Consider the following 72,089-nt stretch of genomic DNA (forward strand, 5'->3'; position numbering starts at 1 on the left):
TGAGGAATGAAAGATTACTGACCTGGGTCCCTCCAAAAAAAGAGTATACAAGAGAAACTCACTAGTAGAAGAAGGGGACCACCTTGGTAGAGGAATATTCTAAGGTGAGAAGGTACTCCATTCAACAATGTTTGTTTATTTTTGTTTTTGTTTTTGTTTTTTTGTGGGGCAATGAGGGTTAAGTGACTTGCCCAGGGTCACACAGCTAGTAAGTGTCAAGTGTCTGAGGCTGGATTTGAACTCAGGTCCTCCTGAATCCAGGGCCAGTGCTTTATCCACTGTGCCCCCTAACTGCTCCCTCCATCCTCCAATGTTGACCACACCCTTCTAAAATTCACTATTCAAGAGTTCCTGTTGCTAAAAAAATAATCTCTGTAGCCAACCTGCTGATCAGTCTCTCTAAACTCAGATAGGAGGGTCATCAGATGACAAGTATGCAGTCTGTTGCGGAATCACAGAATTTCAGAGTTGGAAGAAAACTATACCTCAACAAGAATTGTTATTTAGAGGCACCTAGGTGGCTCAGCAGGGTCTCACAGATAGTAAGTATTTGAATTCGGTTCTTCTGACTCTAGGCTAGGCACTCTATGCACTGCACCATCTAGTTACCCCAGTTAATGTCTTAGGAAGAGGATAAGGACCCCGTGAAGTTGAAAAGGAAGAACACTTAAAGAGATAGAACCAGGAGAGTATGGTTTCTCTGAAACTATAAAAGAAAATACCTAATAGGAACAGGTGGTAAAATATTGTCACAATATATAGAGAAATCAGGGAAAATGAGGACCGAAGAAAAGATCACTTGACTATATTTAGACTCTTCTCAGAGCCATAAAGACAAAGAGTAAGTTTAGTTTCACATCCCTGACCTAAGTTTCATTCCTTGAAAGTTATGTAAGTTGGGGCAGCTGGGTGTTGTAGTGGATAAAGCACAGGCCCCAGATTCAGGAGGACCTGAGTTCAAATCTGGCCTCAGACACTTGACACTTACTAGCTATGTGACCCTGGGCAAGTCACTTAACTCTTGTTGTCTCACAAAAGAAAGAAAGAAAGAAAGAAAGAAAGAAAGAAAGAAAGAAAGAAAGAAAGAAAGAAAGAAAGAAAGAAAGAAAGAAAAATCATCATGACCTCTCCAAGGTCACTGATACCAAGAAAGTTATATAAGGTACAGAGCACTGGAATACTGAAACCTGACTGGTCAATAATGGATGTAATCTGATTGGTCAATTTTGGTGTAATCTGATTGGTAGATATTGCATGCAAATAGGGAATACTGAAATTCGATTGGTTAAAATTAGGTAGTGACATATCAGGAAGACTTTAAACTCTGTGTATTCGACCAATGAGGAAAAGAGGGAGGGTTAGAAGTAGGTATAAATAGCTGTGTGAAACCACTCTAGTGTACTCTCAGCCACATTCAGGAGACTGCCCACCTTCACAAAGATGTATTAAAGAAGATTTCAACCACATTCTGCTGAACACTTTTATTATTTGAGCTGTAACCCTTATTTGTTAGCTGCATTTCTAACATAATGTAATAATGTATTATATGGAATAATATAATATAATATAATATAATACAATATAATATAATATAATATAAAAGTTTATTTATTTATTTGTTTGTTTGTTTACTTGTTTATTTATTTTTTAGTGAGGCAATTGGGGTTAAGTGACTTGCCCAGGGTCACACAGCTAGTAAGTGTCAAGTGTCTGAGGCCGGATTTGAACTCACATTTGCTTTTTAAACTTATATATTGGGGCAGCTAGGTGGCGCAGTGGATAAAGCACCGGCCCTGGAGTCAGGAGTTCCTGACTCTGGGCAAGTCACTTAACCCCCACTGCCCTGCAAAAAAAAAAAAAAAAAAGCAAATGTGATCATGGGCTGCAATGAGAGACATAGATAGTTTCCAGGAATGAGGAAGTGATAGTCTGATTGTACTTGATTGAGTGATTATGATCTTGAGCTTTAAAGAATGGAGGAAGGGAACCTAAGGAAGACTATGTCAGACGACCTTATTATTTTCAGGGCAGGTAATCTACTGTTAGCAAAAGATCACAGGGTCAAAGATAGAAAGTTGAAGTCGAAAGTCATCTGGTCCCACTCATCTTACAGAAGAGGACAAGAAAACTGAAGTTAGAAAACGTGCCCAAATTCAGTTAAGTAAGGAACAGAGATGGATTCTAACCCAGATTCTCTGATGGCAAATCCAGCGCTCCTTCACCATGATATGTAAGAGGAGGAAGTTCATATGTGAGCAAAAGAAGAAAAGAAAAGTTTGGGAACAGTCATTTTGGGGACTGGGACAGGAAGTCAATAAGGCATAAACAATTGTTACACGGTCATCTTGGAGAAAGATAGATGAGGTAGCACAATGTATAGTGTGCTGGACCTGGCGTCAGGAAGGCCTGAGTTCAATGTAACCTAAGAGAATTATTATGTGGCCCAGAGCAAATAATTTAAATTTGCCTCAATTTCCCCATCTATAAAATGGAGATAATAATAGCACCTACCTTGCTGGTTGTGAGTATCAAATGAGATAATATTAATAAAGCACTTATGACAGTACATGGCACATAGTAGGTGCCATATAAATAACTATTATGATAGCTCAAATGAGGTAAGGTACTACAAATTTATAGTAGATGAATTCAATTTGATTTGTAACTTTCCCCAGCACTATTCAATACCTTTGTGTTAAGAACAGAGAGTATAATGTAGTAAGGTGGAGAGTTGGAGTTTCTCAGGGATGAGAATTCTCCAAGTTCTAGGGTAGTCACTACTAAAACATTAAAGTGGATGATCATGAGGTCAAGTATGAGCATGGAGCAAAATGAAATCAGAATGGGGCAGCTAGGTGGCGCAGTGGATAGAGCACCAGCCCTGGAGTCAGGAGGACGTGAGTTCAGACCTGGCCTCAGATACTTAACACTTACCAGCTGTGTGACCCTGGGCAAGTCACTTAACCCCAACTGCCTCACCGAAAAAAAAAAAAATGAAATCAGAATAGGAGAGAGACTGGGAGAACAGGGATATATACACCAGAAGTTTAAATACTGACAGAGTAAGTTTAATGTAAGTGAGATAGTGAAAGAGGTAGAAAGATAAGTTTCTAGTTAGGTAATAGAATCTCAAAGTTGTTGTTCATCCTTTGTTTTCCAAGTGGAACAGGGGTTTAATAAGTAACCCAATTCCAAGAGAGGGTGAAGCATGAAGTGTGACCATGCTAGTGTGTGGATAAAATGGGTAAAAGAAGGATATAATTCAACTTGAAATGTAGGAATTTCAAGAGAGTTATCATCAATATGAATACTAGAGTCCAGAGGATTACTGCAGGGAATAGCTGGAGATGTAAATAGTGAGCTAGATATACAAATTCCATATCTACATTGTAATTAAAATGAATAGGATAAAATTCAGCATTTATTCATAAAAATCTTTCATACAACTAATCATTTCAGTTTTTTATCTAAAAATGTCTTGCTTCTTTAAAAAAGGGGGGAGTAACTAAGAGTCAATCAAATCAATACCACATGTCAATAAAAGATAGCTGTGTTTGACAGGGTTCACTACACTCCAAGAGAACTGTTAAACATTAAAGAATGACGTCAACTGATGAAGTCAAAAGACTCAATATTGCATAGTAGAAAGCTAATTCCTAACTACCTAGAAGGCCATAGTACTAACTATTTCAACCAAGATTTATGGAGCTCTCTGGAGTTTGTCTACTCCTGCGGGTAAAAGAGAAAGATCCAGAAGCAATCTGGCCATCAAAGTAACGACAAGTTTATTGTTACACTTACTACATTAATCTGAAATGTTTCAAATAGGTAGTTATCCCAGACATGGACAGTAATAGGGGGATATCTGTGGTCTCTAAAGTTCCCAACTTTACATACATCCATTTTAAATCACCACATTCCAAAGTAATACACCTCCTGACTACATTTTTTTTTTTTTAGTGAGGCAATTGGGGTTAAGTGACCTGCCCGGGGTCACACAGCTAGTAAGTGTTAAGTGTCTGAGGCCAGATTTGAACTCAGGTACTCCTGACTCCAGGGCCGGTGCTCTATCCACTGCGCCACCTAGCTGCCCCTCCTGACTACATTTTAACTCTTCAAGTCACTTGGCCAGTCCAATGACCAGGATCATTTGTTTGGCTCCAAAGCATCAGCCATAGTGTCTTATCTCCAGGGCTAAGATTTTGGTGTTCTTCCTTTCTGTCTGAGCTAGGCTAAATGATTTGGTAGTACTTTCTTTGAACATGGAAAAATATAATCATGGAAGCAATCTTCGTCCCTCACCCCACAACAAGCACTACAATAAGAAACTACAAACTACTTCTTGATTATCATTTCTATTCAACACTTGCTGATTCTCTATCCCATTTCTGATAATGATCACCATAAACTTTTTCTTCTCTTCTCATGCTCCCAATCATGCCCTTGCCCTAATCTTTTTATATTACTCTTCATCCTCCTTCTTCCTCAAGGATCTTGCTCCATTAAGTATTCTCTCTGTGTCATGCATTTCCAATCCCTCCAGTTTATTGATTCTTTCCCCTCAGACTATGAACATATTTAGATGTAACCAGTCAGTCTTTAAGTTAACAGTGACTTCTTAATTGCCCAATCTCAAGGCCTTTTCTCACTTCTAATCCTCTCCATGGCATCTGACAATTCACTACCTTCTCCTCCTGGATTATTAATCTCTACTCTCTGGGTTGATGAAAACAATGTTAAGTTTGTCACATATAATAACTCATATTTTCACACTTATAGAACTTATAAACATATATTTAAATCTATTTAATAATTTTCCAAATAAAGAGTTTTGGTGGAGTTTTAATTTATGTGTTTAAAATATAAAAATGCAACACCTGTTTAGTTTATAAGAATGATTGACATCAGGAAAGAAGGAAATTTACAACAAAACCTTTACACAATGGGATGGAAAAATGAACATCATGACTTAGTAAGTGCACTTATTCCAAAGATCTATGTATCTTTTCAAGGTATATTTTTCAGTTATTATTAACCAATAAGATAAAAAATCAAGATAAACAACTTCGAATCAGACCTTTGGATTGTTATACTGCAAAGTATTAAACTAAGATTTTTAAATGTAATGAATGAATAAAAAAAAAATATATTAAGTGCTTACTATGTGCCAAGCACTATGCTAAGCATTAGGAATACAAACATAAAAAGTCAGTTCACGCTTTCAAGAAACTCATACTCTAATTAGGGAAGACAACCCACGTAGAACAAGTTCAGCTGCAGGGTGATTGGAAAGGATACAAGTCTATACATGCAGCCACTGGACCATTGACAAGGCACAGGAGCTTAGGTATCAAGATGTCTGCTCCCGAAGAGTGGTCCAGCACCACTGGAAGTGGGGGTGGGGAGTAGATCTAAGAGTCAGAATACAAAAGAAAAGCATTTTCTGTCACACTGCATTCACTAAAAATATCGTCATAAACAAGATTTTACTGAGATCAAAAAGGGTTTTGCATCATTAATAAATATTCTTTCAAAATATTATTTTTTATGCTTTAAAATTTCTATTTTGTATGCTTCATAATGTACATAATTATTAGTAAAGTAGTATATATTGGGGTCATATACTCAAATAATAATGATAAGAAAAGTTTGGAAATCACAACTCTAAGGTTCCTTCTAACTTTAAAATTTTACAATCCTTTGATCTAAAGGTTTGAAGTACAGAAGTCAAAAATGGGGGGAAAAGCTGCTAATGGACTATTAACAGCTGGCCCAGAGCCAAGGTTAGTTTTGGAACCTGATCTTGGTAGATGTGGCTTTTCTTTAGAACTGTCCAGCCTTTTTATTTTTTCAAGCATTTTATGTCAAGAAATAGTTGCTGCTGAGAAAAATTATTAGAGCTGAGACATAAACAAGACTCAACGCACATCAGCAAAAGAGGAATTATACCCTAGAAGCTCACAGGAAAGGCAAACTATTTGGACTGATCAAGATAATCTGGAGACAGCCAAAAGGCAAGACCAGAAAGACAAAAGAGAACTCCAAATTTGATCTGAGTACACTCTACCCTTGTGATTTTATATATATGTGTGTGTGTGTGTATATATATGTATATGTGTGTATGAATATATATGAGTATGTGTGTATATGTGTGTTATGTATGTGTATATGTATATACATACACATATGTCCCTCTACCAGATCTGCAACTTCTCTGCTGAGTTGCCTACAGCAGGACTTTTTAAACTTTTTCCACTCCAGAACCCTTTTCTCCTGAGAAATTTTTACATGACCCTGGGTATATGGATATTTAAAATAGGTATACATAATCTTTTAGTGTTGCCAGATTTTTTGCAACCCCCACATTCAGTTATGTGACCCCATATGGAGTTGGGACCCACAGTTTAAGAAGCTCTGGCCTAGAGCATTGAGAAGTTAACAACATTATGAGAATAAACAAAGGGTATCCTGAACCCAGGTTGGATGGGCATTGGGAAGAGATGAATTTAAGGTTTATGGGGTTGAATGGAAGGTTCTTTCTTTAATATAAAGCCCTGTTCTGGAAGAAGCTGTAATTTTAGCTGTGCTATTTACTGGGAGCTTATTCTTCACACTTGCCTCCTGCAAATTAGCATTAAGAGAAATACAGAGGGGCAGCTAGGTGGTGCAGTGCATAGAGGGCCTGCCCTGGATTCAGGAGAACCTGAGTTTAAATCTGACCTCAGACACTTGACGCTTACTAGCTGTGTGACCCTGGGCAAGTCACTTAATCCCAATTGCCTCACCAAAAATAAAAAATAAATAAAATTTAAAAGGAGAGAAATACAGGTTTCCTCTATTTCCTAACAGATGATGAGGAACCAGGACAAAATGACCTTCTTCAAAAGGGCGATTTTAAGTAGGTTTCTATTTTCCAGCATCCCCAACCACGATCACAGTTTAAAAGTTTCAATACAAGGAATGCATTCTCATTAACTTCCAGTCAATCAATAAACATTTAAGCCTCTAGGAAGAGAAAAAGACCATAGCTAAAATGCAGTAATAAAAGTAGTCAAGTGAACAAACTTCCTGAATGACAGACACCACTTCTAGAGCTCCGCCTCTAGTTACAACATTCCCCTCCCCTCCCCTCCTTTCCCCTTCCGTCCTCCCCCTTCTCCCCTTCCAACCCCCACAATTCCTAGGGTTACTCCAGACGCAAATTAGAGGAGAGGAAAAACCCACTAAGCCCGCCCTCTATCTTGTAATTGATCAATGAGAATTAGACCCGCCTCACGGGTCTGGGACGGGGTTCCTGATTGGGTGAGAAGACGGGCGGCGTGGGCGGGGTAAGATGGTTGGCGGGGAGGCGTGGTCCTGGCTCCCAGAAATCGCCCACTGGCACGCTAGACACCATGTACCGCACTCTCCGAGTCCTCCTCCTGCCTGGCAGGCTGTTGCAGCCTTCTCCTCTGGGCCCCGTTTGCGCTGCCTGCGCCCTGCAGCGGACCCCGGTCGCCGCACGAATGGTGAGGGTCGTCTTTGACTTTAGTGCCCCGCTGTCTTCCCCGGGCTCAGCCCGCTGTGACCTTCACTCTATACCCCGACGACCCATGGACTGAGCCGAGCTGAGCCGGGCCGGGCCGGGGCATGCCAGAGTCCGGGGATGGGGTCTGCGAGCTAGGGAAGAAGGTTAGGTTCCTGTCAGCATGCCCTTCTCACGACCAGGGTTGGGGGTTGTGGGGTCGTTTTTTATCGGACATCTTCCGGTCCGTGGTCCAAGAGGCCTTAGGAAAGTGAGGAGTGTGCGCATGCGCTGAGGTGTAAGGCCCGCTTCAGTCTCAGCCTGTCGGTGTAGAGGGACCCTCACTCTCTTCTGTCCTTCCTAATTTCTTCATCCGTAAAATGGGGGTAGTAATAATAATTACAATAATACCTTCTTCCCAGAGGTGTTGTGAGAATCAAGTGAGATTTGTAAAATGCTTTGCAGTTCTGTGTAAATGCTAGCCACTTATTACTAGGCTCTTGGGGTTTTCCCTCTTTCCTGCCCGGGCTTGTGCACATCCCAATCCTTTTCCTTGCAAAACCTGAACTTCCCTCTCGATGATGATGGTGGTACTTAGGGTTCTGGTTTCTACAGCCCAGGGTTGCTAGGTGACCCACCAGGAAGTGTCTTTCCAAGACCTGGACCTGTAAGCATGAGGACGTTATCAGACTGACAAAGAAGGTCAGCTCCTGGGTTGTATGGTTTTTTAGGGAACAGGTGTGTGAAAAACTTATTACTATTTGGTACGCTCTTTTTTCTGATCTTAGGGAGGGGGTAAAAAAAAAAAACAACAACTGCAACCCTAAGGGCTTTATCACTAACCATGCTGTGACCTGGATTTAAATCCCAGGGTATATAGAATAAAAGTATTTTGTGTTCCAGACCACTGGACTTGGAGTCAGGAAGACTTGAATTCAAATCCAACCTCATATACTCATTAGCTATGTGATGATGGGCAAGTTACTTAGCCTCTGTGCCTCAGTTTCCTCATCCTTTTTTTTTTGGAGGCAATTGGAGTTAAATGACTTGCCTATGGTCACATAGCTAGTAAGTGTCAAGTGTCTGAGGCTGGATTTGAACTCAGGTCTTCCTTAAACTAGGGCAGGTGCTCTATCCACTCATCATCTTTAAAATATGAATAATAATAATAGCCCTTACCTCCCAAGGTTGTAGAGAAGCTTGAGGTAATATTTGTAAAGTGCTTTGTAGACCTTACAATGCTAGAAAAATGCTCCTATTGTTATTATGCCAAATATTACTTATCTTGAGTTTTTTTTTTAAATCAGTTTTCTCAAGTGGACTTTCACAGTATTACTAAATGTAAAGGAACTTGACTATAACAGTTTTGAATATCTGCTTGAAAGAATTAGTTGTAAATTCATAGTGGTCATGTGATGATAGTTTTGTTTTGACAGATGAAATTAATGAAATTATGTAAAGTGTTTTGTAGTTGTAAAGTTTCATAGAAATGTAAAAGAGTTTAAAGTTTCAGATCCAAGCTGTAGCTACTACTGATTTGTTTGAATGAGTCCTTTTCATGCTTAGTTTCTTCATTTATAATTTAATATAGCCTTAAAAATATTTAGGGGGGGCAGCTAGGTGGTGAGGTGGATAAAGCGCTGGCCCTGAATTCAGGAGGGCCTGAATTCAAATTTGCCCTCAGACACTTGACACTTACTAGCTGTGTGACCCTGGGCAAGTCACTTAACCCTCATTGCCCGGCAAAAAGGGGGAAAAAATTATCAAAAGAATGTTGAAATTGTATCAAATCTCAGTTGTATATAAAAAAATTATGTTATTTGCTCCCTGAGAGCAAGGACTGTCTTTTGCTTTTCTTTGTATCCCCAATGCTTAGCACAGTGCCTGGAACTTAGGGGGCTTGATGAGTGGTTGTTGACTGACTGACTCTAAAAACATCTGTCTTCCAGGGCCTAGCTTCTTCAACTGTGGGTCATGACCCTATATGGGTTTGCATAATTGAATTGTGTGTGGGGGGGTCTTGAAAGATTTGGCAACAGTAAAAGGTTAATATATGCCTATTTTGCATATCTATATACCCAGAGTGGTGTAAAAATTTCTCCCGCAAAAAGGGGTCTTGAGTGGGAAAAGTTTAAGAAGCCCCATTCTTGGGTGTTTTCATAAAGAAGTAGGTGTGAGAAACTTTGTTGAAATTACTTTTATCTCTGTAACTTTGTGAAACTGTTTCTAGTTCACTATTCTTAATTTCACTTCTTATTAATTTTCAAGCCCACTGCATTTATGGATCAGACTTAAATAAGCTAGAAGAGACCTTGGAGGTCATTTGGTTTAAAACAATCTCCCTTTTTTTTTAATAGCTAAAGGAAAGCCGAAACCCAGAGAGGTTGTAACTTGCCCAGCCACAGGTAGAACGTTGGTAAAACCCATTCAAACTCAACTTCTCTGACTTAATTTTTTTTTTTTTTTGGTGAGGCACTTGGGGTTAAGTTCTCTGACTTAATATTAAAGTCCATCTTGACCCATTTCCTGCTAGTTTTGAATAGAAACAGGATAGTGATTGCCTGGAAAAGTCCCTGAATTTGCCTTGCTAGTCACAGGCAAGGATTAAGAACTCCACTATTGTATGAGTGTGTTGTTATTAATTGACTTTATTTGTTTTTTTTGTTTTTGTTTTTTTTGTTTGTTTTTGCAGGGCAATGAGGGTTAAGTGACTTGCCCAGGGTCACACAGCTAGTTAAGTGTCAGGTGTCTGAGGCTGGATTTGAACTCAGGTCCTCCTGAATCCAAGGCCAGTGTTTTATCCACTGCGCCACCTCCCTGCCCCATTAATTGACTTTAAATGAAGAAAACTTGTTGCCTTTTCTCCTACTCAGTTATAAAGAGTCTTACCTAGTTGGGAAACAAGTTACTAGTTTAAAATCAATTAATACCCACAAAAGTGTTACTTGTGTTTATTCTTGACTACTACTATCCCCATAAAACCTTTTGACTTCTCAGAACTTTTGTTTCTTCATTTGTAAAATGGGAATAATACCTAAACTTTGTAAACTATAAAGCATTATAAAAATGGTAAAGGTGAATTATTATTACTAGGGTATCCAGATTTTTTTGTATGTGATTTTGTTTTACAGAAAGTTCTTGTCTAATAATTTTGCTTGACAGTGTCATTTGCTAAAATTTAAGAAGCATTGAACTTTTTAGAGCTGGAAAGAACCTTAGAAATTGTCTAGTCGATGTCTTTCTTCATTATACTTTATATACCTATGATTTTTAGGGGTGTTCAAATATTAAGAGAATTCTAAAAAAATTTATTCTTTAAAATAATAAACTCTTTATATGTTAACATAAAATATTTTCATGAAAAATAACTATTCTAAAGCAAAAATTTAATGAGAAGATTGATATTTTACATATTTTTTCAAGTTGTGTAGCTTAATATATAAAACAGCTGGATTCTCTTATCTACTTCTGTGTTCACTCTGTTGTAGCAATATGTTATTTTGTTTGAAGTCTGTGAGAAAAATCAAGCCCTACACAGATAAATAGTTGGGAAAAGGTTGTTGTTCAGTTGTTTTTCAGGCATGTGTGACTCTTAATGACCCCACTTGGGGTTTTCTTGGCAAAGATAGTGGAATGGTTTGCCCTTTCCTTCTCTAACTCATTTTACAGATATGGAAATTGAGGCAAACTGGATTAAGTGATTTGCCTTGGGGCACACAGCTAATAAGTATCTGAGGCTGGATTTGAATTGTCTTCCTGACTACTCCAGGCCCAGGACTTTACTTGCTGCTTCAGTGTATCTCATAAATTTTAAGGTGCTAGGAGTGAAATTATTTTTCTTATTAAAAGTTACTTTTAATATGTCATTGAATCATGTCATCAGATTTATAAACATTAATTATAGACATGTATGATCAAGTCAAACATTTATTGAGTGCTTAGTACATGAAGGCTTTAAAAGCCAAACAGGATTTTATATTTGCTTGTAGGGACAATAGAAAGATTCACATGGTCAGAGCTGAGCTTTAGAAATTTTGGTAGCTGAGTTTCCCATAACTTTTTGAAATCTCCTGCCTAAAAGGGAAACTAGTGTCATCTAGATTCCAGATTTTTATTCGGTAATTGTAGTCTGGGAGATGACATAGTGCTTAGAATGCTGGACTTGGAGTCAGGAAGACCTGAGTTCAAATCCTGCCCCAGTTGCTTAATAGATATGCAACCCTGGGCGAGTTACTTAATTGATCTCAACTTTTTCCGCTTCATTTGTAAAATGGGAATAATAATATTCTTTCTTCCTTTCCTTTTTTTTTTTTTTTGCGTTTTTGCGTTTTTGCGGGGCAATGGGAGTAAGTGACTTGCCCAGGGTCACACAGCTAGTAAGTGTCAAGTGTCTGAGGCCGGATTTGAACTCAGGTCCTCCTGAATCCAGGGCTGGTGCTCTATTGACTTTGTCACCTAACTGCCCCCTTCCTTTCCTTTTATTCCCTTACCTGTTCTACCCTCCCTTTTTATTCCTTCCCTCCTTTCCCTGCTGATTTCCTTGTTGAGTTTATTGTATTTCTATACCTCTGTGTGTGTGTGTTCTACCTCCTTTTTTCCAGTTGAAATGTAAGTTGGGTTCGTGGGATGCCCCCTTATCCAACCCATTCCTCTTCCACATTTAAAAATTCTTTATCTCTGTTCCAACTCTGTTAGATGGTGATTTATCTTCTCTTCTTCCTTTCCTCCAAATGAGGATCATAATAGCATTTCCCTCTCAGGGATAGACTACAACTACACTTTGGATTCTTGGGAATTTTTCTTGTTTGGGTTCCTTTGAAAAACAGTGTAGAATGAAAGGCTCAGTAATTGGTCAAAGCACATTTGATAGGCAGGCTGCTTAAAGAAAGAAGTTGACTTTTTTCTTTCCAATGTGCTTATGCATCTTGTTCTTATTTTACTTTGACAAAAATATTCTGACTGTGAACTTTAAAAATAAAAGAAATATTTCTGAAATTACTCACAAAATGGTGGGCTAGGTGTAAGAATGAAGAAGACAGAATTTAAATACAATTTCAAGCCTTTTCTGACTTTTAAAAGGGATCTTTTTACTCCTAACAGTTGATTTTATTATATGCAATATTAATTGTGTCCTAACCCTTATATCTGATAATCTTGTTCCTCAGGCAAGCCAAGACTCATTCCGGATTGAATATGATACCTTTGGTGAACTCAGAGTCCCAAGTGATAAGTATTATGGTGCCCAGACGGTGAGATCGACATTAAATTTTAAGATTGGAGGTGTATCAGAAAGGATGCCAGTGAGTAACTTTTGTTAGAAGATTATTATCATAATTTGAACTGAAAAGGTATTAGGATTGTTAAACTTGAGATTATTAAGATTTGTTTCTCTTCATTCAAATAAAAGAAGTTAGAACTTTCTAAAGTTTAATATGGTGCTCTGTGTGTGTGTGTTTGTGTATATATATATATATATATATATGTCTCTCTCTCTCTCTATATATATATATATATATGTATCTATGAAATGATGTTAAGAATTATAGCATCTCAGAATTGAAAAGGACCTCAGAGCCTTATAGATGGGAATGCATCACAGCAATGAGCCATTTGGTTAGGAGATGGAATGTTGTATACAGGTTGATACACAAATAAAGTGGAAAGTGAGTGATTGAAGGAGATTAAGGTAAAATAAGATAAATGGGGTCCCAATTAAGTAAGTGAAGTTTGTATGTTATACTAGAAACAAAGAATTACCATAAAGACTCGTATAAAGGAGTGATGGGAGTCAAATCTGTGCTTTGGACATTTCAGTGTATTAGCTCTGTGGAAAGTGGATTGGAGGAAAGAAACTAGAAGCCTAGAGACCCATTAGGAAACTACAATAATATTATAAGAGATAATGAATGCTATGAGAGGTTTTTTGAAGTCCTGAATGGGTTTGTGGCTGTGTGAGGGAACGGATGTAAGAGTTGCTTTGGAATGAAGTTGACAAGGCTTTGCAGATGATTTGAGAAGAGAGGCGAAAGAATCAAAATGACTAAAGTTTCAGACCTCACCAGAAGGATGGTGGCATCCTTAATTGAGAGGAGGGATAGATTTAGGGAAAGGTATCAGTTCTTTCTTTGACATATTGAGTTTAAGATGCACATGGGACATCAAAGTGCTATGAAAGGAGCACTGGGTCTGGAGTTAGAGGAGTTGGATTTAAATCCCAAGTTTGCCACTTGGCATATAGGTGACCTTGGAAAGATAACTTCTGTGGTTTCCTCATCTGCCAAATAAGGAGTTTGACTAGATGATCTCCACAGTTTCTTCCAACTCTAAATCTATAGCCCTAGGAAAAATACACCCAAGTGAAGATGTTAAGCAGGTACTTGATAATGGGAGAACACTGGAGAATATAAAATGTAAATGCTGAAATACATCATAAATGAAACAGGAAGACAAAGAAGTTGCAGCTAAATGGAAGAATGACTTAGAAGACACTCCTTGCAGAGGCATAGAAGAGATTTGGAAGATTTGGTTTCATCATGTGCCCTCGGACAACAAGAAGTATTTCCTGAGATACTTGGAATCTTCATGAAAAGCATAAGTGACAAGATCTCCACAAAGCTTACATGAATGTTACTGGCAGAGGATGAGAGTTTGAGAAATTCCATATAGAACTTGTCAGTATCTTGCAAAGGCATGTCAATACATACAGCAGTATTCAGTGTGTGCTTTGGCGGTTTTAGGAGAGGTTAGTGAAAAATATGTTGGAAGATAATGTTCATTAAGTAAAAAAGAGAAACTAAATGCTAGTAGATTATGTTACAGTAATCTTGAGTCTACATATGATGAATACCCTCTTAGAATCGAAATGGAAAGTATTGGACAAGAGTGAGCACCAAACAACCACAGAAAGTGAAATTGACTCATGAAATGGCTGGTTCCTAATATCTTGTAAAATGAATCCAAACTATTGACTAAAGTAAATGTCAAAATCACTTCTGCACAAGGAAAAAGGCTAAAACATGAGGAGATACCACTGTGCAATTACAGTTGCACCAGTCCTTTGTAGCCATCCAACCAGGCCATCTTGCTATCTGCCCTGCTCCTCTTCTCCCCGTCTTTATACCTCTTACTTTGAGCATAGTAATCAAATCAATTGTAGCACTGCTTCATATAAGAGTCTGCTAATTGACCACCTGTTGATTACCTCATTACTACTCTAACCCTAAAGACCAAAACTCTTTCCCCTGGCCACTGATCCCCTGGATATTCTGTCTCTTTCATTAGAATCTAAGTTCCTTGAAGGCAGAGACTATCTTTGTCTTTCTATATTTTATCCCCAGCAGTTAGTATGGTGCTGGGCAAATAATGAGCTCTCTCTCCCTCTCTTTTTTAGTGAGGCATTGAGGGTTAAGTGATTTGCCCAGGGTCACACAGCTAATAAGTGTCAAGTAATAAGTGACACAGCTAATAAGTGTCAAGTGTCTAATACCAGATTTGAACTCAGGTCCTCCTGAATCCAGGGCCGGTGCTTTGTCCACTGTACCACCTAGCTGCCTCCATAATGAGGTCTTAATAAATGCTTTTAAATGTATTCATCCAACATATTTTAAAAACCTATTGACACAGAAAAATGAGAAAGAAATAAAGGAAAAGACATTGCTGCTGCTTATTACTTTCCTACAGAACTTTAATTGAAAGTAATCACTACAACAGGGAGCACAAAATAGCTAACAAACCAGCTCAGTTAGACTGAATTTGTAAAACATGAAAGATTACAATTAATGCTGTTTCAATAAACAATACTCAAAGAACAACGAAGGAAAAAAATGAGTCTGCAAAGAACTTAGTTTGAGGATGAATTAAATACAACAAAAAATAGAAAATAATAATAAATAAAAAATTTGAAAACAAATCTATTATTGTCTTTACAGTGGTCTGTTTTCATCATGACAACAGAACTGCCCAAAACTTTTGAATAGTCCATAAATATTCGGCCTAATATCAGTGTCCTAAGTAATGCTATATTATATAATGAGGATAACACTTATATAGTGCTTTAAAGTTTGCAAACTGCTTTACAAATACTTCATTTGATTCTTACAAAAATTCTGGGAAGTAGGAGCTATTATTAGCTACATGTCACAGTTGAGGAAACTAAGGCAGATATGAGGAAATAGAAAAAACATTTAGGAAAAAAAAATAGAGAGATCACCTGGACTGGACAAGGTAGATCCACAGTTAGCTAGAAGAGATACTTTGTGGCAACAACAGATTTTTGAAAACATTTTGAGGTCTTGATTTTCAACATTCTTGAAAAGTGAACAAGTGGAAAAAATCAGTTTTATTACCAGCCCACCCCACTTAAAAAAACAAAAACCAGAGATCAAGAAGATAACTTCTGTCACATAGATCTACTTTCTTATTTTGATAAAATCTCATGAGAAATGACATTGGCCATGCCAAGGGTATCCTTGATGAACATATGAAAGAACAATAGTCAGGCTTTCACAAACAAGTTTATGTAGCAGGCTACATCTTGTGTCACACAATTTATTGAATGTTACAGGAGTTAAAAGATCCTACTGTGTGATATTTTTAATAACAAATAACAACAGCAGAAAATAATTTTATTTGGTAGAATAAAATGTATATCTCAACAAAGTATTGTCTTGGTCACGTTATGGTAATTGAAGAGTCCTTAATAGGTATGACAATAGAGGAAATGGTTCAAAGACCTTTTGACTATCATTATCAAATGAGGTATAAAATACAAATGTATTTTTTGAGATGTTTGCTTTATTTGCCTATTTTTTGAGATGTTGGCTTAAATGGAAGCCAAATGGAAAAAGAATCTTCCTATAAATGGTGAAGTCATTCATTCAGATGTTCTTATGGCTGATACATTAATTGTACCAAGAACCAGAATAACAAAAGACCTCAAAAAAAAACCCCAAAACAAAAAACCTACTATTCAAACTTGGTGAAGGAATAAAAAAACCTTATTGTCTATACTATGACATGGAATTAAAAATACAGTCTGTTGCATTTGCTGTTGTCAATACCTTTGTCTCAGAGAAGCCTTGCAAATGGACACTGATTTGGACTCTGAACTGAATAAGAGAAAGAGAAGTGGGCTATTGCATTTTGGACATTGTACAATTCTTTCCATTGTAGGATGCTTCCCAAAACAAACTTCATCTTTTAAATACCAAAATTTTCCTGGTAGTGTTATGTGGGAACTAAGAGAGGAGAGAGTATGCAGAATGGTGTTGTGTCTGAAACTATATGTGTGGTCACCTTATTTCTGTCCCGTTTGGGGAAAATTGGCTGGGGTTTCTAATATATTCATTACTTATAAATTAGAAGCTTTAGCACCAGTTTTGGGCATTAAACATTTATTAAAGCATACCAAGTATTAGTAAAATGAGAACACCTGGCTCAGAAAGGTAAGAAAAGGCCTATCTAGCTTGGAGCTGCAGCCTAGCCTGCTTCTTCTTCAAGTCCTCCTCCATGAGCACATCTGAGAGCCAAACTGAGAGTGGAAGCTTCCTCTGCTTCTGGAGGAGAGGCAGTCCTTACACTCTGGGTGTTCCAAAACCCATTATTTTCTCACAATGGGTTAAGGCTAGTAGTATCAGATGTTACCAAGAAGTCAAGAAAGATAAGGATGGAGAAAAGACCATAGAATTTAGAAATTAAGAAATTATTATCTTGCAAAGAGCCATTGCAGTCTAGAGGCGAAATCAAAGGCTAGATTTTAGGCTGTTGAGAAGTGAATAAGAGGTGACAGAGTAGAGACAAGTAAGTGTAGATAGTTTTTTCAAGGACTCTGTGTATGAAAAAGTAGATGAGATATAGGATCATAGCTCAAATGGTAAGTGACCAAATGATGGTAAGAGACACCACTTTCAAAATTAAAACTGTGCATCAATAGAGAGATACTTAGTGGGTATGAAAAGCTATTATAGCATATTTTTAACAGGGACCTGTTCATAAGAAGTAGCATAGTAAATGTCATCTGGGAAATGTGTGATCAGGAAATGAAGTGGGTCATGTCATGGGAGAGGGATAACAGATGGATAGCCAAAGTGTTCACAAAATATTAAAAGATGTCATAGAAGGCCGATAGTATATCGAATATGCATTTTCTGGAGAATTTATAGGAGGACGTAGACAAGGATGAAAAGGGGTGGATGAGTTGAGTTCTGCACCACTGTGGGGAGTAACTGCATTGATAAAACAGCTATTAAAATGTATGAGCAACTTTTTTCTGGGGTGGGGGCAATCAATTTGCATACTGTACAAATAAGCTCATTATGATGATCTATCATTGGTATAGCCAAGTATACCAACTATAATCTTTATCTTCTAAATATCTTTAATACTATCTTGATACAAATTTTATTACTGTTCTCAGTTTTTAACCCTGCATAACCAGTAAACATAATGCATATTTTGAGCAACACTCTAACTGTAATTACAGATCCCAGTTATAAAAGCCTTTGGCATCTTCAAGAGGGCCGCTGCTGAAGTAAACCAGGATTATGGCCTTGATCCAAAGATCGCTGGTGCAATTATGAAGGCGGCAGATGAGGTAGGAGGTGCTAAATAGGTTTCTTTATATCATCAGATCTATACCACATTCTGAATGATTATTTTAAAAATCTGCATAGATTGGGTGGAGATTAGAGGAAGGCCACTATGAAGCATTATTTTATAAAGATAAAATTTTTTTTAAACAGCATAACTTGTGTTCTTGGGTCAGGACCTGGTTTTGCTGTTTCTTTTTTGCTTTTTTTCCTTTCCCAGTGGCAGTTTTCCTTGATGTTGTGGTTAAACTTATATTTTTTAGCTAACAGATGGTCTTTCTTTGACTTTAAGATCATAGTAACTATGAAAAAACTTACCTGGATATTATGCTTTTAATAACAAATCACATTACATGATATTTTGCAAAAATGCTTTCCTCTCCCCTTTTACAGAGGAGGAAACTGAGGTTCAGAGAGTTTTCTCATAATGAGGCAGAGTGGTTAAGTGATTGTCCCAGTTACATGGCTAGTAAGTGTTTGGGTGGGGATTTGAACCCAGGGTTTTTTGTGACCTAAAATTTTTCTCCAAATAATTTTTTTCCTTGTATTTTCTTATTTAAAGAACTGATTACTTTAAGTAATAAGCTTCTCCTATTTTTGTTTTTAAACTAGGAGTAGTATGTAGTTCATGTTAAAAATGTATGCAAACTCAAATTAATCTAAAGCATTAAATTAAGCTTCTTTGACTAATGGGCTTATAGTCATTTAAAACACACACGCGGGGCGGAGCCAAGATGGCGGAGAGGAAGCAGCAAGCTGCCTGAGCTCTCCTTCTGTTCCCTCAAAACGAACATTAAATCAAGCCTCTGGACGGATTCTGAAACTACAGAACCTGCAAAGAGACAGAGAGACACAGTCCTCCAACCAGAGATAATTTAGAAGACTTCAGGAAAAGGTCGGTCTGACTCAGGCAAAAGGGAGGCCCAGCGCAGGGCAGCAACCCAGCGCCGAGGGGGTCGGGGCAAATCAGCAGGAGCTGCGGGTCACAGCCGAACAACTGAGGCTCCCGGAACCTGGTTCAAAAATCTGGTGGCCAAGAAGGACAGTGGAAAAACTTACCTGTACCGGCCGAGAGGGCCACGAACGGCGGGATCAGACGCCGGGGTCTGGCGCCTGGCTGGCCGAGCACAATCAGACAGGAAGTGCAGGACAGGGGATCTCCACACACCATAAAGGCCTCAGAGTAAAAGCCCGGTCACACAGCACCTATACACCTGCACAAGAAGCCCAAAACAGGGACCCTGGTGCCCCCAGAGCAGACTTCAACTTAAAGAATAAATAAATAAGCTGCAATAATGAGTAAGAAGCAAAAAAGAGCCCTCTCCATTGAGAGCTTCTGTATCAATAGGGAAGAAGCCAACACAAACTCAGATGAGGACAATACCCTCAAATTGTCTACATCTGAAGCCTCACAAGGGAAGGTGAATTGGTCGCAAGAACAAAAAGCCTTCCTGGAAGAGCTCAAAAAGGATTTTAAAAATCAATTGCAAGAGGTAGAAGAAAAAATGGGGAGAGAAATGAAAGCAACACAAAAAAACTATGAAAAAAGAATCAGCAGCTTAGAAAAGGAAGCTGAAGAAAACAAAGCCTTAAAAAATTCATGTGGCCAAATGGAAAAAAAGCTGCATAATCTCACTGAAGAAAACAATACCTTAAAAAATTCACTTAGCCAAACGGAAAAAAAGGTACATAATCTCACTGAAGAAAACAATACCTTAAAAAATTCACTTAGCCAAATGGAAAAAAAGGTGCATAATCTCACTGAAGAAAACAATGCCTTAAAAATTAAAGTGGGACAGTTGGAAGAAAAGGAATCCATGAGACACCAAGAATCGGTCAAGCAGAATAAAAAAAATGAAAAAATAGAAGAAAATGTGAAATACCTCATTGGAAAGACAACTGATCTGGAAAACAGATCGAGGAGAGACAATTTGAGAATCATTGGACTGCCTGAAAGCCATGACCAGAAAAAGAATCTAGATACCATATTCCAGGAAATTATTAAGGAGAACTGCCCTGATATCATAGAATCAGAGGATAAAATCATCATTGAAAGAATCCATCGATCACCTAAGCTCAGGAAATGCAGTAGTAAATGACACTAGTAATGTAGTGTTTGATAAACCCAAAGACTCCAGCTTCTGGATAGAACTCAGTATTTTGACAAAAACTGCTGGGAAAACTGGAAGATAGTATGCAGAAATTAGGCTTAGACCAACATCTTACACCTTATACTAAAATAAGGTCAAAATGGATACATGATTTAGACATAAGAGGTGATACCATAGGTAAATTAGAGAAGAAAGGAATAGTGTACCTATCAGATCTTTGAAAGGAGAACAGTTTTTTGACCAAACATGAGATAGAGTATATTATAAAATGCAAAGTGGATGATTTTGATTATATTAAATTAAAAAATTTTTGTACAAACAGAAGCAATGCATCCAAAATTAGAAGGGAGGCAGAAAGCTGGGAAACAATTTTTGAGGCCAGTGCTTCTGATAAAGGCCTCATCTCTAAAATATATAGGGAATTAAATCAAATTTATAAGAATCCAAGTCATTCCCCAATTGAGAAATGGTCAAGGATATGAACAGGCAGTTTTCTGATGAAGAAACCAAAGCTATCTATTCCCATATGAAAAAATGCTCTAAATCTCTAATGATTAGAGAGATGCAAATTAAAACAACTCTGAGGTACCACCTGACACCTATCAGATTGGCTAAAATGACAAAAAAGGAAGATAATAAATGTTGGAGAGGCTGTGGGAAAATTGGAACACTAATGCATTGTTGGTGGAGCTGTGAGCTGATCCAACCATTCTGGAGAGCAATTTGGAATTATGCCAAAGGGCAATAAAGCTGTGCATACCCTTTGACCCAGCAATTCCACTTTTAGGTCTTTTGCCCAAAGAGATCATGGAAGGGGAAAGGAACCCACATGTACAAAAATATTTATAGCTGCTCTTTACGTGGTAGCAAGGAATTGGAAGTTGAGGGGGTGCCCATCAATTGGGGAATGGCTGGACAAGTTGTGGTATATGAAATACAATGGAATACTATTGTGCTGTAAGAAATGATGAGCAGGAAGAGTTCAGAGAAACCTGGAGGGTCTTACGTGAGCTGATGATGAGTGAGATGAGCAGAACCAGAAGAACATTGTACACAGTATCATCAACATTGAGTGTTGACCTACTGTGATGGACTATATTCTTCTCACCAATGCAATGGTACAGAAGAGTTCCAGGGAACTCATGATAGAAGAGGATCTCCAAATCCAGAAAAAAAAAGAAAGAAAGAACTGTGGAGTATAGATGCTGATTGAACCATATTATTTCTTTTGTTTTGGGTGCTGTTGTTTTTTTTTTCTATTTGAGGTTTTGCATCACTGCTCTGATTCTTTCTCTTGTAACAGGATTAATGCAGAAATAGATTAATGTTATTATGTGTATATATAGTGTGTGTATATATATATCTATATGTATATGTATAGATATATATAGATATAACCTATATCAGATTACCTGCTGTCTAGGGGAGGGGGAGGGAGGGAGGGAGGGAGGGAGAAAAATCTGAAAGTGTAAAGCATGTATAAACAAAAGTTGAGAACTATCTTTACATGTAACGGAAAAAATAAAATATCTCAAAAAAAAAAAAAAACACACGCAAATAGAGCATGAATACTACCAGGTTCTAACATAGGTAGCTGGCAAATGCAGGGCTTCTTTTAGGTGACTAATGAGATGAAGGTAATAAAGTTATTACCATTCAAGTTACTAGTCCACTATTATGCTGACCCTAATTGATCTATTTGTTGGGTTTCAACCTAGCCCTTAAAAGCAAATATACCTGTGCTGAAAAGATGAATCTTAGCCTTAACAGGTAGGGTATCTTTTTCTTAATTGATTAGATCTTATAGATGCAGAAATGGTAGTTTTTTGCATGAATTTACTTGTTTCAAAATTATCAACATTGAAATAGTTATACTATTCAGGAAGATTAGTTTTTATGTTTTAAATATTTGTAGAGTACAATGTTAATGTTTCCTTTGTGGCTCTGATTCACCTGTAAATTCTTGACTTTTTTTTTCAAAATTAATTTATTTTTAGCATTTTTTTTAGTTTTAAGTTCTAAATTCTCTCCCTGCCATCAGCCTCTCCTCCACCCATTGAGAAGGCAAGCAATATGAAATCTATTGTACATGCGAAGTCATGTAAAACATTTCTATATTAGCCATGTTGCCAAAAAAAAAAAGGCAAGAAAAATAAAGTGGAAAAAAAATGTTTCATTCTGTACTCATAGTCCATCAGTTCTCCTCTCTCTGGAGGCAAATAGCATTTTTCATCATGAGTTGTATTGATAAGAGTAACTAAGTCTTTCACTGTTGATCATTGTTATGTTTTTGTTACTTTCACTTACAAATTCTCAAAATTAAATAAGGAAGACCATTTAGTTTGAACTATAGATGAACAAGAATCTCTTCATTGGGTGGTTCTCACCCTTGACGAGAATGAAGATGACTTAAGAAATTTTTGAAAAACTGTGGACCCCTACATGATAGAAGTTAGAATGTATTGGTATCCATTCATTGAGAATATGTATAATGGTAAAAAATCACTATATCTAGTAATACTTTAAAAATGCACCTATATTTTTAAAATCACAATACAGATCACTTTCAAAAAGAGTAATAGGTGTAATAAGTGCCTAGCATTCACTTTATAAAAGGAATGTCTGCTTATTTTTATTTACTTATGGACTACAAGGACCTTTTGTAATAACCTCTCAGGGTCTGCTACCGATAAACTCAGAATCATTGCTCTCTGTGATTCTTGACAGGGGAAAGAAAGCCATTCCCTGCTGAGGAAGCCCATTCTGCTCCTGTTCAGCTCTGATTTTTTTTTTTTTTGTGGGGCAATGAGGGTTAAGTAATTTGCCCAGGGTCACACAGCTAGTAAGTGTCAAGTGTCTGAGGCCAAATTTGAACTCAGGTCCTCCTGAATCTAGGGCTGGTGCTTTATCCACTGCGCCACCTAGCTGCCCCCCTCAGCTCTGATTTTTAATAATCTTTTTTCTTACATTGAGTCAAAATATTCCCATTTGAAACTCCTATCTGTTGCTCTTATACCCTGTGTTCAAGCAGAGCAAGTCTGATACCCCATCCACTACAGCATTTGAGCACTCGAAGACAGTTATGACCCCTCTCAATCTCCTAATCACATCTCTAGGTCATGTAATCATAGGACTTAGATCTGGAAGGGATCTCAAAGGTCTCTCATTTTACAGAGGAGAAAACTGAGACTCAGAGATGTTGAGTGACTTGCTCAAGGGTCCACATAAAAGTAGCAGAACTGGAATTCGAATCCAGTTCCTCTGAATCTAAATCCATTCTCCTTTCTCCTGTGCTATCTCACCTCCATTCTTCACCTCTCTTCCTATTGCATGGTCTCCAGGAACCTCAGCATCCTGATCATCCTTCTTTGGAAACATGTTAATGGGTACCCACTGCTGAAAACAATGTTCCAGATATTGTCTGGCTCAGAAAGAATATAGCAGACTTACGAACTCCCTCCTTTTGGACACTGTGCTTCTCTTCATGCCGCCTAAGAACATGTTAGCTTTTTGGATTGGCATGTTTCACAGTTCACTTATTATAAACTTTCATAAAAGGAAAGTCTCAGGTTATTTTAGTTTATCAGCATTTATCATATATGTTGTATGGCATAGTCCACAAGGCAGTTGCTACACTGTGGAGGGGAAGAGGCAGAGAACATAGATGGCAGTTGAGAAAAAAGATAAGCTTACTTATAGTTAATAAGAAAAAGTATTCCAAATAGTAATTAACTGCTACAGAATGAATAATAGATAAAATATTTGACATTTAATTTTGTTTTTAAAATCAATCATTTTTAAAAAAAACTTTTTACAGGTAATAGATGGCAAATTGAATGACCATTTTCCTCTCGTGGTGTGGCAGACTGGGTCTGGAACACAAACAAATATGAATGTCAATGAAGTTATTAGCAATAGAGCAATTGAATTGTTAGGAGGAAAACTGGGGAGCAAGGATCCTGTGCATCCTAATGATCATGTCAATAAAAGCCAGGTTAGTATATGGTTTCAACTCTTTTCCTTTATTGTAAGACAAAAGGAACAGTACAAATTCCTTGGAAAAGCAAAAGCTAAGCCTTTTTAAAAACAAGGTAGATTCTATTGCTTATTTCTTTTAATGAGACTTGTCATTAGGTATCTTTTTAAAAAAAAAATGATATTGATTGTATTTTTCTGATTTTCTAGAAATCATCTTTAGGAAGGAATGATGCATTTTGTATACAAATTCAACATCTTGAAGATGTTCTCAGCACAATAAAAGTTTAGATTAGTTTTTTTAGTGGAAGGCAGCCAAAGTCAAAAAGTTGGCCTCAGGAAACTGTGAAGATCTGAATTCAGGTGATGCCTTTGACCCTTACTAACTGTGTTAATCTGAATCACTGAGTATCCTTTGCTGTTGCAAGAAAAGGGGCCAATCGCCATTGGAAGAGGGAATTCCCTTTGTTGGTGAAATCACAGAACCAGTCTCGGACCCTTTTCAGTTGTCCTTTAAGTAGTTAGTATTTTCAAACTCCTTATTTTATGGGACTTTACAAAGGAAACTGCTGTGTTTCTTTTGGACCAGGTATAAAATTTAGAAAAGAATGTGGGAGAGAAGGGGGAGGATCCTGTCCCTCTTCTCCCCTTTCCATTTCAGTATTTCTCTCTTCCTCTAGACTCATTTGGTTTGATAGCCTAGGAAACTGCTATTTTAGGTAAATTGAGTTCATTTTAGGGGAAGAACATATTTTCCAAAGCACTGGTATTTTTTAACATTTGTTTAGTATTGTCACTGACTATAAAATCGGTAAAATATTTAATGGGATTTAAAAATGGAATACCATTTAGAATAGAAAATGCTATAAAGTGGCCAAAAGGCAATCCTACACACACACACACACACACACACACACACACACACACGTACGTACTCCTACTTACCCCATACGTGCAAATTAAGCAGAGCAAGTTTGTTTGGATCAAAAGAGGCAGACCTGTTAAAGTTTAAATATATGTACACACATTTCCTTTTCTTGGCTTCTATTGGTAAAGTACCAGTATAAGAGGCTACAGTGTAGGTTGGGAAGATTCTCTAATATCACTTAGAAGAAACCACCACTTGAGTGAGGAACGTATTGAAGTTAGCAGATCCCTTGATGCATGGAGCTGGGCATATCAAGGGTATTAAATAGCAGATCCAGCTTTTCCTTTATCTCAGCTTTGCTTTGGGTGAGTGCAGATGTCTTTTTTTCCTTTAAAAATGACTTCCCCAATGTTGTGATTTTTAATATTCATTGGATACTTATAGGGTATTTAAAAGAAGCCTTTAAATTTAATATCATAGCTCTAATATTTTAAATTTAAGATTTGTATCTAGTACTTTTGAAATAGAATTAATACACAGAGGTATAAACTGTTCTTTGTTTCTTTGGTGTTGTCTATTAAATACTTCAGTGTGAACTTATCTCAGATATTTCCTTTTTAGACCTAATTCTAGAGCAGATAAATCTTAAAAAGTTGAATTAGATAGAGACCTACAAGAAACGAAAAGAATCATGTGAACCAAGAAGTCGATAGCTAGGGAATGGTACAATGGAAAGGGCGACGCAGCAAATTATTCCTTATATGTTGATTTCCCACCATTGGTAGACAGTCAGTTAAATGTGAATAAATTTTGAGATGGGCCTACATTTGTATAGTGATACGTTGCATTTCCTCAAGTAACTCAATACCTGGGATTTTTGTTGTTGTTTTTTTCTCTACCTCTGATTTTGACTTTTTTTTTTTTTTAAACAGAGCTCAAATGACAGTTTTCCCACAGCAATGCATATCGCTGCTGCAACAGAAGTGCATGAAGTATTATTACCTGGACTACAGAAGCTTCATGATGCTTTAGATGCCAAGTCCAAAGAGTTTGCCCAAATAATTAAAATTGGCCGTACTCATACACAGGATGCTGTGCCACTTACTCTTGGGCAGGTAAGAAATCATCAACAACAACAACAAAAATTATTTGAATTAAGAGTGCAATTCCATTGCACTAAGTTATTTTTGTACCAGTTAGTTATCACTGTATTTAAGTTAACACTATTTCAGCAGCTGAGTTTACAGCAATTTAGACAATTCATTAGCAGCATTTGTAGTCAGTAAGAAGTTCTTAGATATTAATCGATTTGTTACCTGAAGCATTTCCATGATTTCTTCCTTCACTGAATAGGTGAAACACACATTTTATTTTGTTTAATCCAGCTAAATCTTAATTTGTGTACTATTCTGGCCACATGTGAAAGGAAAAGCACTTTCCAATTTGCTAGGTTGTTTTCATATATCTACAAATATTTACTGAATTACCTGCTGGTTGGGAGGGATATGGAAGTGGAAAGCATGAATTCTAGAGCTTAAAGATAATTTAGATGTTGGAATCATGGTTTGGATGGGCAAGCTACTTGATCTCTCTGCCCTCCATGTTTCCTCATCTGTAAAATGAAAAGACTTGACAAGATGATCTCTCTAACATGTCTTCCTGCTGTGTTCCATGATTCTATGATTCTGAATCACTGCTCTCAAAAAGCTTATAGTCTAATTTGGATACACACATATTTCACCATATAGTAGCATATGTCAGCTAAGCTACCTATTAAATGTTCAGAGGACAAAAAGAAAAGGGAGGGAAGGAGTAGATGTTAATTGTGAGTTTCTTAAAGTACTTCTTTCTCACCAGCCAGATGGTGCTAAGCAGTAGAGTTTGAGAGTCAGATCTCTCAGTTTTATTCCAGTACCTAATCATGGCATAGTGGTGGCAAACAGTAGTGACTTAATAGATGCATGTTGATTGACTGAAAATACCCTAAATTCTCAGAGGTTGAACCAGCAGAATGGAAGTTCTGGTAGGTCCTACTACGAGAAGGATTTTGAATATACGTGGGTTTGCTGTCTCAGGACTAACTTTGCTAACTGCATAGAGGCTCATTACCTGAAGGTTGGCCCCCAGGCGGTGAATTTTTAACTGCAAGAGTTTATAAAAATTATCTCCTAAGATATATAATGGTTGGAATCTACATTATTAAAGGATGTACCAAGCCAATGAAGTTTTAGATCCCTGAAGTTTTAAAATTGTCTTTAATTTAATTAAGTTGAGATCCAGGCTTTTGAGGAAGGTGCTTTTTTTTTTACCCTCATTGCCATGTGAATTTTGAACTTTATCCTGCAACCTTGTCATATTTTATATGTCAACTATAATACTAATTGAGCATTCATGTTTGTCTATGTTAGTTTGAAGATAGAGACATTTGAAAAGAATATGATGGGGGGCAGCTAGGTGGCGCAGTGGATAGAGCACCGGCCCTGGAATCAGGAGTACCTGAGTTCAAATCCGGCTTCAGACACTTAGCACTTACTAGCTGTATGACCTTGGGCAAGTCACTTAACCCCAAGTACCTCACTAAAAAAAAAAAAAAGAATATGATGGGGTAACTTTTAGTAGGTTGAGGAAAAGATTGCAAATTCAGACTAAGTATTTTTCCTTTAATATCAATTTGTGGGTTGGCCTAGTTATTAAGTCTCTCTTTCACTATAAAAGTGTGCCAAGACTCACCAGTTACTTTTTGTTAGTATTTATAGTAAATTGGCACAGGCTTTGTTGCCTTATCTCCCTTCTCACCTCTACTTCATAGAATTCTGAGTTTCTTTAAAGCTCAATTCAAAGCTATCTCTATTATAAAGCCTTTCCTGATTTCCCTACACTTCCTTTCACCCCAACTGCTAGTGCCACCCTCTGCCCCCAAATTACTTAATATGTATTATGTCTGTTTGTATGTGTTTATGTTTCCCCCCTGAGAAATTATAATCTCCTTGAGGTCAAAGATTTTAATTTATGTCCTGTGCCTAACAGGGTGCCTGATACATTGTGAGTGCTTACATGCTGCTTACTTATTGATTGATATGTTTAACCTAATAGATTTTAATTCAAAATTAAAATGTAATTTTGTAGCTATAAAGAAAAAAGATTATGATTTAGTGGCAAGAACATTGCATTTGCAATTAGTTGACCTCTGTTTTAAGTGCCTCAGTTTCCTAATAAGTAAAATGAAAGGGTCGAAATAGATGATTTCTAAAGTCTCTTTCTGCTCAAAATCATGTAAACGATGAGGTTATTTGTTTTGTTTTTAGTTTCCTAAGTCAAGTTTATTTTTGTTCTCCATACTTTGGACTGTGAGGGTTTTTTTATAGTTTTAGCAGGGAATTTGTTCCACACTATAAAAATTTTTGTACTTCCCTCTTTTCCTCATAAAAAAGGAAAAAAATTCTTTACTCACTGAAGTAACCAGAATAGCCTAAATAAGATTCGGCTAGGTAAATTCTGTACGGTTTGTTTAAAAGCCAAATCTCTCTATATATAATGCTATTAGGGTAGGCAACAAAATGGATTTGGGATTTATCTTACCTTGTTTTCATCTTGTTTTCTCTATCCTCAAAGGAATTTAGTGCTTATGTTCAACAAATGAAATATGGAATGGCAAGAGTCAAAGCAGCCATGCCAAGAGTCTATGAATTAGCTGCTGGAGGCACTGCAGTTGGTACAGGACTGAACACTAGAGTCGGCTTTGCAGAAAAGGTGGCTGCAAAAGTGGCCACCCTGACAGGTGAGGGAATGAATATTGGCTTCTGTTGTGCCGGTCTGGGTGGTCGTTGCATTTGTTTAGTATATCATTAGTACATCAGTGTTTACCATTTTTTTGGACTGCTTCCTAATTTCAAGTTCTAATAAATGTATTAAGGACAAATCTTAGCCACCTTGGAAGATTTTAATGAACATCTTCATTTTTAATCTTCTTTTTATGAGTACTTAGGAAATTTAACACTACTCGTGAAAACTACACTAACTCTATTATAATAGTTATTCAGTTATATTTTCTATAACAATGTTTTTGTCCAAGTTTCAAAGGAGGGCTGGATGATAGGGGAACTTGGAGTTCCATTTGTATTGTAAATGAGGTGTTCTAGATACTAGTTAGTAATTGCTTAGTTTCTTTGCTATTTTCCCATCTCATATCTTAAATATCCTTTAGTGTTATAACCTCCATTGTTAAAGAAAAGAAGGCATTGTGAATTAATTTATGATTTTAAACTATATGTGTTCTCAACATGATTAATGCAGAAATGTTTAATATGATTTTACATATATAACCTATATCAGATTGCTTTGTTTTGGGGAGGGAAGGGATGGAGGGAGGAACTAAAAACCTTATGAAGACAAATGTTGAAAACTATCTTTACGTGGAACTGGAAAATAATAAAATACTTTTATGATTTAAGAGAAATAAACTATATTTGTTCTGTTGTTGTTTGTTACTATACTGTTCTGTGACAGGCAACATTGAAATCAAAACCAGTCTCATAAATAAAAGGAATAAATAGTAGCCGTGTGGTATATTTTTAGGAGCGTAGAAAAATATGCTTTTCAGAAAATATTTTCCCTTGCTGTCCTTCCTATTTTGTCTTTTGATCAATAGCAGTCTCCAGAGAAACTTTTTAAAAATTCACGTAATATTTGGCGGGTTGGGGAAACGTAGGGCATGATAACTCATGAACCCATTATTACTCATAAGAGATTCATTTATTGGATGAGTAAAATAGATAGTAGAGTTCTGATGAAAGGATATTTAGTTCAGTTCAGTTTTGAGGGAGGAAAAGGTTAACTAACAAGATTGATTCCAAGGTGAACCCTGCCTATAATCAATATTGGTTGAAACATATCTATATACCACTTCTTTAGCTGTTTGAAATGAGATAATTCTCTAATATTTTTAAATGTTAGTTCTGGTCAGATTTTGACTTTTTGAAGAGAAATTACATCCTGATTTAGCTTGCCTATACTGATTAAAAAGATATTCCATCTTAAATCATTCTCTTTTTTTTTTTCCCTTAGGTTTGCCTTTTGTTACGGCTCCAAATAAATTTGAAGCATTGGCTGCTCACGATGCTCTAGTTGAACTCAGTGGAGCTATGAACACTGTTGCCTGTAGTCTAATGAAGATAGCAAATGATATTCGCTTTCTGGGTTCTGGTCCTCGCTCAGGCCTAGGAGAACTGCTCTTACCTGAGAATGAACCGGGGAGCAGTATCATGCCAGGTAACAAATTAGTGGCAAAATTTCAGTTCAGCTTTTTAATTTGTCTTTTTAGTGACCCAGATTATTATTAGAAGCAGAAACCATGTAATTCAAAAGGTGGTGAGACAAAAGATGCTTAAAGGTTCTATTATGATGTTGTCTGGGTATGACACTTTGAAGATAGGCTGTTCAAGGAATTTATTCATTTCCTTTGTCATGGAAAGACCTTCCAAAAGTGCTGTAAGTCTCCAATACATCATGATGAAATTTATAAGTTACTGTTGGAGATGTCTATACCACCTATAACTTTAATAATCTTCACAGGGTTGTGGCAGCCAGGAAACACTGGCTTGTATATGTCTAGGCTACTGTGTACCTTAGCCGTAAAGGAACACCGTAGCCTAATTTCTTGTGCCCCTTGTCCCGCTAGGAGGTACCGTTTGAAGCCAGTGGCCACTTTCATTGTGTTACTGGTTCTACGCTAAAATGAGGGTCTCGCCTTTGTTAAATATTTTAGAAGTTTTTAGAATTACATCTACATTTTTCATTTTAAATTATTTGACTTGAAAAAACAATCTGACAACATATCAAATATTTGTCTGATGAAAGGCATTATTATGCTATACATAGTCCCCTGCCCTCAAGGAAGGGGGTACAATCTAATGGGAAAGAAGGGAATATGATAAACAGTATGTTGTAATGGTAACTAGGTGATGCAGTGGATAGAGAGCCAGACATGGAATCTGGAAGACCTGAATTTAAATCTGGCTTCATACACTTACCAGCTGTGTGAGCCCGGGCAAGTCATTTAACTCTGTTTGCCTCCATTTCCTCATCTGTAAAAGAGCAAACCACTCCAAGATCTTTACCAAGAAAACCCCAAATGGGGTCAGGAAGAGTCAGACATCACTGAAATGACAACAACAACAACATGCTATAATGGGGGCAAAGTAGAACTAGTCAAGTTACTATAATAAACTTTAAGGAGGAAAGTTCAGGGTAACATCTGAGTTGGGCCATGAAGGAGGAAGGGGATTTCAACAGACTTTTGGGTCAAGGAACTTCTTTGAAACATAAAGGAGGAATATAACATGAGCAAAGGAATAATGAGCTAGGACACTGCAAGATTAAAATGGGAATAGCAAAGGAGATAACAAATAATATAATTATTGTTGTGTTAGAAATTACTTTCACTGGCAGCATTTTTCTTTTTCTTTTCAAAGGAAAGGTGAACCCTACCCAGTGTGAGGCTGTTACCATGGTTGCAGCACAAGTAATGGGAAATCATGTTGCTGTTACAGTTGGAGGCAGCAATGGACATTTTGAGTTGAATGTTTTCAAACCAATGATGGTAAGCTTTACATTTAATCTTTGATTTATCTTGACTTTGAAGGGCATTGATTTTGGTGTATACTTTTCATAGATTATTCCTGAAATGCCATATATATATATACACATACACTCAAGAAACAAATATGGCTTAGAAACTAAAGCAGTATTAATGTTAAACAATTAGTCTTATGTATTGATGTTGGTGTCTTGTACATAATTTGAGTGATCTGATAATATTTCGTTGTGTTGGAGCAATGCTTCAGAGCACCTAGTTAGCATAATAATATTTAGTATAACTTAAAAATATTTTAAATGAGTCATTCACATTTAAGGTCTTTAAATATTTAGTGCTATATATGTATTAGGTATTCTATAAATAAAACTAATTTTTAAAAGTAGTTGATATAAAGATAATTGGCCATTTACATGGCATTTAAGGGTTGCAAATCAAAAAAGATAACATGATCTTCACAACGATCTGGTATGGTCGGTACTATGAATATTTTCCCCATTTTACAGGGAGGAAACTGAGGCTTAAAGGTACTAACAACTGTTTCCCTCTTCTGCTGTTAACTTGCTTTGTGATCCTGAACAAGACATTTCATTTCCTTACACTACCAGTTTTTCAATTTACAAAGTATAAGGATATTAATGTCAGCTATTACAAGATAATTATGGAGTGTATCAAATAATATCTTATGAACTTCACAGACATAAAATAACCTTTTAAGTTCACATTCTCATTTGCCAGATTACCTGGATTTTCTGGCATAAAGACTTGTATTTGTTTGACAGAAAGAAATTTAAATTGAACTACATTGGGAAGCATATGTTCATGGTCTCATTAGAGAAGGTAAAAATAAATTACTAAGGGTTTTCCATCAACTCTTGGTTATTCTTCTAGTCTCTGAAAGTGCCCATATTCAATTAAAACCACACCTTCTTATAAAGGTTGCTCAGGAAATATACACACGCATGCATATACCTGATCTGGACAAAAAAGAAAATCATTAAGCCTAAGATTACAAGCGCAAATAGGGATCTGATAACAAAATATCAAGTCTTCCTTGACTCCTCAGGACTATAATTGATGTGCTTTGCCCATTCACTTTTTTTTGTTTTTTGTTTTTTTTGGTGAGGCAATGGGGGTTAAGTGACTTGCCCAGGGTCACACAGCTAGTAAGTGTCAAGTGTCTGAGGCCGGATTTCAACTCAGGTACTCCTGAATCCAGGGCCGGTGCTTTATCCACTGCGCCACCTAGCTGCCCATGCCCATTCACTTTTAATCTGTAAAACATTCTAAGATATTTTGTGAAATTCAGTATTTTAAGGATCTATGATTTCATCCATGTGGGTTTTTCTTCTACCATTACAGATTTCAACCCTTCCATGTGTAGTAGACAGTTTTCTTGGATTTCTGTGGTCAAAACTATTTGTCACCTTGGGGCTTAGACAACAGATGTAAATCTGTAACAGGACCTGTAGTAAGACCAAAGTTTAGGAGCACTTGCCAGAGTTTATGTTTCACTGACATAACATTTGAAAACCCAGGTGTGCTTTGACACCAGGAAGTGGAATTTTAATAGGATTGGAGATTCTTAAAGATACCTTTGTGTAAACAGAGTAGCAGTTCTGTTTTCTGTATCTGTCTTGGGCCAATTATAGTATGTGTTTGGCCTGATTTTTTCCAAAAGATTCTATCAGGGTTTATATTATAACACTCCTAACCCCTGAAAAATAATCCAAATTAAGTCTTTTACTTTGATTCCTTTTTCCTGTGTTGTTTTCTTTTTATTTTGTTTGCCTGCAGTTATGAGGAAACAGTAGCCTTTCTGAGTTAGGATTCATTTGTTTCTGGTCCTTTACAACTTAAAACTGTTTAGGTATCTTTTCAGTATGTATGTTCCACTTTAAAGAAAAAGAATAGTTCTTTAGTTGTCTGAAGGCTTTATACTGGGTCTCTCTCACCAAGGCTACTTCTTCTCAGAGTATATTTTATTAGTCATTTCTGAATCAGAAAGCAAAAATTATGAGGATTTAAAAGCAGGATTTAAAAATTCCTATCAGGATTTTATGAAGTTGGGGCTGGGGGGCAGATACAGAAACAGAATCCGTTTTGCTATAATGAATTTGTGATCCCAATTCAGATTGCAACCCATCCCTATCTGCCCATCCAGTGTGACCAGTATTCACATCCTCCTATAAGTTTGTCATGGGTCCACTCAGTATGGAGTTATCTAGGGTGTTTATGTATGTGTATATATACATATATGTATGGATAAAGTACTATATGAGCATATAACTTGGGCACTTAATTTTTCCTTTCTTTCGTAGATTAAAAATGTCTTAAATTCAGCAAGGCTTCTGGGGGATGTATCAGTTTCCTTTGCTGATAACTGTGTGGTTGGAATTCAGGCTAACATGGAAAGGATCAACAAACTAATGAGTGAATCTTTGATGTTGGTGACAGCTCTTAATCCTCATATAGGTAAGTATTGGGGAAAGAAATGTGTGATTATAACACTTAGACCATGGTTTTAAAAACAAAGAAAACAAAACAGCAGATGACTTTTGAGCATTATATACTTCAGTAAACACTCAAAACTTGTGTTTAAATAGTGAATGCTAAGAAACTGTATATAGCGTTTTAAAAATTCCTTATTTATTGTTTGAAATTCTGTTGTCTTAAGATTTATTTATTTATGAAACAGCTTACTGAACTTGGTTAAAAACTCTTTATGATTATATTATCATAGTGGAATTCATATGGCAAACATTTATGGAAGGATGATTCAGAATAATGCCCAGTTGGAAATGTCACTAGGTGGCACTTGTTCTCCATTGATTAACAACTAGATGGTTGGCAATGTATATTGTTTGATAGTCCTGCCCTGCTGTATTATTTTGCTTTTTTCAAAATGTTCTGGGTTTTGTCTAAACTCATTTCCTTAAGAAATTGAATTGTAAAATACTTTCTCCTTTCCTTATCTGGAATAAAATATATAAAATATAGTACATGGACAAGCCATATAATTTGCACCAGATACTTATGTTTTTACTTTTGTTGATCAAGAAAGAATGTTTTACCTGGGCTGCCTCCTGATTGGATTCCCAGTCTCAAGTCTTTTCCTTCATCACTCTATCTTCCATAGGTCTTATCAGAGCAATCTTCTAATGTCTAACCATGGCATCCCCTTGCTGAACATGTTTCAGTGGCTCTCCATTGCCTGTAAGGGTAGGGGCAGGACCTGTGATTTCATTGCTTTAGAAGAACTCCCAGATAAGGAAATTACCTCTGCCAGTTCAAGTCAGCACTTTTTCTGCAGCTTAGTTTTTGTTGAGGGGCTTTAAAGTAATAGTCATTGTGTGTTGACTTGATATATGTTGACAGGACTTGAATCCAGGTCTTTCAGGCTTCAGAGCCGGCTCTCTATGCATTCTACTATGTTGCCTGTAGGATAAAATACAAATTCCTTAGCCTGGGCCTTAATACCCTTCCCTGTATGACTCCCACTTGTCTTTCCAAGCTTTTTTCATACCACTATGCCCATTCATGACCTCAAATTGTAATGAATGGCAAAAGTATTAAGTACCCACTGTGTGCTAAACACTATACAAAGAGCTAGGGGCACAAATACAAAAGTGAGACAGTCCTGGCGCTCAAGTAGCTTATCTTCTAGTTGGCAGAGACAATAAATATATATAGGCATAATGACCATGGGGATTTTTGTCTGGGAAGTCACAAGGATAATGAGTGGAGCCAGAGGACAATGAAACTGGCCTGCTTATTGCTCCCCAGTGTTGATATTTCATCTCCTACCTCTTCTCAGTTTTATAGGCATTGTCTATAACTAGAATCCTTTTCTACTTTAAAGGCTGATATCATGGGCTACTTCTTCCATGAAGCTTTTCCCTTCTTTTGATCCTTCTGCTATGCTTTCTTGTTTACCTTGTGTATTATATATGTCACAAACTGTGAAGCTGGTGCCTGTTTTTGCTGTTCTGCATACTCCCGTGTCCCTTACTCCTTTGTAATAACAATGGCTGGTATATAAATGACCCCTTGAACATTTGTAAATCTCTTTATATCTATTGTATTATCTTATCTGAGCTTTACAACAATCTTGTGAGGCGAATATAATAATATTAATTTTACAGATGAAGAACCTGGGGGGGGGGCGGGTTAAGAAACACTTTCATGGTTACTCAGTCAGCTAATAAATAGTTGAAATCAACTGGGAATCAAGGTCTTTCCTGCTCCAAATTGCACACTGTATGTTGCCTTAAGAAATTGTACAAAAAGATACATGCTGTATTAAGAGATGTATAATGGTAGCATAGAGTATTCAATATACAATATTACCCTTCTATTTCCACTGTATAGCCTATGCTTATATTTGGAAAGACATGAGTAAATGAAATAATCATGTCAAAAAAACATTTATTAAGTGTTTATTACTGTATGCTGGGCACTGCACTAAGAACTAGAAATACACATTCAAGCAGAAAGAAAAGCATCTTCTGCCTTGTAGGAGTTAACATTCTAATAAGGGAAAATAATACTTTTCATGGAAACTTAAAAGAGGGGAGTAAGGTGGGGGGCATAGTAGAGAAAGTTCAGAGTCAGAAGTGATGTCCAGAGAAGAATGAAAACATGGGTGGCCTGGGCATTTTACTTAAAATGGTAATTCTAGAAGGAATCAACTGTAGCCATGAAAATGAAAGTGTTCTGCTTTCCTTTTTTTTATGGTATAAGCTTTAATATATGTATCCATGTGTCCATGTCATTTATCCATTTTGAATTTATTGTAGAGTATCTGGTATGATAATATTAACCTATTTTTTGCCATAACTTTTTCGATTTTCAGAGCAATTCTTGTCAAGTTTTCTTTCCTAGTTAAGTTTTGAAGCTTATCAAACATTCAATTATTGAATTTAATTATTTGTAATTCTCCATTGTCTAATCTGTTCTACTAGTATCAAGTGTTTTTAATAATTACTGCTTTAAATATAGTTAGTATCAGAAGTGTTGTTCCCATCTCTTTCATTGCTACTTCCCCCCCATTGTTTTCTTTGAATATTCCAGAAATTTTGCCCTTCCAAATAATTTTGTTTTGTGCAAAATATCCCTTTGGTATTTTTATTGCTTTAGAACTAACTGTAAACAGTCTAGCCAATTAAATATCCCTCTAGTTCAGCAGTTCTTTATTTCCAGAAAACTAAATTTCTCTTTAGTCATTTTAGTTATCCTTTATTTTTTTAAGGAACATTTTGTAATTTTGTAGAGATGTGTATTGAAGGTTCTTTGGTAGACTGACTTCCTATATTTTATTGATTTTGTAATTACTTTGAATGTGATTTTCCTTATTATTACTTTCTGGGTTTTGTTATTGTTTTATAAGTAGTACCTTTAATTTTTGTGGGTTTATTTTATAGTCACCAACTTTACTAAAGCTATTAATTGCCTTAGCTTCTTTTCTGATTTCCTAGGATATTCTGAATAAACTATTAAGTCTTAAACAGATAGGGATGGTTTTGTCTCCTCTTTGCCTATTTGTGAGTGTAAATTTCTTTGTTTTGTCATATTTCTATTATTAGTATTTCTAGGACTGTCAGGAGTTGGTGGTGGAGTTATCCTTGCTTTACTTCTGTATTTCCTGGGAAGGCTTCTAGTGTTTCCTTATTGCGTATAGTGCTAGATTTTGGGTTTAGATATTTTTTTTATCTTATTAAAAATACTATGCCTAAATTTTAGGGGTTTTAACAATTAAATAAATGTTATAATTTATTAAAGGCTTTTCTACATCTATTCATATAATCATGTGATTTGGTATTATTTTATTTTAAATTAATGATTAACTATACTAATTGTATTTTCTAATGAATTATCCTTTCATCCCTAGTATAAATCTAAGTTGGTCGTAGTGAAGTTGTTGTTGTTTTGGGTTTTGTTTTTATTATAAGGTGCTCTGATACTTTTTTTAAAAAAATTAGCATTTATCTCCCTTGCACTGCTTCCCCCAATTAAACATTTTTTTAAATGAAGAATAAAACCCTCATAACAAATGTACAGCAAAACAATTTCCACATTGCCCATGCCCAAAAATGTGTGTGTGTATGTGTGTGTGTGTGTGTGTGTGTGTGTGTGTGTGTGTGTGTGTCTGTATATATATATATAAATTCTTCGTCTTAAATCCATCAATTCTCTGACAGGAGATGGGTGGCATGCTTCATGTTCAGTGAAGTGCTCTGCACTTATGATTTATCATTACATCAGTCCTATCCTTTCAAAGTTGTTTTTCTCTGGGGGCAGCTAGGTGGCACAGTGGATAAAGCACCAGCCTTGGATTCAGGAAGACCTGAGTTCAAATCTGGCCTCAGACACTTGACACTTACTAGGTGTGTGACCCTGGGCAAGTCACTTAACCCTCATTGCCCTGGGGGAAAACAGAAAAACAAAGTTATTTTTCTCTACAATGTTGTCATTGTATAAATTTTACTTCTATTTTTGCCCACTTTACTCTGCATCAGTTCATAATTTTCTTCCTGCTTTCTTCTGAAATTGTACATTTTGTCATTCTTGGGGCATACAGATATTCTAATATACTCACATTCCAAATTCTGCCTTTCCCTAATACATAGGCACTCCCTTAGTTTCCAGGTTGAGGCTATGAAAAGAACTCCTACAAACATTTTTACATATTTAAGCCCTTTTCCTCTTTCTTTGATTTCTTTGTAGGTATAGTCTTAGTAGTGGTATAGCTGGGTTAAATGGTGTCCACAGTTTAACAGCTTTTGGGATATAGTTCCAAATTGTTTTCTAGAATGGCCAGACCAATTCACCACTCCACCCAGTAGCACACTAGAATAGAATGCCAGTTTTCCTGCATCCCCTCTAACATTTTTTGTTTTATTTTTTCCACTGATGAGTGCTGCTATATATTTTTTGCCAGGATTATCTTTGAAAATTTCTAATTGATATTAATTAGATTAGTCTACTGTTGTTTCTTTTCTTTATCCTTCCTCTGATAAAGGTATGAGGAAAAAAACCAACCAACCAAACAAAAAAAGTTATTGTGTTTATTTTTTAGATTTACTTTGCTGCATTCTTAAATATAAATTTTTATGATGCCTTGTAGCTGCATTTTTTGGGTATATAAACAGCTATTTATTTCCTCTTTTATTTTTTCCTTCAGGATATGACAAGGCTGCAAAGATTGCCAAGACAGCACACAAAAATGGATCAACATTGAAAGAAACAGCCATTGAACTTGGATATCTCACAGCAGAACAGTTTGATGAGTGGGTGAGACCCAAGGACATGTTGGGTCCTAAGTAATATATTTAAATAAGCATTTGTAAAAATAATAATAATAAAATAATAATAATAATAATTAAACTGTGTTGAATTTTAAAAGAAATCTAGCAGCCTCTTTTCCTTGTGACCATTATTTGTCTATATCTAGTTAGAATTGCATGTATCTGTGACTTTAAAAAATACATGCAGCCCTTTAAAAAGTTGTAAATCACCTCCCCCCCAAACAAACAAACAAACTGGATCCCTGGTCACTTCTTCCAGTACTACATGCACCCCTTTCATTCTCTTCCTACACACTGGGCTATAAGATTGAGTAAACATATTACTTGTTTCTCTTTACCACTTTCAGATTCTCCCTCCAATACCATCACTCAACATTTCTCTCTCCCTCTCTCTCTCTCTCTCTCTCTCTCTCTCTCTCTCTCTCTCTCTCTCTCTCTCTCCCCCTCTGCCTTGCAATATCCTGGTAGTGATTATTTACCAATAGAGGTTGTTTTTTCTTCCATAAGATTTATTAAGAGAATTCTTGTAATATGTTGAATTAATGAAATGTGACTGAAGGCTTAAGGATATCAATAGCTTCTTGTATTTTGTATTGAAGATTGCTTTTTTTGTGGATCAGATCTCAGTTCGAAGTGGCCAAATTTCACTACTTTCAAAAGGAGTTTAGTACACCATTGTTTACATACAGTCTTTTCTTCTGCCTAACTGCTACCTTGGAGACTTCAGACTTCCTGCCATGATAGCTGCATGAATGGAGATAGGCAGCCTAGTTCCCACAGAGCTACTCAGCACAAACCTGAAATTCACAGCATGCCAAATGCTTATCAAGAAATCCAGTGAAAAATCAAATGACTTCTGACACAGAAATGCACAAAAAACAGCCAGAAGCCCATGGGCAGCAGGAAAGAGAGAACTTCAGGGGGAATGTAGACCTGAATCCAGAGAGGTGGTAGAATAGCTGCTATATGTTGATCTATTCAACTAGAAACCTAAAATAACATTTAAAAAAAAAAAGAATTTTGCGCCAGAGCAGCAAAGATGAATAACTATAGATGATTTCACAAGATAACAAAACCCCTTGTACAAAGTTTAAAACACCTTAAGTTTATCCTCCATGGTGAATACAGGAAAATATACAGGGTTTTGACTGGAGGCCTAGCTATCGGGCTTTTAGTTGTAATGACTGGATGTTGTTGTTCACCCTTTATTCTTGAAGACGACCAATGACATCACAATGTTGGAATCATGGTACGGTGTGTTCAGCTGTGGCTGATCAAACCAATATGAGTTTGTAAGCCACTACCACAAATTGAGCACAAATAGTGGTTGATCAGAACATTTAGAATGGAAATCACTCTGGATTTGCTCAGCTCATGTTTCCTTTGTGCCTCTATGATTTTGCTTTGCTTATGGAGTACAGAGCTTTCTTTGCCGTGGGCACACCATGGTGGACGATCCTGTACCAGCATTTCCCATGCCTCATAGTCAATACATAGTCAATACAAAGTTAATCAGAAATTGTTTGAGAATGCCCTTATATTGCTTCTTCCTGAGAGAACCTAGGTGGCGCAGTGGATAAAGTACCAGTCCTGGATTCAAGAGGACCTGAAGTTCAAATCCAGCCTCAGACACTTGACAGTTACTACCTGTGTGACCCTGGGCAAATCATTTAACCCTTTATGCCCCCCCCCCCCCCAAAAGACATTGCTTAAGAATGTCTTTATGCTGCTGCTTCTTACCACTAGATGAGCACTCACTTTGTGTGAGTCTCTATAAAATGGTCTTGGGTAAGTGTGTGCATTTGGCATTTGAACTACACGATCAGCCCATTGGAGTCTGTTTTGAATGCTTGGCAATTTTGCTCTAGAGAAGACCTTGGTGTCTGTTTTCCTATCTTCCCAAGTAATCTTCAGGATCTTCCTGAAACAGTTCAAGTAGAAGTGGCTCAGTTTTCTGGCATGGCACTATTAAATTGTCCAGGTTTCACAGGTGTACAACAGTGTACTCAGCATGACAGCCCTGTAGACCTTCAATTCAGTATGCAGCCTGATACGTTTCCTCTCCCACACTTTCTCTCTGAGCCTTCCAAATGCCGAGCTGGCTCTCGCAACATATGCATCAACCTCATTATCTGTGCCTTGAAGAGTGAATGTACTGTGAAAGTAAGTGAACTTATCCACAGCATTCAAAATTTCTCCATTTACTGTGACCAGTGGTTCCACATATGATTTTTGCTTGTTTGTTTTGGTGAGGCAATTGGGGTTAAGTGACTTGCCCAGGGTCACACAGCTAGTATGTGTTAAGTGTCTGAGGTCAGATTTGAACTCAGGTCCTCCTGAATCCAGGGCCAGTGCTCTATCCACTGCGTCACCTAGCTGCCCCTCCACATATGATTTTTCCATGGTTACAGAACTATTAGGTATTAGAAGTAGAATTCGAACTCACTTCTCTCCTGCTACCAAATCCAGTTCCTTCCCTATGGTTTCCTTTAGAAACAAGTTTGGGAATGTGCTTCCTACCCAGCATCAGAACATTTATGGAAAGTAATTGTACAAATTGAGGGTGTGAACCCCATAAGAAACAATGTATTTTGACAAGAAAAATTGGTTGGCAAATGCTGAGGTTATTATGAGTAATCATGATGATTTGTTAAATTATTCTAATTTGTTCTGTGCTCTGCTATAGTACTTTTGATCTAAGGATTTCATCAGTCAGTAGAGTTATTCATTTGTGTGTATTTTTAGAAAGGGATTCTCAGTATTGAAATATTTCAAATACCACTGATGTTAATCTTTGGAATTCTTCCCCTCAATTTCTGAGTCACTAGATTAAGATTCTGTCCTAAGAATATTATAATGACATCAGACTTAGTCATAAAACAATTTCTATAGGGCTTAGGGAAAGGAGAGAAAAAATCAGTTGAATCCTAATTTACAAATCACCAATTGAATTTTAAAAATAAATCATTTCAAATCATCTGCAGATGCTTCCAATGACTTATACCCATCCCCTCTTCCAAGTCAATTAGGACTCAGCATTATACATTTTCTGCGTAGAGGTTATTTTATAATTAATAGCTATTCATCAGCTAAGGTGTTTTTTTGTACTCACTTAAAATATAATTAATGGACTAGCACAAGGAAAATTAAGTAATGATATATGGCATAAACACCTAATTTATTACATTATTATAGAAGTATAAGGGAGGCAGCTTTGCTTCCTACCTCAGTCAATGTGATCCCTGAATATCTAAAATTCATCACAGGATATAAAATAGGCATTAAAGAATTTTCCTATAAGACTGAACAATGCCATGAATAAGTCTGTAATTAATTGTCAAGGGGCTAGGTGGCTCATTCTTTAAAATGTAGCTTAGCACATTGTGGCTTCTTGAAGAATACACTGGAGTCAACTTATGACACTTCTTGTGATTGATGCTGTGATGTATCATGTTATAGGAAAAATACTTAAGAAGGCTAAATCTTTATTCTCATTACTATTAGCAACAATAATAACATAAGCTAGAATTCCTATGGTGCTTTAAAGTTTGCAAAGCAAACTTGTTAACTCATTTAGTCCTCACAATAACCCTGGTAAGGTAAATGCTACTGTTTTACAAATGAGAAAACTCAGGTAGGTAGAGAGTGAGTTATTTGTCATGAGTAACAATGCTAATTAAGTGTCATAATCAGTAGTGCCTGACTCTTCATGACCCCATGTGGAGTTTTTTGGGCAGACACTGGAGTGGTTAACCATTTCCTTCTCCAGCTCATTTTACAGATGAGGAAACTAAGGCAAACAGGGTTAAGTGTTTTGCCCAAGGTCACACAGCCAGTGTGTCTGAGTCCATATTTGAACACATATCTTCCTGACTCGTAGTCTAGATTCCTACTCCTTGTGCCCCCTAGCTGCCTCTTTAAGAAATTCATTGTCTTTCTTAGACCTCCATATACTGGAAATTCTCTAACTTGTACCACCTTGTGAAAACTCTATGCCTCCCTTGACCTTGGTTCTGAATTACTCCTAAACATCTTAAGAATTAAATTGATAAAAGTGCTGACAGGAAGCTTTGAGGGTCTTTGAGAGATTGTCTTAACACCTCCCCCGGTTCAGAATCCCTAATTATACTTATTACTGTAATTTCCATACTGTGAGTTGTTGTCCAAGAGCAAAGGTGTGTTTGGGGAACAGGTAGTCATCCGTTTGGCTGGAAGATTGATTTTTGTGATGGTGTGATGGTGATTAATGTGGAATGAATCCAGAAAGATAGTCTGGAGCCATTTTCCCCCCACTACCTACTCTGCTTTTAGATTTCTTTGGCCATTTCCATCAATGCCTTCTTTCCCCGGGAAACTCATCCCTGAGAAATGTCATAATGCTGCAAGGTGAATCTCCCTGGTCCTCACATTTCATCAGCATCCTCTGCTCCTTTGATTGGATTCTGACTAGAGAGCAGGGCCATGGGTTTTACAGCCTCCACTTGAAGAGGGAACTCAGCCCAGATCTTCTTCCCATTTCCCACTGCTTTTAGACTTCTTAGAACTTGCCATCCTGCCCCTTAGTTAGACACTACTCCCCATTCCCTTCACCTTTTCAGCTTCTTGTTGTATATGGTCTTCCTCCATTAGATGGTAAACTCCTGCAGGGACTGTTTTTGGTTTTATTTGTTTTTGTATCCTTGGCTTTCAGGACAGTGCCTGGCATATAGTTGGTGCTTAATAAATGTTTAGTGACTGACTTTGTAGCAAATCTAAAATGTCAGTCTGAGGGATTTTATTCCTGAGAAAATGGGGAAAGATTTTTGAGTTGGTCAGTAACTGGGTCAGACCTTGTTTGAAGTAGATTGTTTTATCTTTCAGTTGAGCAGCAGATATAGTTTGGGCCTGGAGTCAGAAAGACATGAGTTCAAATGACATCTCAATTCCTTACTAGCTATGAGACCCTGGGCAAGTCACATAACCTCCATTTGCTTCAGTTTCCTTAACTGCAAAATGGGGATAATAACAGCACCTGCCTCCCAGATTTATTGTGAAGATCAAATTAAATAATATTGGTAAAGGGCAGCTAGGTGGCACAGTGGATAAAGCACCAGCCCTGGATTCAGGAGTACCTGAGTTCAAATCTGACCTCAGACACTTGACACCTACTAGCTGTGTGACCCTGGGCAAGTCACTTAACCCCCATTGCCCCGCAAAAAAAACCAAACAATAATAATAATAATATTGGTAGTACTTAGCACAATGACTGGCACATAATGGGCACTATATAAATGCTTATCCCTTCCCCATTCTTTTTTTTTTCTATTAATTTTCACAACAGCTCACTGAAATGTTGAAATCTAAACAACTTCCTAGAGAAAAGAGACCACATTTTCAGATTGATTTATAATTTTTTTTTTCTGTAGGATTGTACAAATATCCACTTGTCTACCTGAGTTTTACTTAAAAAAAAAAGATGACAGATATAAAGGGAAGTGACAGGGGAAAGTACAAAAGTAAACTAGGAATATTTTGAATTATGAAAATATGTTTAAAATTTAAGAACTGGGGGCAGCTAAGTGGTGCAGTAGATAAAGCACCAGCCCTGGATTCTGGAGAACCTGAGTTCAAATCCAGCCTTAGATACTTGACACTTACTAGCTGTGTGACCTTGGGCTAGTCACTTAACTCTTATTGCCCCACAAAAAGAAATTAAGAACTGGGTACAAGAGTGAAAAAAAAATTCCATGTACACAGCAGAACATGAGAGGATTCAATATAAAACAATAATTTCCATTTCAAGAAAACCTATATAATAAATACTACACATTGTTTTCAAAGCTACCCAGGTTTTCTTTTGTTCTCTGCTATGCACTTTTTACTTTTTTTCCTTCCCCCTCCCAAAAAAGGGCTACAGTTAAATGAGCATATGAAAATACATAGATATCTATAAACATACACATATATACTCATACACATATATGTAAGACCATACCATGCATATTTCCACTTGTCATCTATTTCTCTAGAGGTGGATAGCATCTTCCTTCACAGGTCCAAGTCTTAACATGTTTTTCATTGTTGTTAATATACTAAAAATAAAACAAAAATATTGTATTATTTGATGGACAATTTCCATTTTAAGCCACACTTCTGTCCCTTTTTCTCCCCATTCAACTAAATCATATGATTCCCCTTAACAAAAACAATTTCTAAAATAGAAACATTTAATTTGTATAATATTGGTATACATTTTTAACATGTTGATCAGAATTTTTTTTTCTCTTTATTTAGAAAGAAAACTATTTAAGGTTTAGCTTTTTACTTTAGTGTAAGGTGGAAGATTTGCTTCTTCAATCCTCAATTGATGTTATAGGATGTAATTATCGATGTGTTTAGCTGAAGAAAAACCAAAAAAAAAATCCCTCTCAATTGGCCCCCACTCTCCTGTGGGTAGAGCCATTCTTTTCCAGATATTTCCTTTATCCATATACTGGGAGATACTTTCTTTTCTAGTAACTATACTCAGCTTGACGCCAGAGGGGAGTATCCTCTGAGCATATCTGGATGAAGGGAAGTCTTCACATGCTTGGGGTAGACATCCCCCTAATGGTCTTTTGGTTACCTTCAACCTGATTTAGTCCATCTGCCAAGACAGTTTTACCAAGTGTGGCTGCTGTGCATGCTATAGCCTCATAGAACTACAAACCTGTGAAGACTTCCCCAGCAGTATGGGCAGATGAGAACAATCTGTTCCAATGGCCATGAAGTTAAGTTGCCTGAAGCAAGTGCTGTGGAGCTCTTTGAGCTTGGTCAGACATCAAAGACCCTAAAGTCAACCACTTCATCCTGGGCCATCGCCAATCATTTTGACTTTTATCTTGCCATTGGACTTTAATGAACGAGGCTGAAAACTTTGCCCAACTCTGCCTCATTTAAATCCAATTCACTCTGGAGTCAAGACATCACCCCCGTGATGTCATCAATTCTCTTTTAAACAAAAGATGAATGACAACAACAACAACAAAGATAAAAATTTTTTTTCCTGAGGGTGCTACCTGCAAGGGAATTTTCTTCCCCAAACTCCCCAAACCTCCAACCAATAAAAATTGATTACTTATCACTCAAGTTTTGTCTAGGGTCATAGGACCATATTCATTAAGTATTTCCCCTGCATTTGGGAAATCATGGAACATAAATAAATCAATATGTTTCTCTTTCATTTTTTCCCAGAGCCCCCAGTCAAAAAGATCTTAGCACTTTCCAAGTCTATTTTCTTTGTCTCATTCTGGGACTCCATATAACCTGCTGTCCACCACCCACTACTTCCCATTCCATTCCCAATAATGAAACAAATGTAAATTAGAAACTGCCATGGTTAATCACAGTTTTATCTTATGCTAGCTTTTGATATTGAACAGAAATCTAAACAAAATTTAAAAGAGCAAGAAATCTTTGGATGTAACATAAACTCTCCTGAACAGAGGAAGTAGAGAGGAGGGACAGGAAAAAAATCACTGTCCGATATAATTTCTCCTGAATAGAAAAATCAGCCATGCCTGGTCAGGCTGCTCTCCCAGTCACAGTGGGCACAATGACTGCTCAAATGCCTCTATTCCCATTTCAGTCTCTGTTGAGCACAGAGAGTCTCTGCCTTGGGCATCTCTCAACTCTAATGAAGCCTTTCTTCCAGAGCAAGGGGAACACTCCCTCTTCCAAGCACAACCTCTCTTTAGTGAGTCAATGTATTAAAAATAAACTGAAGATTTCCATCCTGACCAGTATCCCTCACGTGTATACTTCTGTGGAAGAGGGAGTAAAAGGCGGGATTCCCTGGCATAACTTAGAAATGGCACAATAATATAAATTAAAGATTTCTTGATTTCAATATTTCACTTGTGGGCTTCCTCTGAATTACACTTAGAGATGAGAGGAAAAGGGCAGAGTCCCTACGACTCCCTCCATCTGCTCTCTCACTCCCATGGCTCCCCAACTCCTTCTACTGTTCGACTCTACATGCTTCTACACTATTAACAAGTCAGAGGTCCTAAAGATTTGAACAAAACCTTAGATAGCACTCCTTTATCTCCTTTTACAGGCTTTCCCTCAGGTCCTTGTTTTTTCTTTTTTTCGGGCTTTTTCCTCCAAAATAAGCTCATGAACCATGATCCAAACCAAAGCTTCTTAAACTGTGGGTCATTACCCAATTTGGGGTTACATAAATTGAAAGTAGGTATTGTGAAAAATTGGCAACAGTAAAAGGTTATATGTACCTGTATACCCCGGGATCACATAAAGAAATTTCTCAGGCAAAAAAAAGGATTTCAAGTGGAAAAAGTTTAAGAAGCTGTGATGTAAACCATTCTTCTAAATAACTCCCAGTATAAATGTAATGAATGCAACCACAATTAAAGTCATCACCAATTTCACAAACCAATGCATTGCATTTTGATACTGTTTTCACATTGTTAATTTCATGATTCTGACACGTGATTGGTTGAAAAAGTTCACTGGCCTAGGGGAACCTGTTAGCTTGCTATGGTTGCTTGATATTAGGTTGTGCATACATAATAATAATAATGATGATATAGTAGCAGTAAAATGTTTCAGCATACTAAGTCATTATTCTTTAAAAGGCAGTTAGGTACTTCACTGTATCACTTAAATAGAGAGACTGACATCTATTAATAATAGCACCTACTCAGAGAAACCTCCCAACTGTTTGAATGAAATAGACCATCTGTTTATTGTTTTTGAGATTCATCTTTGTACAGATGGTACAAATGTAGATTCTGCAAGGAATGAGGATAAGGAATACAGAGATCCAAATAGGAAAATGTAGGCTAACAAATTAAAGCTATTTTTCTCTATGGACTTACTCACCTGTGATGTATTAAGAAAGAAATTTTGTAATTTAAGAATATTTCAGTCAAAAATGCAATAGAAAAGCTTTTCAGGACTTAGAAATAGGTAGCTTTACTTTTCTTCTCAGCTCATTGTATGTGTTTGTGTGTTTGTGTGTGTGTGTGAGTGTGAGAAGATTTCTGTTGGAAAGTTGTTGGGAAAAAAGTAGTGGACCTGAGGGTCAGAGTGGAACATTGATGGAATTAAGCCCCTTTCCTCCAAAAACCTCTTTGTATCATGTGAAAAAAATAAGAGACTTAGCAACTGATGTGATATGGACTTACAGAAACATACAGTAGCACATTTGGAATGTTTGAAGGTATTCAGGTTAAGATACTAATAACTAGACTTGTGTGTGCAAGGTTTTTTATTATTATTATTATTAGCTGGCGTTTACAATAGCACTTTAAAGTTTGCAAAGCGTTTTACATATGGTATTTCATTTTATCCAACAAACCCAGGAAATAGGTGCTATTATCTACCTTATTTTAGAGGTGAAAAAACTGAGGCTGAGAGGTCACACAGTTAGTGTGTGAAGCAGGGTTTGAACTCTGGTCTTCCTTTATTCAGGGTCAATGCTTTGCCACAGGGCCAGCTATCTATCTCAGGAGCACAGGAACAGTCAATGGCAGAATCATAAAGTAGGTAAAACTATCACAATTCAGCACAATTGCATGGAGCAAATGAGAAATAAGGGCTGGGAAAGCCAGAATCCACAAGGTTTGTCAGGCACAGGATAGAAGGTGGCTCAAGAAGGGTTGATGTGACAGCACCAACCAACCAGAACCAACTGTAGCAGAGCCTTGATGTTGGATAGTCTTCCAACATCTAAGAATAAATAGGGGGACTCTTGATTTGGCCTTTCTTCTTAAAGCAGGGCTATTGGGCCTTATCCCTTTAAAAGTCAGCTTTGATTCTTTGTGAGGCAGGGACTTGTCTTCTTCAGTCTGTCCAGGACAGTTATGTATTGCGTATAATATCCCTGTCTGAAGGTGTCTGGGAAAATTTCACAATATCATAGACAGAGCTAAAAACAAAAAGCCAAAAACAGAAAAACAAAACTCAAACTGTTTAACAAAAACCTGTCCCCCACAAAAACATAATCAGGGTGAATCAGTTATAAAGACAAACAGACTTTTTTATTTCTTCTTTTTAAATTTTTTTTTTTTGAGAGGCAATGGGGGTTAAGTGACTTGCCCAGGGTCACACAGCTAGTAAGTGTTAAGTGTCTGAGGCTGGGTCCTCCTGAATCCAGGGCTTTATCCACTGTGCCACCTAGCTGCCCCCATTTTTATTCCTTCTTAAGAACTCAGTCACAAGCAATTGCAGGGGAAATCTCTAGAGATTCTAGTGAGATAAGGAAGAGGAGTTATTTAATCAGTTGGAGGGGGAGGTTATATGGTCCCTGTATCATCCAGGTCAGGATTAACTTCCTGCTTCCTGGGTTTATAACAGAATGCTCTTTAATCTATTTGCACAATACAAATCAGTCTGGTAGCTCACTCCTTTAAAGCAATGTGGATGTGAAGCAGGAAACCTCTGGAGATTTTTGCAGATAAGAGAAATCCATGTAACCCCCCAATTAGCTCAGGGATGCTGGGGAGTGTAGACAGTAGACAGTGATGTATCTGGAAGATTCAAGAGAAACCTACTTGGTTTGTCCTATTGTTCTCAAGAATGGCTGATTATTTGTGTATCAGCCAGGTTCAATCTCTGTTACCATAAGGGACCTTTGATTTGTTAGGCTAGGTTTTTATACAGCTCCTCTGGAAAAACAAGGGAATTTTACCAAAGAATCATCAAAACAAAACAAACAACAATAACAAAACCCACCTGGGATACCATCTAATAATAGGTAGTGCTATTTTTACTAGTAATCCAGAGAACATAATTAGTTCAAAGCAAAGGCTTAGTAAAAATAAATAAACAAAAATAGGAGCAATAAAACACTCCCCCATAGTAAGGCACACTTTCTCACAAGTACACATTTATTAAAGGGAAGAATAGACAGAACTAGGGAGGACAAATGCATGGAGCATGTGTAGCCAGAACACATACATGGAAGGACATATGGAGAAGGGTCAAGACACATGTGCCTAAAGGTACACACTTGGAGAATGTTTGTGGTCAGGGTATTTATGTAGGGAGGACAAACACAGGAAATGCACGTGGAAGGGCAACTTATATCTGTACTATTGGATAGCTGTAGATGTTTTCTGGTGAGTACATTTTTTTCTCTCATTGGGCCTGTCCCCATCATGGCTGCTCCCTGCTAGGTATTATTTCCTTCTGTCCTTACTAGGAATTAATTGCATTTCTGTTCCTTCTCACAGTATTGTCTCTATTTCCTGTTTCCCACTGCTTTATCAACCAGTTTTCTGGGATACTTGCTCATCATCCTGACTCTCACATAGTGACTAAAGAGTCTCTCTCTGAGAAGGCTGGCCTGATATTTTAATAACATCTGAGCAATAAGGTATCATACTCAACCAAAGGAGGCTGAACAAAAGGTAGGCAAAGTTTCTCAGCCTAATGTTATAGCTATTTTAACTGCCTTTGTCTAGGCCTATATCATAGTCCTTTGTCATAGGCAATTATCTGCCTTAGGGTTAGAAATTCTTTTAACTCTCATTTAACTTCTCAGGGAAATTCCATGTTTCCAGATACATTTTAGGCAGCCCAGCCAAATTAAACCCATAGGAACTGTGTGGAAGCTGAGTTATGAAATCCAACTTGCTCCCAAGATCCTCTCTGGATTGGTATACAAATTAATCTGAACAAGGACAAAAACTAAGCTAAAAAGGCAAGATCACTGTTTACCTTCCTGGCCAAAATTCCTTTCTTGGACATGAAAATGCCAATAAAAGACTGGTTTTGTGCCATGGATTTACAGCTAGAAGGGATGTCAGGGATCACAGCTAGGTGGAGCAGTGGTTAGAGCATTGGCCCTGGAGTCAGGAGGACCTAAATTAAAATTCAGCCTCAGACACTTGACACTTGCTAGCTGTGTGATGCTGGGCAAGTCACTTAACCCCAATTGCCTCAGACATATGGGGCCATCTCCACTCATAGAAAGAAGCTAAGTGTGACCTTGTTCAAGGTCACAGACGTGCCTGTGGTTGAAGCTCCAGCCTTGTCTTTATTGGAACTATCCTCCCCTTGGGGTAGGGAGAGGGAGCCTGAACATGTGGATTTATAAGTACAGCCCAAGTCTATACATTCTAGATTCCACATTACTTGATCTACTTTTTACTAGTGAGTAAAGTGACATTACTGAGAGAAGTGGATTCCTGAAATGTGAGTGAGTAATTTGAAGACTGTATTAAAGGTCCCTTCTACAGTGCTGTCCTATATTATGAGAGTAGTCCTGGTCATGGAAAGGAATACTACTGTTAGGTGCTGCCCACTTGTCAGGGATACTGTACATATGGGTTGTACTCTTGGATCTGCTGGAACCACCTTAAGCTGAACACATTGTTAAATTTTCAGTGGGAGCATTTCTATCTCAGAAATCAGCAAACACTACAAATTAGGGCTTGGTTTATTATTTTATTGGTTGTGTAGACTTAAGAATGTTATGGAGAAAATGTTAATGATGCAAATTTGATTTAAAAGTGTGTCATGGGTACTTTTTTTTGGTTGGGGGGAGAGGGGGAGAGGAGCACTAAGTATTTACCAGAACACCTGTGGGTGTATTTGATGATCTCTAAGGTCCTATTCAGTTCTGAGAGTTTATTATTCACTACATTTTTGCTTCGGCGTTATTGTAGTTCCAATGAAAGCACCAGTGGATTAATTCATTTTACTCCACTTCCAGAGAACAACAACATGATACCCTGATGCCAATAAAACAAGGAAACTGCCAAACTACTTCATAGTTCACAGTTTGAAACCTCACTTTGTCATCTCTCTTCCTCCTTTTTTCTCTCTTCCTCTCTCCCTTTCTCTCTCTCTATTTCCCTCCCTCCCTTTCACTCTCCACTCCACCTCACTCTGTCTCCTGGGTGGTGTCCTTTGGCATTTAAAACACTTCACAACCTGGCTTCTTTGTACTTTTCTATTCTTTTCACATTCTACTCCCCTTCATGAACTTGATGGTTCAGTATACTGACTGTTTCTTATTCATAATGTTGTCAAGTCTAGAAATAAATCAAAGGCATGAGTTAAGGAATATAGTGTCTTAATTGAGATAGGAGGTAGCAAAACTACCATGAGCGAAAAACACAATGGATTTCCCAACTCTAAGACCCATTCAAAAGGGGTTTTTTTTGTGTGTTTTTTTTTTTTGTTTGGTTGGTTTTTTTGCAGGACAACAAGGGTTAAGTGACTTGCCCATGGTCCCACAGCTATTAAGTATCAAGTATCTGAGTCTGGATTTGAACTCAGGTCTTCCTGAATTCAGGGTCTGTGCTTTATCCACTGCACCACCTAGCTGCCCCCTCAAAAGTTTCTTATACATTCAGGAGGAGAGGGGAAGGAGGTAGAATGGAAGTAGCAAGGCCTGATCATGAGTTCTCAATGGCACTGGGCAATCTGGCCAAGGAAAACTACTTTATTCTGTCTGTTTTGTCCTTCATGCCATCAGTTTCTGGGGAAGAGGGCAAGGACATTAGAAGCTGAGATTCAGTTTAAGCTAAATTCCTTTAGGAGGTAAAATCTCCAGGGTGGGGTTGGGGGGTGGGAGTAGTGGGGGAGGGGGTTAAGGTGTGGTTCAGCTCAACCTAATCAAGAGTAAATATCTTAAGAATAGGAATCTAAGCATATTACTGAAATTCTGACTTTACAAGGATCATTTAAGGGAGTGGCAGTCCATATTACATTTGGTATTTATTATATTTGCGATTTTTTCTATTGACATGCTGTCAGGGGATGTCCTGACAAATGTTTAACAACACATTCTTTAAAAGAAAAGGGAGGGGTAGCTAGGTGGTGCAGTAGATAGAGTACTGGCCCAAGAGTCAGGAGGACCTGAGTTCAAATCCAACCTCAGACACTTGACACTTCCTAGCTGTGTGACCCTGGGCAAGTCTCTTAACCCTAATTGCCTCACACACACAAAAAAAAGACAGAGAGAAAGAAAAAGAAAGAAAAAAAGGATGCACAGCACATTTCAATCTTTAATCTGTATTAGCATTTTTCCATCACTTTGTTAAGTCTAGACAAACATCAAAACAATAAGTCAAGCCTTGATTTAAAGCATTTACTGGTTTCTGAGATACATTTTAAAAATCTTAATAGTATTTTATTTTTTCCCAGTTACATGTAAAGTTTTCAACATTCGTTGTTTTTGTTGTTGTTGCTGTTTTGTTTTTTGCGGGGCAATGAGGGTTAAGTGACTTTCTGAATGTCACACAGCTAGTAAGTATCAAATGGATGAGGCCGAATTTGAACTCACTCAGGTCCTCCTGAATCCAGGGCTGGTGCTTTATCGGCTGTGCCACCTAGCTGCCCCCTCAAAATTCGTTTTTATAAGATTTTGAGTTCCAAAATTTTCTCCCTCCCTCCCTTCCCAAGACGGCAAGTAATCTGATATAGGTTATATATGTACAGTCTCATTAAACATATTTCCACATTAGTCATGTTGTGAAAGAAGAATCAGAACAAAAGTGAAAAACCTCAAAAAAGAAAAAAAACAAAAACAAATGTAAAAATATTATGGTTCAATCTGCATTCAGATTCCACAATTTTTTTTCTGGATGTGGAGAACATTTTCCACCATGAGTTCTTTGGAATTGTCTTGAATCATTGTACTGCAGAGAGGAGCCAAGTCTATCATAGCTGATCATCACACAATGTTGCTGTTACTGAGTACAGTGTTTTCTGGTTCTACTCACTTCACTCAGTATCTGAGGTGCATTTTTAAGGGGTAAATGCTCACACTGAAATTTTTATCACTGGACTCTGGTTTGAACTAGCTCCAGCATCATCTTCCTGCTTATCTCCTATTACTGAGCTTCTATACCAGCTGTTCTCAATACATGAAATGCTCTCCCGACCTTGGCTCTAGAGTTGCTTCCTCCAAAAGGCCTTTCCTTATTCCTTCAGCTGTCATCCCCTCCAAAGGTCAGTTTCTCATTACTCTGCACTCATCTCATAGGCTCTTATATATGTTGTCTCTTCCAACCGAATGGAAACTCCTTTTGGGCATAGACTAACTTTTGGTTTTGCTTTTTCCTTGTATATCCAACACTTAGTGCAGTTCCTGGCACAGAGTAAGTGATTAATATATGCTTGTTATTTGTTTCTCTGCATCCTGGGAAGTAAAGGAGTTTAGAGGTTACTTAAGTGGGAAAATCAGGAAACTGTAAGAAAACATTCATATTGTTTTTGTTGGGCACTGTCAAACAGTATGATCTAATGATACTAGTGGGGCAAAAGAAAAAATTGATTTAACTTATAAATCATTTAGTGTCCCCCAAGAAAACTGGGAGCTCTTGGAAGAATTAAGTTTTGATATTTTCTCCCTTTTAAATAGCTTGCTTTGGGAGCTGGCCCTGTTTTCTAAAACCCAGTTTGGCACTAAATCCTGGGTTTCAGAAGGTCTTATTAAAGCCATAAATCTTTTGTTTCCTAAAGTGTGGTTTTGTTTATTCCTATGAACCACCTTGTGCTGCTTTCATAATTCCAAGTGGTGGAAGTCCAAATATTCTTCAATAGCTATCTTAGTTTTTCAGAGGAGAGAGTGAAGTTTAGAGGAAGGGAGTATTTTAATAAATTACTTTGATTATCGGCTTAAACAAATAAAATTGACATTTAAATATATATATATATATATATATATATATACATATATATAAACAAAAATATTGTACATGAAACTGCACATCTTCAATATGTATGATTTGCTTGTATCTTTTTTAATTACCTGTAAAAACAATTTTTAACATTCATTTTTTAAACTTTTGAGTTCCAAATTCTTTCCCTCCCTTGCTCCCCTTACCCTTTCCTGAGATGGTAAGCAATTTGACATAGATTATACATGTGCAATTAAGCAAAACATTTCCACATCAGTCATGTTGAGAAAGAAAACATACACCCCCCCCCCAAAAAAAAAGACCCATGAGAAAAATAGAGTGAAAAATAGTATGCTTTGATCTGCATTTTGATTCTATCAGTTCTTTCTCTGGAGGTAGATAACATTTTTCATCATGAATCCTTTGGAATTGTCTTGGATCATTGTATTGCTGAGAATAGCTAAGTCATTCACATACAATATTGCTTTTACTATCTACAATGTTCTCCTGGTTCTGTTCACTTCACTTTGCATCAGTTCCTGTAAGTCTTTTCAGGATTTTTCTCAAATCATACTGCTTATCATTTTGTCATGGGGTGCAGAGTCCCCCAGAAGTTCTCTGGGGCACATTGAGGAATCTTCTCCTTGAGAAACTAAACTAGAGGACAGATGCGCCTAGAGAGATAAGTGGAACCAAATTGGACTGAGCTAGCTTTAGAATCTCCACCCTTCAAGCTGATCTCCTTTACCCCGGGGAGATAAATTTGGGTGTGGCTGTCGCCTTTGTGTCCTGAAGAGAGATCCATAGCCACCTCTCACCCAATTCCTCTAGTCACCACCAGTGGGGGATGGTCCTCCCTCACTACAGGAACTTTCCACAGGCAGATGGTCCACCCCCATCAGCCCCCTATAAAAGTACCTGCCAGTCTCCCTCGAGGAGATTAGTACCTCAGAGCCACATGCTTTGTTCCATATACCTATCTCCCCATGAGAAATCCAAGGATTTCTTTCATGGTTTCCCTTCCCACCCCCCTTCCCTTCCCTTGCCCCTAAATAAACTACCATCTTATTCTAACTGCTTTTGTGTGCAAGAGGGTGTAATTCTTTACAGAGAAATTCCTAAGAACCCCAACCCCTAACCCAAACCCCGTACCCCATTTTCCCCCATAACAATTTCTTATAGCACAATAGTATTTTGTTACAATTATATACCACAACTTGTTCAGACATTCCCTAGTTGATAGACAGGAAATAAGTACTTTGGCAAAGAGCTCATACATAGTCTACTGATGCCAAATAGTTTGGGGATTTTACCTGATCAAAAAAAAAAAATTCCCACTTAGGTTTCTAGTGTTTTTCTTGATCAATAGGGAAAGGTCTATGTCAAAAAGATAGAGGTTTGTCCTTTCATCATATTGATCTACCATCCTTTAATGTTACATCTGTTATCAGATGTTGAGAACAGTGAAGTTGAGAAGGTAACTGAACTAAAATCTAAAATAGTCTCAACTTTTAGCATTTAATATAAAGGCTTTCTACCAATCAAGAAATACTTTGTTGTTGCGCAGTCATGATTGACTCTTTCTTTCTTTCTGCAGGACAATGAGGGTTAAATGACTTGCCCAGGGTCACACAGCTAGTGTCAAGTGTCTGAGGCCAGATTTTAACTCAGGTCCTTCTGATTCCAGGGCCGGTGCTTTATCGACTGTGCCACCTAGTTCTCCCCATGTCTGACTCTTTCTGTCCCCATTGACAGTTTTCTGGGCAAAGATACTGGAGTGATTTACCATTTCTTTCTGCAATTCATTTTACAAATGAGGGAACTGAGACAAATGGGGTTAAGTGACTTTTCCAGTGTTGAACAGCTAGTAAGTATTTTAGGCCAGAAAATGGATCTTCCTCACTCCAGGCCTAGCACTCTATCACTGTACCACCTAGCTGCCCCAACAAATACATATTGAGTAACTAATGTGCATAAGGCACTCTGCTAGACCCTGTAGAGACAGAATCAAGAGTAAGGATGTGGTTTCTACCCTGGGGTAGATAGAGATGCAAAAAGGTGAAATGTTAACATAAGGTGAGTTCCAGTGGCAATTCCCCTAACTCCCCCTCCCCCAGCCCAATATTTTACTGCCACCACATTAACCTGGACATGAAATGTTGATCTGAAATTGTCAAAACATTTTACAAGAGTCTTTCCTGGATGGGAGTAAACCTTCATGAGCTGCCTTTCTTTTGCCTCAGTTTTACTGGATTGAAGAATTTCTGCTTTTTAAGAGGTTCATTATATTTACCATTGTCCTCATGTTTATACTTAAAGCTCTAAGAATTTCAAGTTGGATATAGAGAAGACCAGTTTCTTTATGTTGCTTCTATATTCAAAATTTTAAATCCTGTAATAACCATATTGAGGATTTAAAAAAAAAAAAAGAATTGACATGATTTAAATGAACTGCTCAGCTCCTGTAGAAGTTATCTACAAGAACATGAGTTTTTCCTTATTCCATACAATCCAACCAGTCTAACCTTAAATAAATTTTTAGAGGAAAAAAGTATAAAGTTATGTGAAGCTACTTAGGATGAGCCCCTGTGGAGAAAGAAGACCTCCGGGTTCTGGAGTTACCTTTTGATGACAGAGCACCACAATCCAACCAGACTCTTCATTACTTGTCAAACTTAGTGAAAATTAAATGTTGTAAAGGAGCTAGTTGTTTCATTTCTGTTCACAATATTTCAGGTCCTGGGGAAGCTCAGTGGTCATTGAGCCTTGTGTGAAGGAAGTGTGAAGTATAAAGATGCAGAGTAGATCCAACAATTCTGGAGATCAATTTGGAACTATCTATGCCCAAAGAGCTTTAAAACTGCATATGGGGGTGGGGTGGGGCAGCTAGGTGGTGCAGTGGATAGAGCACCCGCCCTGGATTCAGGAGGACATGAGTTCAAATCCAGCCTCAGATACTTAACACTAGCTGTGTGACTCTGGGCAAGTTACTTAACCCCAACTGCCTCACCCAAAAAAAAAAAAAGTTTTGGGGCAGCTAGGTGGCACAGTGGATAAAGCACAGGCCCTGGATTCAGTTGTACCTGAGTTCAAATCCAGCCTCAGACATTTGACACTTACTAGCTTTATGACCCTGGGCAAGTCACTTAACCCCCATTGCCCTGCCCCCCCTAAAAAGAATCACTATTTGGGGCAGCTAGGTGGTGCAGTGGATAAAGCACCAGCCCTGAATTCAGGAGTACCTGAGTTCAAATCCGGCCTCAGACACTTGACACTTACTAGCTGTGTGACCCTGGGCAAGTCACTTAACCCCTCATTACCTTGCAAACCCCCCCCCAAAAAAAACAAAAAAACAAAACAAAACAAAAAACTGCATACAGGGGGCAGCTAGATGGCATAGCAGATAGAGCACTGGCCCTGGAGTCAGGAGGACCTGAGTTCAAATCCAGCCTCAGACACTTGACACTTACTAGCTGTGTGACCCCGGGCAAGTCACTTAATCCCAATTACCTCACCCTCCAAAAAATTATAAAAACAAAACAAAAAAAACCAAAACGTGCATACCCTTTGACGCAATAATACCCACTGCTAGGTCTATATCCCAAAAAGATCATAAAAATCGGGAAAGGACCCATATGTACAAAAATATTTATAGCAGCTCTTTTTGTGGTGGCAAAGAATTGGAATTTGAGGAAATGCTCATCAATTGGGGAATGGCTGAACAAGTTGTATATGAATGTAATAGAATGCTATCATGCTATAAGAAATGATAAGCAGGAAGATTTCAGAAAAACCTGGAAAGACTTAAGTGGACTGATGCTGAGTGAAGTGAGCAGAACCAGGAGAACATTGTTCATAGTAGTAGCAACATTGTATGATGATTAACTGTGACTGACTTAGCAATACAATGAATGATCCAAGACAATTCCAAAAGACTCATGATGGAAAATGCTCTCCACATTCAGAAAAAGAATTATGGAATCTGAATGCAGATCAAGCATACTAGTTTCATGTTTTTGTTTTTCTTTCTTATGGTTTTCCTTTTTTGTTCTGATTCTTTTTTTGCAACATGACTAATGCAGAAATATATTTATCATAATTGTACATATATGACCTATATCAGATTGCTAGCTGTGTCAGGGAGTAGGGAGGAAAGGAAGGGAGGGAGAAAAATTTGGAACTCAAAATCTTACAAAAATAAATGTTGAATATATATATATATATATAAAATTGGAAAAATAAAATTCTATCAAGTAAAAAATATGCAGTATATAAGATATAGGACAAAAATATCTGGGAGCCTTTAACAGCAAGGAACTTCTTTATTTGGAAAAGTATCCCCCTAAAATATTGTTATACTTCAAAGACTCATAAGGGCACAGAAAGACATGTTGCATTCAGTAAATCTGTACTGCCTGTATTATTGCCTTGGAAATAGAAATTAGAGAAAGAATCTAGGACAAAATTGTTCATACTAACCAATGTGTGGGATTGATGAACAAATCTAATGAAGCTTTCATAGTATAAAGGTACTCTGTCTTTTTTAAATAAATGGAGCAGAGTAATTATGAAAGGGACAGAATTTTTTATTTTATTTTATTTTTGTATTCTTTTGGTAAAGGAGGAGATTTATATCATCAAAGGATGTGAGATATTGCCGCTGTTATGAAGGAACATTTTGATGCCCAGTAAGATTAGAAAAAGAATGTCTTCTTTTGTTTTTGTGAGGCAATTGGGGTTAAGTGACTTGCCCAGGGTCACACAACCAGTAAGTGTTAAGTGTCTGAGGCCGGATTTGAACTCAGGTACTGCTGACTCCAGGGCCGGTGCTCTATCCACTGCGCCATCTAGCTTCCCCAAGAATGTCTTCTTAATATGCACTGCTAATATATAGGTTTGAAGAAGCACAGTTTTCAAATGGGTTTTAGACAGTTTTGGAAAGGAAAAGACCTGTGGTGTAAAACATAAAGACTGAGAATTATGGTTCTAGAGACCCTCTGGAGGGGCAGGGGGAAAGAAGGGTGTATCTTTTTTTAGTGCTATTGATTCAAGCCCATATTTGATGTATTTTCCACAACATAAACCACCAATGATTAGTTCCCCAATTTCATTTAACCAGTTAAAATCAATGAGCTTTTACAAAGTAATATTTACTGTGAAGATACAGCAAGAACAGAGGTACAAATGTTTCTCCCCAACACCTGGTGGGCATGCTCTTCTCCTATATCACCTGTGTCTTAAACTGAACTCAGCTGAAACATTGATCCCACTGAGTTCACTTCCAAATTAAGCCTAGCTGATGGATGAATCACAATCCTCTTGGCTGCCTTCAGTCTATGCTGACTCAAACAGGTTGCTTGGCACTTCTATTTTCAGGGATGGCCATAAAATCTGTGATGGATTCTGGTTCCCCAACCTCTGGTGACTCATCATTTCAACCTTTGGAAGCTCACAAGGTCATAGCCATTTTCAGTACTTAAAGTGAGGGTGGAGGCAGGGAGACAAAGCAGGGAGAAACAAAGACAGAAACAGTTACACAACTATGTGCTCACAGGCCACAAGACAGCAGCCCCTGCAGGAAAATAAACGTCTGAGACTCCTGCTCCTTTGAGGACTTTAGATAGTCCTTGCCTCCTCATTTGAACACAGCTACTCTGAAAAAATAAGATAAAGAAAAGAAAAGATTAAAACAAGAAAGAAAAGAAAATTGCCTTGTATGGTTAGCACCTTTTTGAATGCAACCCAGTTCCAGGTTGCTGGCTAATCAATACAACAGTTCGTCTCTTCATCGCATGATTAGTAATAATAACAACAACATTTGCATAGTGCTAACTATGTGCCAGGTGCTTTACAGTTATTATCTCATTTGATCTTCAGAACAACTCTGGGAGGTAAGTGCTATTATTAGCCCCATTTTACAAACGAGGAAATGGAGAGAGACAGAATGTAAGTGACTTGCCCAGGGACACATAGCTAGGAAGGGCCTGAGACTTAATTTGAACTCTGATCTTTGTGACTGAGCCACTATACTAACTGACCGTACTAGGGTTCTGTAAGTGGAATTGTTTTTTTTTAAATATCTACAAATGCTCTAAATAGGGAATCAGGAGAGCTAAATGGTGCAGAAGATAGACTCTGGGGGGCAGCTAGGTGGCGAAGTGGATAAAACACTGACTCTGGATTCAGGAGGACCTGAGTTCAAATCTGACCTCAGACACTCAACACTTACTAGTTGTGTGACCCTGGGCAAGTCACTTAACCCTCATTGCCCTACAGAAATACCCCAAAAAACAAAAAAAAGAAGATAGACTCTGGTTCAGGAGTCAGGAAGACCTGAGTTCAAATTCAGCCTCAGACACTTCCTAGCTGTGTGGCCCTGGAATTACATTCTGTCTGTTTCAGTTTCCTCAGCTCTTAAAATAGGGATTATAATAGTGCTCCCTCCCAGTGTTGTGAGTATCAAATAATATGTATTTACCACAGTGCCTGGCATAGAGTAGATGCTTAATAAATGAGTGTTTCCTTCCCTTTCCATTATACATCTTCAGGCCTTTCCAGAAGCAAGTCTTCTGGCCTCTTCTAGCCATAGATAAAGCACACAGTGCATACTATGAGGATGGGATTGGCCAGGCTGCCAATACATCATATCATAGACTACCAACTTGGCAGAAATGTAACTCTTGTCTTTTGGCTACTAACAACTTTTTTGGACAAGGTAAAAATTTTTTCCTATCAAGCCATTGGGAAGTTCTTGTTGATCACTTCCATTAATTGAACTTTCCTTCAATCATGTAGTACTGAGTTACAAATCCTTTTCAAATCTTTTGCCCAATACCACTGTTTTCTCAGCAAATGTCAAATTTAGAGAGAGTGATGTGAGGGTGGATTTAATTGATCAGATTGATTAATAAGGCGTCCCAAAGAATTACAAGACTCAGTGACTCAGTTTCCTAAGTTTTATTAGAATACTGTGAGGCCACAGGGAGAATCACCCAAGGAGAGAGGTGTCTCAAATAGGGAAAAGAAAAATGGTTACATTTATAATGAGAAAAAGTAGATAATCTCCTCATTATCTTAATCTCCTCCTTAAGGAGGTACCTGGGAGGTCTTATCCTAATTTGGACTTCCTGGGGTCCTAAGACAACCCGCCAGGTGGGTACCTTTTTCCCTGCAGGTGTGTTTTGGGGCTTACATGTCATAACTTGAACTTAAGGACACATTTGGCCTTTTCTGGGCATGTTCCTAAAGACATACTTAAACTTGTCAGACCCAGAGGGTCTCTGTGTTGATGGTATCTCTTTACTTAAGATCTGGTTTCTAGGTGTCCTGTCATCTAGGAATATCAATGGCTATTAATGGTTAGTGGTCCCTAGTTAAAGTCTAAGCTTCTCTTGATAGTATTGGTTGGTAGGAACTGAATCCTCTTGGTTGCTGTAAGAACACAAACCTTAGTTTCTCTGTTAACCCTTTTAGGTACTATTGATCTTAGGTTATCTGTTATCCCCATTTAGCTACTATTGATAGATTATCTGTTAACCCTTTTAGCTTCTTCCATCAAAAGTAGGTATCAAGGGAGCAGCTAGGTGGTGAAGTGGATAAAGCACTGGCCCTGGATTTAGGAGCACCTGAGTTCAAATCCAGCCTCAGACACTTGACACTAGCTGTGTGACCCTGGGCAAGTCACTTAACTCTCATTGCCCTGCAAAAAAAGAGTAGGTATCAAAATATCCAGCACATCCTGGGAACTACAAAGAATAATCTGAACCTTTTGTGGTTTCTTTTTATTTAAGTATTTAAGAAAATGCCTATGTAGCAATCGCCTTCTAGCATATATAGAATATGATTTTTACTTTAGTAAATATTTTTTTAAAGTTAGAGATATTTTGTTATTGTAGCTTAAAGCAATTCTTAATCAGATTTCTGAAAATCTTGTAATTTGTTTTAATGTACCTTTTGGAAGTTAAGTACCAATGATTGCTTTTGTCAAAAGTGATTTGAATTTTTTTTTAACTCCCTTTATCTATTCTTACCCTCTTCAGGGGAAAATTAAAAATGAGTTGCTGATATAAACTGAGCAGACCTCCAGTATTTTGTACTTTGAGCTATGTAATTTGCAATATTTGGATATGTGATAATTTGTTTTTATTATATAATTGATAAAATGGTGGTGTATTATTGAGTTCCATCATATTATTTATACTCTCTTGGTAATACGTGATTATAGCTTTGTGAGAGAAATAATTTCTTGCTGATCACCAGCTCATAAAATCTAATGTGAGTTTAAACATTAAAATAAATAAGTATAGAAATTTTTAAAAAGAAACAGAAAAGTTGCATAACAATAATAGGAATGTTGAATGCCTAATGCAGCTGTTGAACTAAATTGTTGAAGACAGTCTATTATTAATTATGATATGAATACTGTGAATTTCCCTCATACATTATTGTTGTTGTTCATTCATTTCAGTCATGCCTGACTCTTCGTGACCCCATTGGGGTTTTCTTGGCAAAGATACTGGAGTGCTTTGCTATTTTCTTCTCCAGCTCATTTTACAAATGAGGAAACTGAAGCAAACAGGGTTAAGTGACTTGCCCAGGGTCACATAGCTAGTTAATGTCTGAGGCCAGATTTGAAATTAGGAAGATGAGTCTTCCCAATTCCAAGCCCAATGGCATATCCACAGTACCATACTCAACACCATCCCCACCTTTTCACCTTTGCTCCAATTAATGAGGAAGAGGTGGTCTTTTCCCTTGCCAGCACCAAATCTTCTGCCTGATTCCCTGATCCCAACTCTATCTCCTCAGAATTTTGCTTATTATCATCCCCTTTCTTCCCAACCTTCAGTTTTCTCTTTAACCACTAATTCTTTCTTAGTTGTCTCTCAGAGACCTGATTTGAATTTAGGTCCTACTGACTCCAGGCCCTAATACATTAACATTATTGCCATATTTATTCCAGTTATGTGCGGATTCATTTTGTTTCCCTGACTTGAAATCCCTCCTTCTTCCTCAAGCCTTTTTATCTAAATCCTACTTATTTTTGAGATAGACAGAAAGTAACAATGGATGGAAATAATGGATATGCAAATTGGTGCTCTAAGTAAAGAACACTTCCCTAACAATTCAAATTATCCACAAGGGAACTAGACTGACTCTAAAGGGGGTGGCTTCCTATCTTCTCATCCATTCCAGATCTTCAAGCAAAAGCCAGTTAATGACTCCTGGTTACATTGTAGAGGAATGCCTGTTTATGTGCATTAGAATGTGAGCTTCTAGAGGGCAAGGACTGCCTTCTGCCTCTTTCTGTATTTCCAGTACTTAGCACAGGGCTTGGCACATAGTAGACTTAATAAATGCTTATTGATTGATTCAGTAAACCAACAGTAAAGGGTCCCTGAGAAGAAGGTACATGAGGCAAATGAGTATAAAAAGAATATATTTTTCTCCAAGGAAATACGGCTAATGGTTCTTGAAGTAAGGAAGAACTGAGTTCAAATTCTGCCTCAGCTACTTACTGTGTGTTCTTGTCTATGTCACTTAGTCTCTTTGTTTTTTTTTTTAGTGAGGCAATTGGGGTTAAGTGACTTGCCCAGGGTCACACAGCTAGTAAGTGTTAAGTGTCTGAGGCCGGATTTGAACTCAGGATCTCCTGAATCCAGGGCCGGTGCTCTATCCACTGCGCCACCTAGCTGCCCCTCACTTAGTCTCTTTTACCCTTAGTTTTCTGATCTGTAAAATAGGAATAAAAATAGTTCCTACCTTACAGAATCATTGTGAAATTAAATGATATATGTAATGTACTTTGCAAACCTTAAAGTGGATCCTAAGTTATATCTGTGTATGCATGTGTTTGTGTATACATTACATAGCTCAAATTACAGAATACTGGAGGTCTGTTCAGTTTATATCAGCAACCTATTTTTAATTTTCCCCTGAAGAGGGTAAGAGTAGAGAAAGGGAGTTAAAAATGTATACGAAAGGGGGCAGCTAGGTGGCGCAGTGGATAAAGCACTGGCCCTGGATTCATCAGTACCTGAATTCAAATCTGACCTCAGATACTTGACACTTACTAGCTGTGTGACCCTGGGCAAGTCACTTAACCCTCATTGCCCTGCAAAAACAAAACAAAACAAACAAAAAAGCTACAAGGTTTGGCTTGCAGTTCTAGAGCAATAGAAAAAAAGTTAAACAAAAATGTATTAGTTAACATTTATATAGTGCTTTAAGGTTTGCAAAGCACTTTACATATATCATTTAATTTCACAATGACTCTGTAAGGTAGGAACTACTATTACTGTGTGCAGTATGGAAACTTGGTATAGGACAGTTTGAGACACTTGGTCCCAGACTGTCCCAATTTGTGGCCATACCAACAGAAAATAAGAGCCATCAGCACCATCATATTCAGACTAGGAAGTCAATCACACACTCATTTATTCATTCAATAAACTTTTCTTAAGTTGTGTACAGTGTTCAAAATATCAGGCTAGGTCCATCCAGAATGAGATACAAAGTTTAGACAAGCCTCAGTTCTTATCTAGCTTATAGTTACACATAGAAATAAGACATAAACAGTCAATAAACACTTATTAAATACCTACTGTGTGCCAAACACCTTGATAAGTGCACATTTACTGTCATCATCATCATTATTTTTGTAAAGAACTGTGAATTCTTCTGTAGAGGAAACTCCTGGTGTGGAAACTCCTTATATTAATGCAGCTCATTACCTTTCTAATTTTTAGTCTCGAGAGAGTTGTCTGGGACATTGGGACGTTAAGTGGCTTACCATGGTCACACTGCTAGTATATATACAAGCCAGGACTTCCCAACTCCAAGGCCAGCCCTCACACAGGATCTCATTCTGCTTCTCTTGGAAGGTTGTAAAACAAATTGCCAACTGAGGTCCTAGAGAAAATGTCACAGAATTTAATAATGCTTAATAGTATTTAGAAGTACTTAATAGGACTACTATATTCAGCACTTCTTAGGTAATTAAAAAAAAAAAACTTCTTCATGCCTGAATTACTTATTTTAATTGCTTATATCACCTGCAGTTTCTTGGAAATTGCCAACCCTTCTCTTCAATCAGTGACTGACTGCCTATGGACCTCTTTAATCTGCATGGTGAAGTTGTTTTATTAACAGATGTTGTGTTTGATTCTACCCTATTTTTTTAAGTCACATCCATCTTTAAATTGAATAATTTAATCATCTCTATGCCAGAGTGATTCTTGTTAACTTCCAGTGATCCTGTGAGCTTGTGGGAATGTATGAAATACATTTCTTAAATAGGTCTTTAATCATTTGAGAATTTACAGATTTAATTTAAATAGAGGAAGCAAGGTGAAACAGAGCAAATCCTGGAACTGGAATTAGAAAACTTGGCTTCAACATTAGCCAGCCACGCGGCTGTGGGTGAGTCATTATTATCCCTGAACCCTGTTTCTTCATCTGTAAAATGGGGACAATAATATTTGCAGTTCTTAACTCTGCAGTATTGTTGCAAGGATCAAACAAGCCTTAAAGTGCTAAGCTACATACAAGTTTAATCATTATTATTGTCAATTGTGTTATCACTAGGGTAGTTTTTTTTTCTTTTTGTATCTGTTATTTAATACATCTAGTTCAATAATAAACTACCAGTATGTGGCGAATGTCAATAGAGGTTTTCTTGGCTAGAGTAGATTGTATAATCTAAGGAAAACTAGTAGTCTGATCAAGTTTTAGACCTCGGTCAAGAGTACTTGATTATGGGGATTATGGGATTATGACTACTTCTGTCTCTGCTGTTACAGATAGACACCAAAGGGAATGACCTATTTACCTTTTAGGAGCTCAAAATAGTTACCCATAAAGTCAAAAGCTTTTCTAGTTTGAATTTAATTTAACAAGCATTTGTATGTACCAGTAATTTTTTACATTTCTACCCCCAAGAGATGGTGCAAATAGACAATAAAAGGAATGACATCAGCTTTCATCTACTAGCTGTTCAACTGGCTTAAAAAGTTACCTATAGGGGGCAGCTAGGTGGCGCAGTGGATAGAGCACCGGCCCTGGAGTCAGGAGTACCTGAGTTCAAATCCGGCCTCCGACACTTGACACTCACTAGCTGTGTGACCCAGGGCAAGTCACTTAACCCTAATTGCCTCACTAAAAAAAAAAAAAAGTTACCTATAGTAAAACAAATGAATAATGGCTATCAGGAATGCTTCCTCCATTCCTCCCTCCCCTCATTTCCTTCTTAGTTTCTATTGGGAAAAGGCAATGTAATGGCTAAATGGATAATGAAGATAGTCTCTGTCCTCAAAGAGTGTATTATTTAATAGGGCAAGTAGAAATTGATACAGAAGATATTGGTTTTTAAAAATTAATTATTTATTTTTAAATCATAAAGGTATTTTATTATCTTCCAGTCACATGTAAAGATAGTTTTCAACATTTGTTTTCATAAGATTTTTAGTTCCAAATTCTTCTCCCTCCCTCGCTTTCCTCCCCCCTCCCCAAGACAGAAAGCAATCTGATATAGGTTATATGTACAATCACATCAAACATATGTCTTCATTAGCCATCTGAAAGAAGAATCAAAACAAAAGAGAAAAACCTCAAAAAACAAACAACAAACAACAACAACAACAACAAAATAGAAACAGCATGGTTCAATCTGCATTCAGAATCCACAGTTCCTTTTTCTGGAAGTGGAGAGCATTTTCCATCATGAGTTCTTTGGAACTGGTTTGAATCATTGCACTGCTGAGAAGAGCTAAGTCTATCACAGTTGATCATCACACAATGTTGCTGTTACTATGAACAATGTTCTCCTGGTTCTGCTCCTCTCATTTAGCATCAATTCATGTAAGTCCTTCCAGGTTTCTCTGAACTCCTCCTGCTCATCGTTTCTTACATCACAAGAGTATTCCATTACATTCATATACCACAACTTGTTTAGCCATTCCCCAATTGATGGGCATTTTCTTGATTCCCAATTCTTTGCCACCACAAAGAGAGCTGCTATAAATATTTTTGTTCACGTGGGTCCTTTTCCCTTTTTTATGGTCTCTTTGGGATACAGACCTAGTAGTGTTATTACTGGGTCAAAGGGTATGCACAGAATTCTATTTGTTTTGTATGGTCTCTGAAGGCAGACCTAGGAGATGGGAAATGAAGTTGGGAAATGCAAACTTTATGTTTCCTTCTGGCCTTCTTTCTGTTCTTTTTTGTGCATTTAAAAATACTTCAATGACCCCCTTTTCCTTTTTTTTTTTTTCCTATTGGACATCTTGTTCTACCCCCTAATTCCCCATGCCCCAGATTGAAAAAAAAAACAAAAAGAAAACCCTTGTAATAAAAATATATAATCAAGCAAAACCAATTCCTATATTGGCTGACTTTGAAAAATATATCTCATTATGTATCTTTAATTCATTACTTTTATGCGAGGGAGGAAGAAAACATACTTTATTATACAACCTCTGGAATAGTAGTTGTACATTGATTAGCATTCTTAAATCTTTCAAAGTTTTTACCGTGTTGTTATTATGCATTTTTATCCTACTTCTGCTCATTTCAGTCTGCATTATTTCATGAATCTTATCAGCTTTCTCAGAAATTATTCCTTTCATCATTTCTTATACTATAGTAATATTAAATTGCATTCATATACCTTATGTTTAACCATTTCCCAATTGATAGGCATCTCCTTAATTTCTAGTTCTTTACTGTAATAAAAAGATCTTCTGTGAATATTTGTATAGAAAATGGGTCCTTTTTCTCTTTCTTTGATTTCTTTGAGGGTATACCCTAGTAGTGATATCTCTGGGTCAAAAGGTACATACATACTTCAGTGACTTTGGAGGGCATTGTTCCAAATTTATTTCTTGAATAGCTGGACCAATTCTCAGTTCTATCAACAGTCCATGTATGCATCTGTTTTCCTTTGACCCTTTTATCAACTGTTATTTTCCTTTTTGACATATTTGACAATCTAATGGGGTGTGAGTTAGAACTTCCTAATTGTTTTAATTTTCATTTCTCTAATTAGTAGTGATTTGGAGAATTTTCTTTCATATGACAACTGATAGTTCAGACTTCTTCCTTTGGGAACTACTATCTGTTTATATCCTTTGAACATTTATCTACTTGTGAATGGCTCACTAGTAGCATTTTAGAAGAGTGGGAAAGTGAAAAAAGCAGAATGAAAAAAGCAGAAGTAGATGAACAACATGCCAATAAGTATAATAATGTAAATCAAAACAAATCTAAAAGAGATCAGATTTCAGATTCAATGTCTTGATCTGTTGATGAAATACCTTTTCTTATCAAATACCCCAAGATGGCAGATTTCTCAAATAACCCAGCAAGGATGGAAAAGGATCACTAGACCAATTAAAGATCAAAGAAATCTATGGAAAAACCATCGCAAGTATATTTTTCTAGCTTAGGTTCATGCTAAGAGATAGGCAAAAGTCTGTGGGCAGTAGGAAAGAGGTCCAGCTAGATGGTGGAACACAGAAGCCTTAGAGTGAAAGAACCATAGATAAGTTGGGAAACCTGGTGTCTGAAACTGGGTACTGTAGAGGTAGGAAGATAGAAGCTGGGAGGCCTAGAGCCTTTAGCCATGTCAACCTGACCTAGGACTGGGAGGTCAGAAATTTTCAGGGATCATACTAGGATTATAATAAACAGGGAGCTTCTGTGATCAGATGATAACAGTTTAGCTTTACTGATCTGAGCCACTTCTGAGGTCCTTGAAGAACACTGCTCTCAGGAAATAGAGGAAACAATGAAAGAATCCCATGCAATACTGACTGGGACCAAACAAAGCCTTGGAATTCCAGCTCCACAGAGTTTGGTCCTGATAAAAAGATCCTATACATGAAGTAGGCCTAGGAAAATAAACAGTAAGAAAAACCATGATAAAGAAATATTATGGATCCAGAGACACCCAAGACAAAAGCCCAGAAGAATAAGTCCACAATGTCTATACACAAAGACTCAAATAATAATGTAGGTTTATTTGAATTTCTGGAAGTAATCGAATTTTAAAATGGTATAACTAAAATGAAAATTGTAGAATTGGAAGAAAAATAAATACCTTACTACAAAAGATATAAAATGTTACCCAAGTAACAGGCTACCTGAGAATTAGGCTGAACAAGCAGAAATCAGGGACTCCTTAAGACAATAAGGAAAATTTGAACAAAATTGAAAGACTGAAAAAAAATAGAAGAATAGAAGAAAATATGAGGTATCTAACCAATGAAAAATAACTTACCTGGAAAATGGGTTTAGGAGAAATAATACAGGGTATTCTAAAATGAGTTTAAGATTTTACTAAGATTTTTGAGATACCCTATATTAGAATGATTAAGTTGACTAGAAACTATGACTTCAAGCTTTCTCCTCCTCCTCCTCTGTCCTTCTCAAAAGCCTTGATGTTCTGTTTCAAGAAGTCATAAATGAAAACTTATCAGACATTTTGGAACCAGAGGACAGAGGGAAAATTGAATGAACCCAGTAGTCACATCCTGGTAGAAACTACTAAATGAAAATTTAGAAATGCCATGTCCAAATTCAGAGCTTCCAGATTAAAAAAAAATACTGTAAGTAGTTAGAAAGCATTCAGATATGGAGGAACCTTGAACCTACCATGATAAAAGAGAAGAGAGCTGTGAATGTGCTATTCCAGACATTAAAAGTAAAGGCTCAACAATAATGAATAGCTTCTTCAGCAAAACTGAATGCAAACCTAATGGGGAGTGAAGAATGGCAAGAGAATAGAATTTGAGACTAGATTTGAATTCAAGTCTTCCTGATTTCAGGCCCAGCAGTCTATCTATCCACTGTGCCACCTAGCTACCTCTTACCTAACACTTATATAGCTCCATTATGTTTCAGGCACTGTGCTAAGTATTTTATAAATATCTCATTTTTTCCTCACAATAATCCTAAAAGGCAGGTGCTATTATTACCCACATTTTACAGTTGAGGAAACAGAGGCAGAGAGCCCAAGTGAGCAAGGGAATGACTTATCTGTTGGCTATGATACTCCCAGAAGTGAACTTGGCAGGGACTCTAAGAAGGGAAAAATGGATTTCCCAGGCCAATTAGTATACTCTGGGGAAACTTAAGGAGGTTTGTAGCAACCACTTTAAATTTGAGTCCATTTTCTTTAGGAATAAAGTGGGTGCATAGAGGGAAGCCTGTGTCTCTTAGATTGTATGGATGTACTTTTCATAACTTCTTGGTAATGTGAGATTTAAAATTGGATATTAGATCATAAATCTACCCTACTTAACCGTTCCCTTAATTTATCTCCCAGACTAGTAAATGGAAGAAGCTTCTGGTTTTCTAGATAGACCATTTATTGTATGGTAGTCACAAGGTGATGTTGATTAGAAGGATAGGAAAGTAGAAACACAATACAAATCGTCTTAAGTCTAAGCTTAGTCTATATTCTGTATAAAACTCACCAAAAGAGAAGGCCACCTTTGGGGAGAGAGAGACCGTCTGTGCAGTGCAGTCAGGAGACCAGCAGAGCAGGAAAAAAACTCCCACTTCTGTTCTCTCCTTGCCTTTTAAGCTTGCAACCCGGAAATGGAGTGCTCAGCAGGCAATCTGGCATGCGTCGCAGGCGGACTGGCATGCGTAGCTCATGCCGTTGGTCTCCTCCCCGAAAGGGTGGTCCTTAAAAAAAACTGGCGTCTTTCAGTTATCCTAACCGACTGTTAAAAAACTTTCATATTTTTTTTACCACAGTAATGTGAGAAAATAATTATTAATAATGGATTTCTTGGGGTAACCCAGAGATCAGTTTCTCATCCTTTCTCTCCTCCACCCCCTCCCCCCACTCCAGAAAGTTCAGATCTTGCCTAGGACTAACCCAAGGGAACAAAAGAAAAGATAGATTCTTTTGTTTAGCTCTGTGAAGAACTATACCTAGATAATGAATGGACTTTGCCTTAGGCAACTTGAGTGAGGGTCTTCTCCTTGATGTCATCTGTAGAGTGCATTTTAATTTTCACAACCCTCAAGTCATGTCAACCAATGGATTTGAATGATGCTAACCAATTAGCTTTGACCAATGTATAATGACCTACCTCTATCAAAAGAGGATAAAATCCTTGGCAAGGCCAGGGTCTCTCTCTCTGGGCTGTCACTTAGTTCTCTCGGTGCTTGCTCTTGGACAGCATAGGTCTGACAGCCTAAGACCATGAGAAGTTAAGGAGATACACAGTCAATTCTGTACCAGTATATATAATATTAATTAATAATAAATACTTACTGCCAAAACTGGTGCAATAGCAATTAATTTTAAGAAAACACAGTTATGGTTTAAAAAAAATAAAAACCCAACACAGTATTCCTTTGTAAACTGATGTCCACTGATATTGGGGGAGATGTTAACTGACTAAATGGTAGTGGAGGACAGACTGGGTGGGAGCTTGTGAGTAATAGTGTTAGGATCCTTATAACTCCTCAGAATTTTTCCTAGACCTCTGAGGGAAGAAGTAATACCTGAACTCT

General features: G+C 37.3%; 1 protein-coding gene across 1 annotated transcript; it reads left to right on the forward strand.

The window, feature by feature from the left end:
• Window positions 1–7,339: 7,339 nt before the first annotated feature.
• FH (fumarate hydratase) lies at window positions 7,340–38,988 on the forward strand. Its single transcript, XM_043963837.1, has 10 exons — window positions 7,340–7,508; window positions 12,670–12,804; window positions 17,985–18,095; window positions 24,019–24,195; window positions 25,977–26,159; window positions 28,657–28,822; window positions 30,109–30,312; window positions 31,515–31,642; window positions 33,958–34,111; window positions 38,820–38,988. The coding sequence occupies exons 1-10, from the start codon at window positions 7,395–7,397 to the stop codon at window positions 38,960–38,962; spliced, it is 1,515 nt and encodes a 504-aa protein (XP_043819772.1). The 5' UTR covers window positions 7,340–7,394; the 3' UTR covers window positions 38,963–38,988.
• Window positions 38,989–72,089: the final 33,101 nt, after the last annotated feature.

Source organism: Dromiciops gliroides, chromosome 4, assembly GCF_019393635.1.
Source record: "Dromiciops gliroides isolate mDroGli1 chromosome 4, mDroGli1.pri, whole genome shotgun sequence".
In the NCBI taxonomy this organism is placed as follows: domain Eukaryota; kingdom Metazoa; phylum Chordata; class Mammalia; order Microbiotheria; family Microbiotheriidae; genus Dromiciops; species Dromiciops gliroides.

Coding starts and splice junctions, on each gene's coding strand:
- FH (XM_043963837.1), top strand. CDS start 7,395: ATGTACCGCACTCTCCGAGTCCTCCTCCTGCCTGGCAGGCTGTTGCAG. Junction 18,096..24,018: donor TTATGAAGGCGGCAGATGAG/GTAGGAGGTGCT, acceptor AACTTTTTACAG/GTAATAGATGGCAAATTGAA. Junction 26,160..28,656: donor TGCCACTTACTCTTGGGCAG/GTAAGAAATCAT, acceptor CTATCCTCAAAG/GAATTTAGTGCTTATGTTCA.